Consider the following 60,948-nt stretch of genomic DNA (forward strand, 5'->3'; position numbering starts at 1 on the left):
TCTCTTAAAGGCTCTTCTTTTTGAGATCTACTTGTGGACAGCTCCAGATAGAGATTGCAGAGAGAGAAGTACAAGTAGAGATTGAAAGCAACAACTCACACTCATAGAAAGAGAAAGGTAAAAAGGAAAGAAAAAAGAAATAATCTTCTTTATTTATTTTTCGAAGGAAAAAAGTTGGAAAGGTTTAAACTTTGGTGTTGTACGGATTTGTCTATTTTATTTTGAGGAATCGAAGTTGACCATGAAATTTGTACAAATGCTCGGTTTTTTTTGGCCGAATCAGATCTGTGAAGGGTTTTTTGATTGAATAAGTTTTGCGGGCTCATTTCATTTCTGGGTTTGAAGTTATAGGGGTTGAGTTTTCGGGTATTGATGGATTTTTGGTTCATTTGATGAATTCTTATCAGTTTTGCTCACCTTGAGCTGGTTTTTGGTATTGGTTTATGTCGTGGTGAGATCTGAGTTGGGTTTTGCATTTTAGTTGTTACTAGGATTTGGATTTTCATGTTCTAGCTATAAGCTTACCTGATCATGTTAATTTGTTAGGAGTTAAAGTTGTTGAAGTTAGTTTTGGAAATGATGATTTTAAATATGCTAATATAAGGATGCAAAATATATGTATTTGTCTCTCAAGATTCTGTGTATCTATGTAATTGAGCTTGTTGGGGATGCTTTAATTAATGACTATATGAGTTTTTTTTTCGTACAGTGTCTTTGTTACTTTAGTGTTCTTTTATTTTTGTAATTTAAAAAAAACTGCATTCTTTATACTAGGCAGAATTGATTGATGTCTACTGAATTCCTATTGCCTGATGTCCTTTTTTTTTAGCCTGTGAAGTGATTGCATGTTTCAATTAGCCTTTTAAGTGACAATCTTGCGGTTATAGTAGCTTACCTTATCCCATCGAGCACCAAAGCTCCAAGTTATGTAGTTTTGTTTTTGCAATTTGTTTAGCTGTCAAACTGATCTTATTCATGTTTCAGGATAGCATTTCAGAGGAGACGCAAAAATTCAAATTATTGCTGGAAGGTTCACATGAATCTGACTAACTGCTAGTCATTGTCAGGAGATGAATTGCCACGATAATAGCCCATCAGTGTCACTCCAGTGTAGCATGCTAGCTGATTTTGCAAGTGTCAGATTGGTATCTGATGATCACAGCTAATATTGGAATTTCTGCTAGCATCACCATGCGACTAAGGTTTCCTTGAAGAGATTCTACTGGGTGTGGTCTGGCTAAGTGCATTTGATAGAGCCTCGCTTACCGAATCATCTTTGCTGTTGTTTGACGTGCCCTGTTCTTTCTGTTGATGTGCTTCAGAGGAAGCTGTTCTGACTTTAGTTTTACTCATGCAAGCATTTTCAGTCAAAGTTGTTAGTGTTTCTCTTGAATAATTAGTGAAAAGAGGCATAATTATTAGGAGATGCTTCTTTAAGCAGCTATATTGGCATTCTCTGGGAGGTTCTTCTGTTGCTTGGAAGTGTTATTAAATATCATACCGTTGGTGGTGGTTCAGTTTGGTTGAAAAACTGATCAGTAACATGGACACTGAATTTGCAAATGCTAACCATCCACTGCATTTTCTTCATCGGCTGCTTCCTGCTGTTGGACCTGGACTTCTGATTGCAATTGGATATGTTGATCCTGGAAAGTGGGCAGCAACTGTTGAAGGAGGTGCTCGTTTTGGGTTTGATCTGGTACTACCGATGCTCCTTTTCAATTTTGTTGCCATTTTATGCCAGTATCTCTCTGCTCGAATTGGTGTGATCACTAGAAAAGATCTTGCCCAGGTATCATCCTATTTCCTTAAGGATATTCTATGAGAAATTGTTCATTTACTTTTCTTGACATGCTAATACTATGATCTTGTATGTTTCCTTCAAAGAGAAAAACAATTTTGTATTGTTTGTGTTTTGTCCTTGATCCGGTTGTCTTGAGCTTGTTTTCCCTTTTGCAAATGGAAGTAATGAAATAGTAAAATTTGGAAATGAGAAATAGATTGGTTTAGTCCACATGGTACTGGTCATGTCATGTCCCTTGCTTTCCAATTGAAAGTGTAGAGGTTCATCAAGGATACTCTACTGGGAACTCTGGTTTTGTATTGTTTTTATGTTCCATGTCATGCTCCTTGCAATCTGATGGATGTGCCTCTCTTTAGCATGACTGGAAGTTAGCTGGGTTCTTCGTAGACCTCTACATGTTCCATTAGATTGATGTCTGAGCAAGCACATCTGTATCTGTAAAGAACTTATCAAACCATTTGTATTTACATCCACACATGTATATGGGGTGATGTTTTTCCACCTATCATTTGCATTTCAAAGTTCATTAGCCAATTTTCTAATTATTTGGTGTGTTCACTAACTATTCTACACCCCCAACCCCCAATTATGGTTTGAAGTTTTACGATTTTCCTTTTCCTTACGATCCCATAGATTTGCAATGATGAGTATGACAAGTGGACATGCATGTTTCTAGGAGTTCAAGCAGCACTTTCCGTGATTGCATTGGACCTCACAATGGTAGTTTCTCTCGATCTTAGTTATTTAGTACATCTGGTTGCCTATTCAAAAGATATGGGTTTAAGGCATCTGGATGTGATTTATACTACTTGAGATCCCTTGTTGTGGTCATAACTTGTGAATTGTTTTCAATAGATTCTCGGCATTGCACATGGTCTTAATCTTCTCTTCGGGATGGACTTATCCACTTGTGTTTCTTTAGCTGCTGCTGAGGCCATTTTATTTCCATTTTTTGCTACCCTCATGGTAAGACCACTTGCTTGCGTTCTTTTACCACCTCACCTTAGAAATATCACTATTGATTTTGTTACCTTTTTCCCAGGAGAGATGCAAGGCAAGTTTCCTTTGCACATGCATTGCAGGCTTCATATTACTATTGTATTTCTTCGGGGTTCTCATCAGCCAACCAGGAATCCCTCTTTCCATAAACGGGACGCGAACAAAATTAAGCGAGGAGAGTGTGTTTGCCCTGATGAGTCTACTTGGAGCAAGTATCATGCCTCACAATTTTTTCCTCCATTCTGCTATTGTGCTGGTAATTCCTTTTCTCCTCGCCCTTACCCACCCCCCCTCCCCCCCCAAAGCCCTCCTGTGTGTCTCTGACTCTTTGAGTACATTGTCAATATCATTTTGTATAATTTTCAGAGGCTTTTCTGGCATAGCATATTTGGCATGCTGCTAGTTTTATATCAATACCTTCCAGTGATTTTTGAGGACATCTGAGGTTTAGATTTTGGAGCAGAGAGGATTTATTGTGTTTATACTACTTCTCTACTTGAATGTTAGTTTGTACTTATTTTCTTTTACATGTGGTTTTGTGTCAATTATGCAATGCTTGAGTCTAAGTGTACATTTGTTTTGGGATCTTTCTTGCTTAGCATGGCCTTTCCATTTCTAAAATAATTTGGTTTTCATTTGACTGATAAATTTTGATATTGTGGAAACTTAATGGCTTTGTGACAATGGAACTGGCAATTGGTTTGATGAGGTATTTGATATGAGTAATCTACCTTTGCGGGCTGGTGCTTTATGGTGCACCATCCCAAAATCATCAAGCCTGCTGTCTTTTTGATTTTTTTACACAACCAAAAACCCAAACAAGCATATCCTTCTTGTGTAGCTTTGTGAAAGGATATGAATTTGCTTCCAATCATGAACTAATGCAATTATTCCCCATCTCTGTAAGTTTGCACATGTTCCCTTGCAGTGGTGAGGATGTAGGTGTTCAAATGCAAAGAGAAGATTCATGATTTGAATCTGGATTCTCTTAACAAATTAAAGCTAGTAGAGCATCTTTTTCTTGTCTTATCTTTAGACATTTTGTTTACATGGCAATATGACAATTTGAAGCTGGTTAGGTGTCTGAAAATGTTTGATGAAGGCTCCTATGGAGTTCGGGTGAAAAGAAACTGACAGAGTGGATTGTATGATTCAGAGTCACAACCATCAAGTTGTCTGTGTTTTAGGGTAGTTGCTGAATGTATCATTCATGGCATAGCTGGTTTCTGTGATGGGGAAATAATGGCTTTGGTCAGCGAGCTGTATTATTCAACCTGTACCAGAATCATTATAACTTAAAATTTGATTGGTAGGATTCTGATAGCTGATTTCTTATAATTGTTGAATCTTTCAGAAAGCACCAATGGGGATGTTTTATATAGTATAGCTAACAAGAACCCTGGATTCTGGCAACATTCAACTTTTGTGTATTAATTATGAATGATATTGTTTTGAGGCTTGAAGCAGTTACTAACTGTCCATGGAGGCCTTTTGTTGAGAATACAGTTTACCTTTAGTAAAAACGTGTTGCAAGCTTTGAACTTGATCTTCACGTGCACAAACTTATTTTATTATGTTGGTGGAGAAAGCCACAAACTACAGGGGAATTCTAGGATGGTTTTTGTCATCTTTTTTGGATCTTCCTAATTGGCTTATTATTTTTTGCTTTGAACTTAAGCTAATCTTGTTATTTTTTGCTTGCAATGAATTACATCACTGCAATTGGCCCCTCCAGTTTAAAACTAATGCTCAACCTTTTTGTATTAACTTCATGAACTAGCATATGTGGAAGCCATGATCTCATCATTTTTGTTTTCAGTTTGAGTTTGTTGGTTTGATTGCTTAAGAACCCTGAAAAGCTTCCAACTCATGCGCATTGTTGGAAAACAGAAATGAATGTAACATGTGCACCTGGTCAATGCTTAATTGCTGTTATTTGATAAAGCTCTACCATTGTTCTATTATTAGGTTTCATACACTTTCAAAACAAGTTTAATATCACTTAATAGCTTTTTTTGATCACTTTCTAGATTTTGAAATCTTTAAATCTTCTTGCAGCAACATCAGGGACCACCAAATATTTCCAGGGATGCCTTGTGTCTTAACCATTTTTTTGCCATTTTATGCATCTTCAGTGGCATCTATCTGGTAAATTTTGTGCTTATGAACTCCGCTGCAAATGTGTTCCACAGCACTGGCCTTGTTTTACTTACTTTTCCTGATGCGATGTCACTAATGGAACAGGTACCATTTTTTTTCTCATATTTATTGGTCGTGCAGATGTTTCTTTTCTGGCATGCAAGCATTATTCTGTATGAACTTGGTAAATACTTATTACTTTGATTCGAAATGATCATTTCAGGTGTTCAGGAGTCCAGTAGCACCCTTTGGCTTTTCACTCATCTTGTTTTTTGCGAATCAAATCACAGCATTTTCCTGGAATCTTGGTGGGCAAGTAGTTTTACACAATTTTCTCAGATTGGATATTCCTAATTGGCTTCAACGTGCGACATTCAGAATTATTGCAGTTGTTCCAGCCCTTTATTGTGTGTGGACTTCAGGAGTTGAAGGAATATACCAGTTGCTTATACTTACACAGGTTATGGTTGCTTTACTTCTTCCATCTTCCGTGATCCCTCTTTTCCATATTGCTTCATCAAGACAAGTGATGGGTGTCTACAAAATTTCTCCATTCTTGGAGTTCGTAGCGCTCATTTCATTCATGGGGATGCTTGGCATAAAGATTATTTTTGTGGTGGAAATGGTATTTGGGGATAGTGATTGGGTAGGTACTTTGAGATGGAGTACAGTAAGTGGTTCGTCTACCTCTTACATTGTTCTTCTCATTACTGCCTGTTCATCATTTTGTTTGATGCTCTGGCTAGCAGCTACCCCATTGAAATCTGCTACTCGCTTAGATGCTCAGGTATGCAACTGGGATGTACAAAATGCTGTATCCGAACCATCCACGCTGATAGAGGAAGAATTTTTGACTGAAAATATATGTACTGGAGAGGAGCTTATCGAGAGGCAGGAACAATTACCAGAACCAGGGAAATCTTTTGAGAGTTACTCAAATATAACTGTTGCAAATGCTGATCCTGATTTGCCTGAGACAATTATGGAGTCTGATCAGGAACTTCATTTGACTACTATCAAAGAAAAACATTCTGAAGTCGCATTTTCTAGTCCCCAAACATTCTATGAGGAAACATCACCTACAACAGAGTCAGCATCTCTGTCAGCTTCTGTCAACTTGGTTCCTGATGCTGAATTGCTTGTTGCCAAGAAGGCTAAGATTGAATCAATGGACCCAGTTGAAAAGACTCTGGATATAGAGGGTGAGTTGCATACTGAAAAGGAGGATGATGAAGGGGATAACTGGGAGCCTGAAGATTCATCCAAAGGGGTTCCTGGAAGCACTTTGTCTTTGACATCTGATGGTCCTGGATCATTTAGGAGTCTTAGTGGTAAAAGTGATGCAGGTGGGAATGGTGCTGGAAGTCTTTCAAGATTAGCAGGGTTGGGGCGCGCTGCAAGACGTCAATTAGCTGCAGTTCTTGATGAGTTTTGGGGACAATTGTATGACTTCCATGGGCAAATAACTCAAGAAGCAAAGACCAAGAAACTGGATGCCTTGGGGGTTGATTTGAAACTTGCTTCTTCCCAGCTGAAAGTGGACACTGCTGGGAAGGAATCAAGCGGATATTTCTCATTGGTAGGTGGCAGAGCATCTGATTCATTGATCAATTCAAGTTTATGCGACTCCCCCAAGCAATTGCGGGTGCAAAGCAATATTGACTCATCTTATGGAGTTCAGAGGGGACCATCCTCATTGTGGTCCAACCACATGCAGTTGCTGGATGCATATGTACAAGGTCCCAGCCAGAGTATTGCTGACTCAAGTGAGAGACGGTATTCTGGTGTACGCACGCCACCATCTTCTGATGGCTGGGATAATCAGCCAGCTACAGTTCATGGTTATCAGATTGCATCTATTGCCAATCGAATTGCCAAGGACAGGGGTTTCAGTAGCTTAAATGGCCAAATGGAGTCACCAGCACCAATATCCCCATCCTTAGGACCTAGAAATTATAGGGACCCGCTCACTGTCTCTATGGGGAAAAATTTGCAAAATGGACTAAGCTCTTCACAAGCGTCAGGATTTCAGAATCTTGCAGTAACTAGAAATAGCCCATTACAGTCTGAAAGACCTTATCATGATGTATACTCTGGATCTGCTGATGATACAGGAATGTCAGCTAATACAAAGAAGTACCATAGCTTGCCTGACATTTCAGGGCTTGCTGGTCCCTATAGGGACCTGTATATGTCTGAAAAGAATGCTCAGTGGGACAAGTCTGCAGGATTTGGTTCCTCTGTTGGTAGATCAGCTTATGAACAATCTTATTATTCAAATACCGGATCAGGAGCAGGAGGTCCTTTGTCTTTTAATGGACTATCAAAAGGGCATGGGGATGCTTTCTCGCTTCACATGACTCCAGACCCTGGATCCCTCTGGTCCAAGCAACCATTTGAACAGTTTGGTGTTGCTGACAAAATTCGTGCTGTTGGGAGTGGATTAGGAAATCGGTCTAATTCAATTAATCGCGAAGTAACTTCTCCTGTGGATTCAGAGGCCCAACTTCTTCGGTCTTTCAGGCATTGTATTGTGAAGCTTTTGAAATTGGAAGGATCTGACTGGCTGTTTAGGCAAAACGATGGAGCTGATGAGGATCTAATTGATTGTGTGGCTGCAAGGGAGAGGTATTTGTATGAAGCTGAAACAAGAGAAATGAACCATGTAGATCACATGGGTGGATCTACATATTTATATTCTGATAGGAAATCTGGTTCTGCTTTGAGGAATGATGATGCCAGTATTACCAACATTATGGTTTCCTCAGTTCCTCATTGCGGGGAGGGCTGTGTTTGGAGATCGGATTTGATAATAAGCTTTGGGGTCTGGTGTATTCACCGGATTCTTGATTTGTCACTAATGGAAAGCCGTCCAGAGTTGTGGGGGAAATACACTTATGTGTTGAATCGTCTTCAGGTAAATTTCTCCAATCTTTTGCTATATGCAATTTCAATTTTATTAAGGGATCTTTTCATCTGCAAAAAATGCTTTACTTTGTTTACTGCTTGTAGATTTTCCAGGAAAAGGTGGAAAAAACCTCTTCATCATGTTCATGAATAAATTGGCAAAACTCACCATTCATTTCCTGCACTTAATTGCAATGAGTTTGTATAGGCATTTTAGACGCTGCTATACCAAATCATTTGCTGCTGTGCCTTTTTTTTTTGAGTTGCAACCAAGTCATTTTAGTCAACTATCTTTTAGTTCTCGCCCTTCCTGCTCCATTGCAACTGGCATCTACATATATTAAAAATCTCGAGGCATGTTACTGAAAGCAATTCCTCTCTGTAACATCCCTTTGGGAGGCATATATGTGCTTCATTCCTTGGCTCTTGAAATCCTATGATGGTGTGTTTTCCAAATATTGTCTTCTTTTTTTCCTGCCCTTTAAAACTATGCTTTCTGAATAATAATAGGGCATCATAGAATTGGCATTTTCAAAGCCCCGTACTCCCATGTCCCCATGCTTCTGCCTTCAAATCCCTGCATCTCACCAGCATAGATCAAGTCCACCTGCTTCGAATGGAATGTTGCCCCCTGCTTCAAAACCAGGTAGGGGGAAATGCACAACTGCAGCGACGCTTCTGGACTTGATTAAGGATGTGGAGATTGCCATATCTTGCCGAAAGGGTCGATCGGGAACTGCTGCTGGTGATGTTGCTTTTCCGAAGGGAAAAGAGAATCTGGCTTCTGTGCTTAAGCGCTACAAGCGCCGGTTATCCAACAAACTAATCGGTAGTAAATGAACAGTGAGTCGAGCAAGGTTCTGACATCAGCTCCTAAGAGCTCGTTGCTTTTGTTCATCAGTTTGCCTGAGCTGGATGGTATCGAGCTGTATAATTTTGAAATGCAGCTTGCTAATCCAGGAATGCTGACTGCTCAGTCGTTGGGTCTCTCTCTCTCTCTCGCTCTCTCTCTTGTATTAAAAAGTCCATGCTGCAAAATTTAATTTTCCTTGTATGTTATGTATACGTAGGGATAAAGATAAGTGGAGATGTAATTGCAGCATAATTAAAGAAAAATGGGTAGAATGGAGGAAAGTAGAGTAATTGCAGTTCTTGTTTTGTAACTAAGAAGCACCTTGTGTTAAACGTCTCATCAAGTACTGTATAGCAAAATTACCCTTCTCATCACTTGTTTCCCCTGTATGTTCTTCTTGGTTATTGCGCGAGAAAGTCCAGTTTAACAAGAGAAAATTACAAAATAGGAGGCAGGAATGTCTAAATCTGGCCACGTGAGTTGCGTTCACCTCTTTCACTCAAGTACTAGTTAGCATTTGGTTCGACAAGTATAAAATTAAATGTTTTTAAGGATAATTTTAAAGTATATTTTTGTATTTTAAAAATATAAGGTATACAGAGGACAAGTTTATAAAGATAATATTTATTGTTTTTGTTTTTAAAATATTTTTATAATAGAATATAAAATATTATTATTATAATTTTAAAACTTAATTTGAAGACCGATTTGAAATTAAGATTCAAGTTACAAATTCAAAGAATTAACTTGGGTTATTATTATAATTTTAAAATTTTATATTTTATTTAGAGATTTATCCTAACAAGGTCTGAATTATGTGAAAATATTAACCTGGTTTGATATAAATAAAAATAAAAATAAAAATAAAAATTATTATAATTTTAAAATTTAATTCAAGATATGCTGTTCAGATAACTGGGGATGGGGAGGAGTATGGTTTAAAAATTTGACATGACAGTGGAAGCCTGGAAGGGACTTGTGCATAAACCGATCAGGGACTTGTGCGTAAAACGATCAACCGCACATGCAGTCAATTTATTGTTGACATGGACGTGGATTTATTGTCATTCTACGAACCGAAAGGCTAGGCTTGCTCCGTAGCTACCACATGCAGGCAAAGCGTAAATGGTTTCAGCTTATTTCCGGTTGGTTTTTCTACTGAGAGGTAATCCGATCGATCGGGTTATCATTTTCTTTTCAGTAAAGTAAATTAGGGTTAGTTTGCGTGATATCACATGGAGGAAGACAGTTGTGGCCCCCACCTGCGTTGCTCTTTGTCTTACCACTGTTCCCGAACTGACATTCCTCCGGTGCCATTGATTTTTTGTAATAGACGAGGCCCTCCAAAAGCTATTCCTTTGTGGCTGGCACCAGTGCGTCAGCTTGCCTCCACATACGAGAAGTAAGCCAGCCGTATCATACATATAGCTCATCAATCCGCCTTAACGCACTGTCACTATAGAGGGCTGGACTTGCGTACGATATCACTTGACTAACGGCTGCCAGAAGCGGAAGTTGTGATGTTGATCGACGTTCTTCTCATCTCCATCCAAAAGCGGAAATGAGAGAAAAACCAATTGAAGATAAATATATATATTTCTTAACTTTTCCTCTTAAATTCATGATAGGGCAATTACAAATCGAGAATTTGCCAACCAAAAAACAAAAATAAGAAATGAAATGTGACTTGGTAAAAAAGTTTGCAATCTGCAAAGAAAAAAAAACAAAAGGCAGAATAATGATGCCATGCTTGAGATGATGATGAGTTAGATGACAATCGATCTCAATGTGCTTAATTCGTTCATGAAAAATTGAGTTGTGAGCAATCTGAAAAGAACTCTGGTTGTCACATTACATAAGAGTAGGATGAGAGAGAGAAACTCTCATATCAGCAAGTAACCAACATAACCAAACAATCTATTTGGTAGTGGATGCCATAACACAATATTCTGCTTCGGTTGAAGATTGAGAAATAATAGACCGTTTCTTGCTCTTTCAAGAAATAAGAGAATCACCTAGAGATACAAAAACCAGTAATAGACTTGTGATCTGTGGGATCACTGTCATGATCAGCATCATAGTATGCACGTAGCTGCAAGGAAGAGGTGGATGAAAGTAAAAGACTCTGAAAGACCGTACCACGGAGATATCGTAAAATACAAAGAACAACTGCTCAGTGAACTGTAGTAGGAGAAGCAATAAAATTGACTAACAACATGAACAACATATGCAATATCTAGATGAGTGATAGTGAGATATACCAAGCTCCCAATAATAGTATGATATAAGGTAGGATCTGTCAAAGGTAGACCATCAGAAGAAAAATACCCGGCGTTAATCTCAATGGGAGTATCTACAGTCTTGTTATTAGTAAGTCTAACCCGCTGAAGAATATTTACAACATATTTCGACTAAGAAGGAAGGTAACCTCTAGGTGAGTAAGCTACTTCAATACCCAGGAAATATTGAAGATATCCCAAATCCTTCATTTCAAACTGTCTAGCCAATTCTGTTTTCAAAACTGAAATACCATCAATGTCATCACCAGTAATAATCATATCATCAACATATAAAGGCAGAATAATATGACCTGCATCAGTGTACTTATTAAAAAGAGCAGAATCATGACTAATACGAGGTGCTTGTTTGAGACCATATAACGTTCTTGAGCTTACAAACATACTCATAGTCATTTAAAACACCAGGAGGGGGTGTCATATAAATATCTTCTTGAAGATCTTGATTCAAAAGGGCATTTTTAACATTTAGGAGATATGCCACTAACGAATCGAAGTCACAACAATAAGAGTACGGATAGTAGTTATTTTTGCAACTGGGATAAATGTCTCCTCATAATTCATACCATACTGTTGAGAGTATTCTTTTGCAACTAACCTAGCTTTGTATCGCTCAATAGACCCATCAGAATTAGTCTTGATCTTATACACCCAATGACAACCAATAACACTATTACTAGGAGGTAAAGGAACCAAATCCTAAGTATCTGTCTTATGCAAAGTAGAAAGTTCCTCATCCATAGCTTGCTGCCAAATAGGATTAAGAATTGCCTCTTAATAGAAAGAGGGCTCAGAGAGACAATGAACAAAAGCTAAAAAAAAAGTAAAGGATAAAGAATAACAAGAGCAAAATCTGGTAGTTTTGTGGACTTACAAATGTGTATGGATTGACGTAGATGTGGATCCACAATCTCAGACGAAGCTTGAGGGGCTGTAGATGAGAATGGAGCTTCAGGTGTGCCGAAGAGTAAAGTGTCAGTACCTGCAGAATGATGAGTAGAAATAGAACGAACATGGGAAGGGTATTTGAGGTACTACGAACTTGAGATGATAAACTATCAAAATCTTCAGAAAAGGAATCTATATGAATAATATCAGGTCTAGTCAAGCTATAAGTAGTGGATGGAATAGAAAAAAAAAGTATATGCTCGAGAAAGACAACATGACGAGACACATAAAGTTTCTAAGTTATTGGATCAAAACAACGATACCTCTTTTTTGCCTCACCATAACCCAGAAAGACACAAATAACAGATTGAGAGTATAATTTACTACGTTCTGCATGAGGACGAAGAACAAAACAAGTACAACCAAAAACTCTAAAGGAGAAATAATCAGGGACATACCCATATAACTTTTCAAAAAAAGAAAAACCTGAACTATGATAAGATGAGATTGTATTAATCAAACTTACAACAGTAAGTACAACTTCTCCCCAAAACTCACTAGGAACTAAAGCACGCAACAAGAGAGAACGATCAGTTTTGACAATATGCCCATATTTTCTTTCAGCCGCACCATTTTGCTCAGGAGTATTTGTATACGACATTTAGTGAATGGTTCCATCTAAGGCAAGCAACTCATAAAATTTATTAGAGGTGTATTCCCCTCTCAAATCACACCTAAAACATTTAATAACAGTAGAATGTTGAGTTTTGACAAGAGCTCGAAAGATTGTATATATCTCAAAGAATTCAGAACGATGTTTCATTAAACAATAACGAGTATGATCATCAATAAAAGAAACATAATATCGAGACCCTTTTTTTGTGGCAACAGGAGGAGGTTCTCATACATAAGAATGAATCAAGTTAAATGAGGAAGAAGAAACAAAAATACTTCGATTAAAAGATAAAGCGAAAAATTTCGCTAGTTTACATCCACTATAATAAAAAATTTCACGAGGTTACAAATTTCCTAAAGCTCATGTGGATGCAAAAAAATCTCAAACGAGAAGACAAAACATGACCTATAAGAGAATGCCATAAATAAAAACTAGAAGAGGAATGACTTAAACGAAAAGAAGACAAATCAACGGTAGTAGTAGTAGCAGCAGCAGCAACAACTGACACTTTTAACTCATTCAAAATATATAGTCTATTCTCCCTACAACCTATACTAATAAGCTTTTGAGATTGTAGATCCTGTACACAACAAAAAAAAGAGGGAAAAATGACTAAATAATCACCAGAATCACATAATTATCCAACAGAAGTAAGATTCAATCTGAGTTTCGGAATAAGATAAACATTAGAAAGAGATAAATGAGGTGTGACAACAAAACCAACACCTACTAAGGGCATTGAAGTGTCATTAACAGTCATAACAGGAATGGAGGGTGAAGGAGACATAGAGGTAAAAGATAAAGAATCTTGAGACATATGATGTGAAGCACCAGAATCCAAGACCCATTCAGAATATGACATACTTGAGAAACTATGAGGCAACTAACCTATGAAAGAAGAAGCATACATTGATTGTGGCTGTTAGGAGAGAAACTTCTAAAATTACTTAGTTAGAGTACTAGGTTCGATGATAGGGCCTGATGAAACTAATGCTGCAATATTGTGGTGTGGTGGTTTATAACTCCGAGGTGGTCTATGAGTATTAGATTGTGACTGACTGTCAAACTTCCAAGCTTGATTCTACTGTCTCAACTTGGGACATTGAGCCTTCCAATGACCTTTCTACTTACAAAAACTGCACTCATCGAAGGCAACCCTTGTGTAAGGCTTATTTTGATAATTAGAGAATGACTTAGAGGGTACTGCTAGTACAGATGGATTCAAAGCAGAAAGAATTCTCTTTTCAAAATAAGACTGGAGATGTATTTCTTCAGCCAATAACTCACTAACAACAGAGTCAACAGAAGATAATGGAGAACGATGTAGAATTGAACCTCTGAGTCCTTCAAAATCACTGCGAAGTGCTGTTAAAAACTGTATCAATCGTTGTTGTTCTCTACGATCAATATAGGCACTACATGCCTTTAATTCTGCCGATTCTATAAGAGCTAATTGATCTCAAAGATCTGTCATTGTAAAATAAAACTCTTGAACACTTATATTCTTCTGATGAAGAGCTCGTATGTCATTCTTTACTGATACTGCTTTGCAAAATTTAATTGCGTGAATAACCTTTGCAGATGATCCCAAACCACCTTTGTTATCTCACACTTCATCAATTGTGTACCTATAGAATGCTCAACATAATTGTTAATTCAAGTAATAATCTTTGTATTGTCTGCTTCCCATGCATCTATCACAGTAGCATCCCCTTCCTTGGTATTCTTAGATACCATATAGTTTCCACTGACATATCCCCACATCTTTTTACCCTTAAGAACATTTTGCATTACATAACTCCAATACGAATAATTTTTCCCATCAAACCTCACACTCACAGAATGAAGCGAATCATCTCTTTCAGTAGTCATAATCAACAATCATAAAGAACCAGAATGCAAAAGCAGCGAAAAACAAAATACCAAATTGTAGAAACTGAACAGATATCGCAGAAATTAAACAAATATCTTCTTGAAGTTATACGATTACTCCAAAAATAAAAAATTACAGAAATAGAATGCAAATACCAAGTTGAAGAAACTAAAAAGATGACGAAATAATAGATTTACAGAAACTGAAGGGAAGAAAAAAATACCAGATTTGCATAAACAGAACGAATATCACTCTAAAAAAATAAGGCACATTCCATGAAACTAGCTTTGATACCATGTTAAAGCAATTCAAATTAACAAAAAACAAATACAAACATAAGAGAGAAAGAGGGTAGGGTTTTTATTAATATCAATATTCTGAAAGTGTGTCTTCAACCTAAATACAAAGAGGTTATATATAGGTTAAACTGAAAATACTATTCTACCCTTAATAAATAAAACAAGATAAATATATATATTTCTTAACAAGATCGACAACCCTTCCATCATATATCCTAGGAAAGGGTGTTAAAAAAAACTAATCAATTGAATAAACCAAGTAAACAAAACAAATTAACCGAAAACACCTAACCGAGAGGAAAAATTGATTAAACCGATTAAACCAATTTTTATAACCATAAAATCCACTCGGTTCAGTTCAATTTTATTTTAAAAACTAAAATCATTAAAGTGAACCGAACCTTAAAAAAACCTAATAGCTCTAAAAAACAAACGAAGTATAAATATTAAAAACTTACTGGTTAACCCAACCCTATGATAATCCTCCCCTTTCACAAAACATCAACCAACTAAAGAAACCATCTCTCTCATTCTTCCCTTTTCTTTTGCATATGCAATACCCGTATCTCATAATCCTCCTCTTTCATTTGCATCTGTCATGTCTCTCTCAAGTCTTAACCAATATGCAATTAAGGAATAACATTTAATTGTAAGCAACGTTTCTCACTTACTTCACAATTCACACTTCACAGTAGCCGAACCAAACCCACTTCCCCGTCTCCCTCTAACCTCTCTCTCTCATCCTCTTTTTTTTATTGAAGGCTTCTCTCAAAGGTAATCTTTTTTAGAATTTATCGGTTACTAGATTTGCAAGGTTTTTAGCCTCTTCTTCTTCTTCTTCCTCCTCCTTTTCTTATTCTTCCTTTTCTTCTTAAGGATTTGTTATCATCTAATGCAGGAAAATAATGGTTATTCAATGCTTTTAAAAAGCTATTAGTTTAAGTAGAATTTCATATGAAAAATAATTTATACTTTGATTGTATTTAAATTTAATTCCCCTAGATTTATTCCACCAAAAAGACAACAAATAGGTTTGAGTTATTACTATGTTTGCTTTTTATGTTACTTGTGTTCATGAATCCAATAAGCATTAGTCCTGCTTGATCCTTGAAGAAGCAGGGTACTTGTTGTTTGTACTTCTCTAGTGTTCAGTCTCATGAAACGCAATCTATCTTCATGATAATCCAATTTGTTGGGATTGGGTTTCTTGGTTTTATAAAAAAAAATAGCCTTAATCGAACTAAACTGGTTCGATTTGAACTGGTTTTCAATTCGGTCTAGTTTATATTCTCTAAAATTAGTATGTCTTGGTTCAGTTGGTTTTTTAGGCCCAAACCAAACCGGACTGTGAACAACCCTAATCATAGGGCTTTCTTTCCAATCCTATGAGTATGTAATAATCCTTAATGAAGGAAGACCTCTCCTCTCTATTCATCCCACCATTAAGGGCCAACCACGGTTGACTCTTAGGGCTTGCCCTGATTTTTTTTAAAAGAGAATCAAAGTAACCTCGTTTTGAAAAAAAAAAAAAATTGAAAAAAGTCAACGATTATTGACCCATGTTTTATCCTAGGTCGACTTAAGTTTTTTATCGGGTTAGGTGAGGTCAACTCTTTCTTTATTTTTTCTTAAACCTAAACTAATTCAAGTCTCAGGTCGATCGAGTCCTAGGTCGACCCACATAGCAAGTCCAAGTTTTATAACTATGGTTTTTATAATATTATTAATTTCAACATTCAATAAAAACTAATACATATTATGAGTGAAATATAATTTTTTTTCATATATTATTCTATCTTGTTCATCATAACTAAACATGATACAAAGATAATTATTTTGTCTTGTGTACCACTACCAAACATAATTTTATCTTTGTCTCCTTTCATGTCTTATTTGCTTTGTCTCCATCTCTTTTGTCCTAAGATAATAACCAAACGTTACTTAAGGGAAGGGAAGGGAATCGATTAGTAACTAAAATTCTTTTAAAAAAATCTGAATTGGTTGGAAACTTTAATTATACGAAGAGAATTGCATTTTGTATTTGTCTAGGTGTTGCAATTGTCATAACTTATTTTTAGCCTTTAATTTTTTAGTATTTAATTTAATTTTTATTATGATAATTTTAAAAAAATTAAAAGATTTTAGAGAGTGAAGTAAGAAGAAGAGAGAACAAGGGACTAAGAAAAGTATTTAATAAAAATAGAAAAATAAAAATAAATAGGAGGATCAAATAAAATTAAAAAATTATTGAAAGATATCTTAAACATTAATAAGATAAAAATTATTTAATTAAAAATCCATGATCAAGAAAGAAACAATACAATTGCTTAATGTTATTTTTTCAGTTTAGTTTTTCTTGTTTTCAGGGGGGTCTTAGACAATATAAATAAGAGACATTAAAAAAAAAGACACACATTGAAAGAAAAAATTGTATAAATAATTAGAATACCCTAATTTTCAATTCTAGGGTTCATGAAGGAATTTGAGAAAAAAAGTGTATTGTTAGAAATTGATTTAACAATCATGGAATGAGTGTTAATTAGGGTGAAAACAATAAGAAATTATGGAAAATTTTGAAATGAATCGATAAAGAACTCTCCCTTTTAGAACCGACCATGATGGAGAAAATGAATAACAAAAATTTATTTAAAACTTATGAATATGTGTGGTCTTGTGATGAGTATGAATGGAAGATTGTGTTAAAATGAGTTTTTAGTTGTGTTGAAAAAATATATATTCTTTGCATGAGAAGAAAATGTTAGTGTGGTATGTAAGGAACACATTAACTTGAATTTATATGTAGAGGCGATTTCAATAACCTAAAATAGTAAAAATATAGGATGTCATGACAATCATGAATGTTTGAAATTAAGGGCTATAATTGAATTGAATTGCTTCAACATTTTGTCTTAAAGATTATTGTGCGAAGAAAAAATTTGGAAGAAAACTTATGTCCATTTTAAATGCCGTGTTCAACCAATAATAGATAATAAGGGAGGATTGAATTGTGTCTTGAATCATTTTGATGTTTGTGTAAAATTATGTTAATTGGAGTAATTGGTAATTAGATTTAGACAATGAAAATTCAGTAACAAAAAATCAAGTCATTGGACATTTTAAATTTGTTGATGAAAATTGAAGGCATTTGGATATTGACAAAATGTGTGGATATGAAAATGACTTCCGAAAATGAATAACAAAACATCCAAACATTAAATGTTATAGTAAAAGATATGAAAAATGTGTATGTGTATAAGATTTTGAGAATACTGGTTTGATTGTTTGTGATAACAATATCCCTAATGATACAGGGGAGGTTACGAGGACAAGACAATAATAGGGAGCATGAGCTCATTCATAGACTCCAGGTAGATGTTTGTCACCTCATCCTTTTTAATTTATATCAATTTATATAAGTCTATATTTTCAGTATTAAGATAATGATTTGTACATATTTGTTGTGATGAATTGATAAAAAACGAATAAAGCCTTAATGTGGTGATTATCTTCAGACAAATGTTGTGTGCATGAAGTCGACCACATGAGTGGGGCTTGAATTGATAAGTTCCTATTTATATGATGTTTGAGTTTTATGAAAAGTCAACCATATGAATGAGGCTTAGGTTGGGAGACTTGAATTGGAATACGAGGTACACATGGTTTATGTGCATGATAGTTGGTCATATATATGGGGCTAGGTCCTTTAGAGGACATGTTTGATGTATTTTTATGTATAGGAGTCGCCCACAAGAGTGGGGCTCTAAATTGTTAACTTTAAGTCGGCTATGAAGAAATGGGGACTTGATCATAAAATTTAATGTATCGGCCACAAGTGTTTGGGTAATGGGTAATTTATAGTCAGCCGCATAAGCGAAGTTAAGAAGATGTTCAATCAATTAGCTTCTCTATCCATGCATTAACTTTTAAATTTAAGGTCCTAAACGTGGATTACTTCTTGAATATCAAAAACTAAGGGTATAACATGGATTGATACTTAACATTTAAAGTATTAGTGACTATCGATTGATACCAGGATGAAATTGATTAGTGTGTGAGACTGATGGTATCGGTTGATACCAGAATGAAATTGATTAGTCTGTGAGACTAATGGCATTGGTTGATACATGGATATAAATGATTATCCTATAAGACTAATGGTATCGATAGATACCGGGATAAAATTGATTGGTCTATAAGACTAATGGTATCAGGTCATGTAGGGATAAAATTGATTAGTCCTTTATGAGGTGGAAGCTAATTTTGTGACCTTATAGGTTTGAGTTTTTGGGGAGGTTTCTTTTTAAGGGGAGACTCTGCTGAAATTTCATTGAATATGGAATGAATAATACATAATAATCGGATGTGATTCTAGGATCGAGACCAATGATATGAGTAGTTTTCCATCTCAGATGGAGACCAAGGAAATGTATAGTCTATCATCTTAGACGAAAACCCGTGAATTAATACAATATTATAGTTGATGTTGAAATGTAATTATTAATACGAAAGGATGAATAAATGGTCCTTGGTAAGAATGTGAATATAATTGAATTGAAAATTAGTGAAATTATATGAAGGCTTGAATTTGAAAGCTATAATATAAATGCTTATGTTGAAGAACTACTGGCCATGTCTTTTAATGATTGTATTTGAATTATGAAATTTAATAATATTATGCAAGTCATACCAGTAGAGTAGAGAAAAATATAAGGAGTTGTTATATGTGTGGTGATTATAAAATGATCCATATTAATCCAAAAGAAAAGTTTATCAGTGATTGCCGATGAGATATTAAATTGATAAGGACACAAATTAATATGCTTGTAGAATGGATTAATGATATTGGTTATGTTCATATAGTTATACAACACAATGATCATGATGAGGTAAGTACTTATGGTAATTTTTAAAATCTTGTATGTTTTACAGGTGTTTCTTTTTAAGGCCCCAGTTCTCATAAAAAGGTTGTTGAGTTGTATGGTCCATCATGTTGGGTTTCCTAAAAACACATATGTGGTGCAGAAATGACAAATTTAAAATTTTTTAGGAGTTTCAAGGTTCATCCATATTTTTTTATGAAATTAAACAGTTTGATTATCTCATCAAAATGAATATTCCAACTCATTGAAGCTTGTTTGAGCCAATAAATGGATTTTTGTAGCTTGCATACTTTATTGGTAGATTTCTTAGATTCAAAACCTTCAGGTTTTGTCATCATATACACATCTTCGTGAAGATTTCCATTTGGGAATGCTATTTTGACATTCATTTGTCAAAACTCATAATCATGGTATACAGTTATAGCAAGTAAAGTCCTCATGGATTTTATCATAGCTAACGACAAAAAGGTTTCATCAAAGTCAACTCCTTGTCTTTATTTGTAACCTTTGGCAACTAGTCTAGCTTTGTACATTTGTACATTGCCATCCATGTTGGTCTTTCTTTTAAAGACTCACTTACATCTAATAGGTTTTATCCCTTCAGATGGATCAACCAAAGTCAATACCTAGTTGGTGTACATAGAATCCATTTTAAATTTCATAGCTTCAAGTCATTTCTCGGAATCAATATTAGATATTGCTTCCATATAGTTGATAGGCTCATCAAGTATGAGCAATTCATCATCATCAGCTTCCATAAGAAATTGAAGCAGTATCTACCCTATTTAAAAGGTAAGCAGCAATTTACAAGGCATAACACCAAATAAAAGGTGAGAGGTTTGTATAGCTCATCATAGAGCATATATGATTTCTCCTTTTAAAAACTCCATTAAGTTGTGGTGTTCTAGAAGGTATTCATTGTGAGAAAATCTCATTATTTTTAAATAATCTTGAAATATTTGGCTCAAGTATTCACCACATTGATCCGATCAAAGTATTTTGATACTATTTTTAATTTGTATTTCAACTTCATTTCTTAATCCTTTAAATATTTTAAATGTTCAAACTTGTGTTTCATTAAATACACATAATCATATCCAGAATAGTCATCAGTAAATATACTGAAATAAATATATCTACTTATGGCACAAATTGTCATTGATCGATATATATATATAGACCTAGCAATTCTTTAGACCTTTCACTCTTTATCTAAATGCAAGCCTTGGTCTTATAACAAATTGGCTTAGAGAGTGGAGTTGATTTAGTCTATGATAATGATGATCTCATTATGTGTGTGCATGCCTGCGGTACGACTTGATTAATTTTAATATTTAAAAAGTAAGGAAAATGATGGAGTTACATTCATGTTAGAAGAACAATTATCATAGTCTGCTTTGATTTTCGTAATTCAATTTTGGGTTTTCCTTGAAATTACCATTTCCTATTAAATGAAAAGCAACAAAAAAAATGACTACTTGGCAAGAGTAGACCAAGAAGGGTTTCAAATGCATGAAGAAATTGAGCTGGAATTTTGTACAAAATTGAAAGCCCAATCCTACCCCAATATGCCCAAGACTGAAGGATAATATAGATTCAAAGTCAAATCAAATGATTATTAGATGAATCTGTATAAAAATTAAGTCTGATGGCTTAATTAAACCTCTAGCAGGCCAATTTGAATTAATCATGGGCCTAATTAAAGTTTTGATTAATTTTAATAATTAATTCGGGTCAAATTAAAAGATTTAATTAAGTGCAAGGACTTAATTGAACTTTTAATGAGTCAAAGTAATTTTTATTAAGGACTTAATTGGTGAGAAATTAAGTTTAAAAGCTTGATTTGGACTTAATTGAGAAGATTAAAATTTTAGAGGACCAAATTTTTTTTTTCAAACTCAATTGGGTGAAATCAGGGGTGAAATCACAAGAAGATAAAAGTTTGGGGGTCAATTAAGGTCTAAATTAAAGAGATTAAGAACCAAAGACCAACTTGTAAAATGCGCAAGACTTCAGGGATTGAAATTGGCAAAATGAGGGGTCAAATGAAAGAAAATTGAATGTTAAATGATCAATTGGGGATCAATTTACATAAATAAAAAAACCAAGGACCAAGATGAAAAAGTTGTTGAACTTCAGGGTTGGTGTTTGAGTTTGGCAGAGGTGAAATTAAAAAGTTTTAAGGTAATTAAGGGTGCAATTAAAAGAAGTCAAAAGATCAGGGACTAATTTGACTTTTAGTCAAATCTTAATTCTAGAACTCTAATTAGCCAAGAGTTATCAAAACGATGTCATTTTGATAAATCCAAAATAAAAAAAAAACAAATAAAAAAAGGGTCGATTGACTTGTTATTTGGCTACTGTAGATCTTCTTCCTTAAAGATCCCAAGAAGGTTGGTTCTATTGCTACCTCCCAAACCTGAAATCATCCTCATCTCTTACCTGAACAAGACAATGAACATACCCCCTCATACCCTGCATGTTGTACTCCTACCTAGACAAAATAAAAGCTCTTTTGCATCCCTAAAAGCGCTATTACAAGAAGCTAAAACCCATGCCCTGACCAGAAAGCTTACTAGTGTACCTGTTTTGTCGGCTCTGAAACACTACGAAGCCTGACCCTTAGCCTCAATGAATGGCTTGGATTGATTCTTCTACATCAATGGGAGATAATGATCCAGCTCATTACCCTTAAAAGGATGTCAGTGGCCCTTTAAAAACTCATGCAAAAGGCCATAAAAGAGGGAGAAATGAAGAGAAAAAAAGGGGTATAAACATAGATTATATTTTGAACCATCCATCATAACCATAATTACCAAGCTCTCTACCAACTCTCAGACACAACTCCACTTCCACACACACCATCACAACTCGAGGAAAGATAATAAGGAGGCAATATCTTTAGATAAGGTAAGCTTTCAACTTTGACGAGGGGGTGTAGCTTAATGAGCACACCCCCTCTCTTTCCATTATATTTTCATTGTTATCTTTTGCATTGAGTGTTCATTATGTTTTCTCTTAAATTCTTTTGTTGGTTTAAATGCAATGGGTGTTTGTTTTTTATGGTAGCATGTTTCGAAGTTTGATTGTTGTTTTGTTTCTGTTGTTCTTAGACTATTGTTAGTGTTTTGATGGGCTTGCCTGGGCCAAATACATGTTGTTTATGATTAAGAATGTGAAAGACAATCAATGTAACAATGCTTATACATAGAAATAGGTGTTTTGGTAGCCTAAGTTGTGTTTATTGTTTTCCTCTTAATCTCTTTTTTTTTTGTTGGACGGTCTAAGGCAATTATAGGTGTTTGGGCCTTGGTTGCTAGGTTTACGTTGTATTTCTTGAGTTTTAGTGTTGTTTTTTGGATTGACGTCATTTCTAGGTTTTTCTCTATATTTTTTCTATATTTTGTCTAGGCAATAATTCTGGGAAAAAACATTTTTTTGCTACATGATTTGGATCCATTTTGATCAATTTCTTGGCACTAGCAACTTTGCATGACCCTTTTAGCCAACAATCTATGTTTCTTTTGCATCAATAACATGTATTTTAAAGTTTTAATCTTAGAGTTTGGTTTTTGAACTAAAACCTTCTCTGACCAAATCGTAACAATTCAATGATAATCGAAGTGAATAAATGCTAAATTTTTTATCCTTGCATGATTTCTAACCTCCCTGTACCCGTGGATTTTCCATATATGGTCTGGTTTAGAACCCACATTTCTGGATTCTTCAATGATGTTCTTCGTCAGATTCAAGCAAAAATGTTTGTTTGATCTTCGTTTGTGTTGTTTTTGTTATGGATTATATTTATGGGCTACCCACGTGACTAGGTTGAGCCTCTTTTGAGTTTTGTCTCTGAGCTTGGGCTTTAGGCTAGGAGGCCCAACCCATGTAGTTGGGTCAGGCCCATTTCAGCCATAAATGCATGTTTGGCTAGTTAAGTTTTTACCAAAGGAAAACACATATTTTGTGTTCTTAAGGCAAGTTTTTCAAACACAGCCTTAAGATATAAAATTTTCCATTGCTACATCCATTAATAAACACTGACAAAAACATTTTTATCAATATATATCAAGGAAATTGCAGTGGAAAATGAAAGAATAAAAAATTATCAGAAAAGTACGATGACGCGTAACTTTTACCAACGACGTTACCATCAAAATTAACCTGATGATATATAAAGTTTGTCCTTAAATATACTGACAAAAATAATTTATCGGTATATACCGACGGAATTATATATTGTATTACAGTGAGGTTCAAAAAGGCAAATCATATGCTGACATGACACTTTTTACCGACAGAATGGCCGACAAAATAATTATGTCGGTAAATCCATCGATATTATTTAATTTATGAACTGACAATCGACCCTCCTCACCCCTCCCCCATTTCTATCTTGCGCCTTGTGCATTTTTTTTCTATAACAAACAGCAGAAACAACCACCCCCTCCCCTCCCCTCAATCTCAACACAACTCAACCTCTTACGACAAATTTCTAGATTCAGATGTTGTAACGATGTATCTTTAACAAAAGAGTTCATAAAGAAATACTTGTGTTGGCGATGAGAGTTGTTCCCCTTCTCCCTATCATTGTTCATGGTGTCAATTACACACGAATGTACTGACATAAAGTTTTCGTTGGTATATTTCAGTGGCGATGAGAAATGTTTCCCTTCTCCCTGACACTGTTCATAGTGTCAATTACAAACTATGAACGACTCATCTCAATAAAAAAAATATGAACGACTCATTGCGGAATATGAAGAACTCTGCCGAGTGGTAATGAAGATGAGATCACACATGGGTGGTCTATGTGCTCCTCTTTATTGGCCCCACGATCCCGACAATGATCAACCTCCTCCTTCAGCGCCGTCTATGTTTTAGATTTATTGTATTTGAACGTAGATCACACATGGACGGTCTATATGATCCTTTTTATTGGCCTCACGATCCCAGCAATGACTAGCCTCCTCCTCCACCTCCTCCAGCGTCGTCTTTTTTTTAGATTTATTGTATTTGAACGTACAAATGTTTAAATTTATAATAAATATTTAATTTTTATAATATTTTAATTTATTTTTATATATTTGATTTTAATTATTTTACTACTTCTGTTCAATATAGTTTTTTTAAAAAAAATATTACGGACATGGTTACCAAGGGACCACATTCGTCTATATATTCCAGAGAGTTGAAAAAGAATTACTATCAATGTCACTGCTACTGCTAACTCTTTGATGGAATTACAGATGGTATTATATCGATGATATGTTATATTTACCGATTGATATATAAACAGACAAATAAAAATACTGATGAAATTGCATATGGTATTTTTATCGGTTATATGACAAACTTCTGGAGGGAAATATCAATAAAATAAAGCTGGTAAAAAAAATTGAAATGCTTTGTCTGTCTGTAAATCCACTAGTAAATTTATTATCGATAGACTCACCGACAGACTAGAAATTATTGACAAGAGTTTTTTTCATAGACTAGTTTTATCTGTAAGCTCGTCGGTAAAATACATATAAATAAACTGTAAATTTAAATATCAACATAAATTTTTAGCGGTAACACTATTAAATTTGATAGTGAATCTGCTTCCAGGAATAATACAGTGGTAGAAGCCAAATTTCTACTATATATATTTTTCGTCGGATTGTGACTAGATAAATCTCATGCATGGAATTACAAGCTTTTTTGTTTTGTTTTATATAGTTCGATATTTAATTTAACGCTTTGTCGAGGTAATGCACAGGATTCGACGGCTTGTATAAGCGTGTCAGATTGTGGATCAATGATGAGGTAAGTAGGTGGCACGTATGGCGTAGAATCAAGACTCGTCTTCATGGACCTACCGTCCAACGCCGCCTCCTCCCCTCCCCTTCCCTCCTCTCCAGCTGGCGTGTCTTTTATTTTATATTTAAATCACTATGATAATGATTGATTGGCCAATTGAATTGAAGTGTTCAAAAATCTATGAGTAGTAGAGACTGTGGGAGCGTTAGACAGCATCAGCTTTCACTTGTAAGCTTTGATGGTTTCTTCTGAAAGTCTGCTGGTTTTTTCTACTTCTAACAAGTCTTATCCACACCATATAAAAAAACTAGTTAGAGTGTCACAGATTTTAGATCATTAAAGATTTATTTGATTATTAACTCAGTATCTTAGAGGATTAATTAAACTGGTTTAGATATATATAGTTGCCAAAATATATATATATATATATATATATATATATATATATATATACAAGAAGAAATATTCCTTAATTAAAAATTCGAAGGAAGTGTTTTTAATTTATGCCATTATTTCCATCTGTGATTGGATATCTCTTTGTATCTCGATCCTATGTTTTGAACGTGAAAATTCGAAGGAAGTGTTTTTTTTTTTTAATCCGTGCTCAATAATCAATTTGCATTTCTTTCTGACAATTTCGTCGTACGCCAGGCCTTTCTCTCACCCACCTCCAAGAAAAAAATAGACAGATATTTTTTTTTTATGGTTTTAATTTTAAATATTGTGGTTGCTAATATTGATAGTTATTAAAAATTTACCTGATTTTTAATTTCAGGACCCGTAAAAATAAATTGAAGTATACATGTGCTATCCTAGAAATAAACGGTTTGCTTCCCCTGTGGTCTCAGGTTCGAGCCATATGGTTGCTAATATGATAGTCACTGGAGACTTATATGGTCATTAATTTCAGGACCTATAAAATTAGTCGAGATGCGCGCAAACTATATATATAATTATTGATTTGATTATATGGTCAATAAAATGACACAATAATTATTGATTTGATTGTGTGTGTGTCTATATATATATTATTGTTTTATAACATCTCATTGAGTTGGTTGTGATTATTAAACTATCACTTTAATTCTCTACTATTTTAATTTCTAAAAAAAAAGTAAATTTTTTCTATCGAATTACATAGATAAATATCTTAAAAGTACTTAGGACATCTTGGAAACTTGAACTATAGATATCTTGGATTTACCTTACTATAGTTAATTATTATTGCCTATATTTTCTTAAAATTATACAAATATTCTTATCCTAAACCATTTCATTAATTAAATCCACATTATAATTTCAAGAGCTTTTATTGTAATTGTTTTCAACCTTAATATAATTAGATCATAACTCTGTATAACCAAAGATTATGCTTTTAAGGTTAAAAAGTCATGATGATGAAGGCAATTTATTTGATAACCTTAATTTCTACATCAATAGTAAAATTAAAACACACAAACAAAAAAAATTAATAATAATGAGAAATTAAATATATGATTCACTTCAAAAAAGAAAAGGAAGAACGTAAATTAATTTTCTAGGAAGGACAGGCTTGAAGGAGTTCGGAGTTAGTATTCTTTTCTTTCCACAAGAATTCGTTAAGCACAAGTTGACAACTCAAACCTAATAATAATTAAATAATAATAATAATAATAAAACCCTAAATAATGATTTACTTAAAAAAAAAAGCGATGACTAATGTTTAATTAATAATGATCATGATCGATGTCGGGGCCACGTCAATATGTACCAAATAAAAAATGTGTTAGTCATTTTATAAATTGCCAAATTCTAACATCTTAGATCCCGACCTCCAAGCAAACAATTTACAGATTATTATTATTATTATTATTATTATTATTATTATTATCTTGACATATTTTATAATCAAGCTAACACATAAAGTTGATAGGTTAGTAGTTAATTCATATTATTATTATTTACTTTATTCAAAATCATTAACCAGTACATTTTGCTTTATTGTCTATCATTATGTTTGGAGAAAACATTATAATATTTGACATTTTCCCTTTACCTAAGGAATTACATACATAGGCTTATTTCATAAAAATATACATTTTTCACCTTCAAAAATTACTTATAATCCAACAATTATCATTAGTTTATTTTAATTTGAAAGCACTAGTATTCTGTGTTATTAGGTACCACTGGGTTCCTTCTTAAATAAATATCATTATTATTTTTTAAAATATAAAAAATATTTAGGTATTGTTAGTATTTTTTTAATGTAATCCGGTTAATTTGATAAGTCTAAAAATAACTCGAACGGCAGGTAGACATATAGTTTGACTCAAGACAACAACACAATAAAAAGCAAATCAAAACAAATTATGAGATCCAATTTACAATAATAAGCATAATGTTGAAATATGAAATTGAAAGAAAAAATTAATTAAAACAAAAAATAACTCGAATCAACCCAGGTTAACCTGTCAAATCAATGACCCGGGTTAACTTGACAAACCCGTGACCCGGGTCATCAAATCGGGATAACCCGATAGAAAAAAAAATAAAATAAATTATAAAATTCAACCTCCAATAAATCTAATATTGAAGGATACAATTAAAATTTTAAAAAAAAACTGATTAAAAAAAGGACACAAAAAAACAACTCGAATTAGCCTAGATTAACCTGTCAAACCATGACCCAATAGTCATGAGATAGAGATAACCTCATAGAAAATAAATCAAAACAAATTACGAAGCCTAATTCTCAATAAACTCAATATTGAAAGATGGAATTAAAGAAAAAAGTCAATTAAAAAATAAAAAATAAAAACTCGAGTCAACCAAATTAACCGGTCAAACTCATGGTTTGAGTTCTGAAATTGAGATAATCTTATAAAAAATAAATTATAAAAACTATAAAATTCAATTCTAAGTAATCTAATATTGAAGGATAAAATTAAAATTAAAATTGAAAAAAAAATAAAAAATGAAAAAAAAAGATATTATTTAAGTAAATAGTGTTATGGAAAGAGGAGTACAATTTCTTTCTCTTTTAATTTTTTTTTGTTAATAAATAAATAAAATCAGAGACTTACAAGAATCTTACTGTTATAAAGAAATATAAGAATTTCATTAACAAGACTAAATTACGAGTATAAGTAATGATATAGACCGATAGAGATCCGGATATTATGGTAACATATTTCCACTCACTGTATTTCGATAATGTAAATTATTATATTATATTATAGAAAACACTAATGGTTTTTTCACCTTACAAGTGTATTGTCCAGTCTCTCGTATTTTACTGTGATTCATTGCTAAAATTTTCTTTATTTTATTATGTTTAGGAAAGGCTAGATTTTGAATAGAGAAAAAAATCAATTTTAACACTAATTCTAGACGCTAAAATGGTCAATTTTAGTATTAATAGGTTTTATTTTATTAGAGAAGTCTTACTTAGATGTTTTTTTCATTTTAAAATTACATAAAATAAAAGATCTAAACTCAAGAAGAATTTTGGTTTCAGATTAAATTTAGTTTTTATTTATTTATTAAAGTTATTTATAGATTTGTTAATATTTTTTTTTAGGTTTTTTTAAATAAAAAAAATATAGACTCTATATTTTTAGCCGCTAAAGTAACTACGGGAAAACCAAACAACACAACATCTAAAAATGTTTTTTCAAAAAATAAACCAATTGAATTTTTTTTATTTAAATATAGCCTATTCTTACAAGCCCGCGTGATAACCTATTGAAATGGGCTTGACTTATTAAACCCAACAATATTTAATTTTTTTTTTTAAAAAAAGGACTCAGTCAAGTCTGTAATAAAGCGTGGGTCAATAAGAATCGTGTTGAATCACTATATATGAGCGGCGGAGTTCTTGGCTGGTCAAAGAATTCCAACGCACAGGATGGAATATTTTAATTTCTCAAGCACCAAGATCAAATCTCGTTCATGTGCTGCTATCAAGTTGTAGATATATAGCATGCATTCAATATTATAAACACCTTTTTTATACAAAATATATATGAAATCTAACCCCGCTATTTGCAGATAATAATTAAAAAAAAATTACATTTTAAACCTTATCATAAAACAAAAACGCACAGGATTGTTTCCAAATTATCATTCAAAATTAGATTCTTCATAGAGGGAGCAAGAAAATAATTATTTTGTAAATGTATAGCTAGAAATTAAGTGGTATCATTCGTGAAGCTTTATCTAATACTTTAATAAGATTTAGATTTAGAATTTTTATTTAGAATTGGGACAGTTCATTGATATTGGATAGATTTTTTATGATAAAGAATAATGAATTCTACTAGTATCATCTTCTTGATTTTTTAATTAAAATTAAATCATCAGAGGATAATAAGGGATTATGCAAGGTTTAATTTAGTGTAAAAAAGTTTTTTATTTGAAGGAAAGTGATAAGTATTAATATAAAATTAGTCACCAAAAAAACATAAACTATGAGCTGAGATATTTAGTTTTGACGGAAGAAAACTTCATGCCTAAACTGTAATTATTTGAACAAGTATTGAGATAAGTTGTGGGCGTCCGTCGTGATTTATATATCAATTAGGATGAGTTGAAGAGTAGATAATGAGAGGAAAAACAAACTAGTAATTAATCACATGACTGCTACAACAACCAAGCCCACTAATTAAAGGGCTTCTTCGTGGTAGGTACGTATTTCGCATGCAGGAGGCAAGACTCGTTCAATTAATAATTATAAAAAAAATAATTAGGAGTGTAACTCAACTGGTCAGGTTTTAAGTTTGTATTTTAGATATTATTAATTTGATTCTCTTAAACTTCAGGACCACTAGAGACTTATATGATCATTAACTTTAGGGCTCATGAAATTAGTCGAGATATACTCAAACTAACTTTAAGACTTATGTTAATAGAAAAATAAAAATAAAAGAAGTAACTATACAACCACCAACATGATGTTGTATATACCGAACATTGCTTTGCTTAAGTAGCCTGTTTAGAATAATATGTAATTAATTATATATGTTGGTGGAAACGATCAATTACACCTCCTTTTTATTTATGAGATTCCCTTAATTTTACCTGGCTTGAATCCGGCAGTACTAATTAAATACTAGCCATGTTGTTGATGAACATGCATCATCAGTATACTTCCCTCCCCAACCTCTATATATTGCTTTGTTTTTTCTTAAATAGCAATATTTCGTTAGCTGGGAATTAGTCGCACGTTTATTTTAGGTTGCTGACTGATTCTAGGTAATAATATCATCACACGGCATGGACAATAGTTATGTCTGACTTGAATTAAATATCCAAGAGATAGATAATTACCTCATTATTTGTTGGGGTGTAAGAGAATTTCACTCGTGAGAATTACCGATGATCATGACGACATGGGAGCACAAGTCAAGGATACATGCCATTCGGTGAAGAAAAATGCATGATTATTAGGTGGATCCATATGGTATACTATTTGCTTTACAGCCCCACGAGACTAATATACTTTATGGACACCGATATTATTCATTTTACATGGCAAGACGAAGTTTCCCGATTCTCACCAACCACAACCTCACCACCATGCACCACTCCCACGAGTCATATTTACCCTTCTAAGCCAATCGCCAATATTGATCCACGAAGACTCCACGCTCCATGGTTTGTACCCTTAGATTGTTCCAAATCAATGGCCACAATTCAGTCTCAACAAACCCACTTTGTCACCTCTTGCCGGCCCTCATGCTTACCTACCATCTCCTGTGCATGATATTCAAGACTCCCAAGTCCCAACCCTCTATTTAAACCCCCTACACCTCCCCTCTATTTCTCTCAGGAAATCCCGTACTCCAGAACTCAAGATTTCCTCTACAGCTACTCCTCTTCCTCCATTCTTCAAGACTCCTTCTCTCTCATTTAAGCTTTTCTTTGGTCTAACATATATATAAATAAGAAATGGAGACGGTCACCAAGAATGGCTACCAAAATGGTTCTTTGGAGAGTTTGTGCGTCAACCAACTTGATCCACTCAGCTGGGGAGTTGCTGCCGAGGCAATGAAAGGAAGCCACTTAGATGAAGTCAAACGTATGGTGGCTGATTATAGGAAGCCTGTTGTCAAGCTTGGAGGTGAGACCTTGACCATTGCTCAGGTTGCATCCATTGCTGGTCATGATACTGGTGATGTCAAGGTGGAGCTTTCTGAGTCTGCAAGGCCTGGTGTCAAGGCTAGCAGTGACTGGGTCATGGATAGCATGGACAAGGGAACTGATAGTTATGGCGTTACTACTGGTTTTGGTGCCACTTCTCACAGAAGAACCAAACAAGGCGGTGCTCTTCAGAAGGAACTTATTAGGTGAGCAGATTTAAAAACCTCCAAACCTAAGTAAATGTTTGTTACTTCAAATACGGTTTTCCTTTTCCTCTACCTTTTTTTCCTTTTTCACTAACGTGGTTGGTGTGAGGGTAGAGACCTGTTCACTCGAAGAGTTGAGTCTTCACTTTCACCATAAGAGAATACAGAAAAAGAGAGAGGTGGTAGCTAGGTCGAGTTGACGCTATTATGACTTTTAAATGATCTCTTATATCATGAGAAATCCATGATATTTTGAAGAAGAGGTAGGTGGGCATCGAGTGGTGGTGGGCTATGGCCGTCCATTCAATGAGTTGTCTAGTAGAGAGAGATCGATGTTCCCATTTAAAGACTTTCTATGACCCCATCTTACAACTTCCATCATCAAGTTCCATGAAAGTGGGGGAAAATATTTATGGACCGGAGTTCCTTATTTATAAGATTGGTAGTTAAAATTGATCAAGAATGATTTTGTTTTGGTGAGGAGTATTATGAATTTTTAATACAAGCAATCTACCTTTAAATAAGAGCTAGGAACTTCAATTTTTATCTCCTCACATGCCAACAAACACCTTCATATTTAGGAATATTCAATTGGAAAGTTTAGGCGAAATTGGTCACCAGAACTGCATTGAGATTTCCGTTTCAACTTTATTTTATTCTTCCAATATCTGTTTACATCTTTTGGGTTAACCTTCTCTAGCTACCAGGTAAATGGTCAATGCATGCTTTGACTGCTTAGCTTTGTGTGGAACTCGTTGTTTAATCTTTTTTATTATCTGACAGATTGATACACACAAGTTTCCTTCTTGTGAGTTTGTGCTTTTGAAGCATTAACATAAAAACGTAATTGATTTGTTTATGGTGTTTTCTTCTTTCCCTCTTCAGATTCTTGAATGCTGGGATCTTTGGCAATGGAACGGAAACATGCCACACACTGCCTCACTCAGCAACTAGAGCAGCAATGCTTGTCAGAATCAACACTCTCCTCCAAGGTTACTCTGGCATCAGATTTGAAATCTTGGAAGCTATTACCAGGCTCCTCAATAACAACATCACTCCATGCTTGCCACTACGAGGCACAATCACTGCTTCAGGTGATTTAGTTCCGCTATCCTACATTGCTGGATTACTGACTGGCAGGCCCAATTCCAAGGCCACTGGTCCCACCGGAGAAGTGCTAGATGCTGCTGAAGCCTTTAAAGCAGCTGGCATTGAATCTGGATTCTTTGAGTTGCAGCCTAAAGAAGGCCTTGCTCTAGTTAATGGAACTGCAGTTGGTTCTGGCTTGGCTTCTATGGTTCTTTTCGAGACGAACGTTCTTGCTGTCTTATCGGAACTCTTGTCAGCAATTTTTGCTGAGGTTATGAATGGTAAACCTGAATTCACTGACCATTTGACACACAAATTGAAGCACCATCCAGGTCAAATTGAGGCTGCAGCTATAATGGAGCACATTTTAGATGGCAGCGCTTACATGAAGGCAGCTAAGAAGTTGCATGAAACGGACCCCTTGCAGAAACCAAAGCAGGATCGCTATGCTCTAAGGACTTCACCCCAATGGCTTGGTCCCCAGATTGAAGTAATCCGATTCTCGACCAAGTCAATTGAAAGAGAGATTAATTCAGTGAACGACAACCCTCTAATTGATGTTTCAAGGAACAAGGCTATACATGGTGGTAACTTCCAGGGAACTCCAATTGGAGTCTCAATGGATAATGTACGTTTGGCTATTGCATCAATAGGCAAGCTGCTATTTGCTCAGTTCAGTGAGCTCGTAAATGATTTCTACAACAATGGATTGCCATCGAATCTCACTGCTAGCAGGAATCCAAGTTTGGATTATGGCTTCAAGGGAGCTGAAATAGCAATGGCCTCCTACTGTTCTGAGCTTCAGTATCTCGCCAATCCAGTCACCACCCATGTGCAAAGTGCCGAGCAGCACAATCAAGATGTTAACTCGTTGGGGCTTATCTCTTCAAGAAAGACAGCAGAAGCTGTTGATATCTTGAAGCTCATGTCCACAACCTTCTTAGTGGCTCTTTGCCAAGCTATCGACTTGAGGCACTTGGAAGAGAACTTGAAGAGCGCAGTCAAGAACACAGTTAGTCAAGTATCCAAGAGGGTTTTAACTACAGGTGCCAACGGAGAACTTCACCCATCAAGGTTCTGTGAGAAGGAGTTGCTCAAGGTGGTTGATCGTGAATATGTCTTTGCCTATGTGGATGACCCCTGCAGTGCTACCTATCCATTGATGCAGAAACTAAGGCAAGTTTTTGTTGACCATGCGTTGGAAAATGGAGAGAACGAGAAGAATTTTAGCACTTCAGTCTTCCAAAAGATTGAAGCTTTCGAGGAAGAACTGAAGGCTCTTTTGCCAAAAGAAGTTGAGAGCGCAAGAGCAGCATATGATAGTGGGAATTCAGCAATTGACAACAAGATCAAGGAATGTAGGTCTTATCCACTGTACAAGTTTGTGAGGGAGGAGTTGGGAACTGTATTGCTCACTGGCGAAAAGGTCCAATCGCCCGGCGAGGAGTTCGACAAGGTGTTTACAGCTATGTGCCAGGGGAAGATCATTGACCCAATGCTGGAGTGCCTTGGGGAATGGAATGGTTCCCCTCTTCCTATCTGTTAAGTGTTTTCTTTTACCAATAAATTTGTTGTATTTTTTTTACATTTGTTTCGACGGCTTTTCTGTCCTTACAGTTTCTTGGCTATGTAATATACATATATAATGTCATGGAAAGGAAAAATCAGTTCCGAATATTTCTATTTCAATATATCTTTTGCCTCTTAAGATTTTGATGTGGTTTTGAAAGGGAGATCAAGGTGGTTAAATTCCCCACTGCCATGGATGCCTGTGGAATGAATATAAATAGCATGCCTGTGTTAGTTGTCGAAGCAATTTCACCGGAAAAAGCATCTCAGATGAGAATTCACAATTGATTCTCTCTTCTCTTGGGATGAATAAATAGTTTTGTTGCTTAAACTATATATACTTGGCAGATAAATATTCCTTTAACAAAAACTGTCCTTCAGTTGTGAGTGGTTGCAGATCAGCATGCAATCTCTGTTTATCTGGCAATACCAGAGGTCATGGATGCACTTTAATGATGTCCACAAATACTGTAATTTAAGTCAACTAATTGGGAGGTGACTGTTATTGTATATCTTGTATGGCCAAACCGTAGTTTTTCCGGAAACTAGCTTTATTCATGGAAAATATATATTTTTATATATAAAGATATATTTTTTATTTTAATATTTATTTAAATTTGATTAAAGAGTCTTGAGTATAGTTATCAAACTCGATCCGATGATTGACCTGGTTAAAGGGTCGGGTCCCGGGTTACACGGGTCAACCAAGAAAAATTAAAAAAAAATATTTGAAATTTTAATATTTCATATAAAAAAATTAAGAAATAATTCATGTGAATATATGCTATACATGTGGTAAATAAAGAAGTTTAAAAGATTATTTCAAAATGATTTTTATCCCACATTGAAAAAACATAACTTTTTTTCTTGTTAACATAGAGTATATATACTAGAGGGCTTCAAATCTCACATTTAAAAAATAAAAGAGGTCTTCACCGGGTTTTGCTTGGTCAACCCGGATCCAGGTTCCGAGTTGACCTAGCAGGTCAAACGGTTTTCTACGAGCCAATTGTTGGCCCGGGTTATGAATGAAATAGACCCGGTTAAGGCCCCGGGTCCCGGGTTGACCCGCTGGGCCAGGTTTGATAACTATGGTCTTGAGTAAAGATAAAGTTATTTGGATAAAAATATTTTGCAAAGAAGATTATAAAAGTGATTATAATTATGAAGATTTCTATTACATCAAAGCATTATTCATAAATATTTATGGTTAATGCACTCTTTAATTAGAATTGTTGAGACTAACACATATTATATATATATTTTTTTATTAAATAGAGCAATTGTTCTCATAAGTTAAGGTATGAGGGGTATCCGAAACTAATATGTAATTGCTTATTAAATGACAATGAACTAACCCAAATGATAATTCTATATGAAGAGATTGTTCATGCCTATGAAAATACTCACAAAGTAGTTATATAGATGATCCTTAGACTTGAGATCATCAAGTTATTTTATATAAGAAATGTTACATTTTAATTCTGACTGCACGTTGCTTTGATCAAAGGTAACAAATGAATAGATATAGCATATCAAAGATAACAAATCCGTAAATATTTGGCATAACATAAACTAAATAAAGGTATTTAAGTAGTCAAGAGAGGATTTATCATCTTAGATGAATTAGAAATATTATTTCATATGTTTTTAAATAGTATTGATTGATAAATTCTTGCGCAATGTAAAATGAGATTTGAAAAGAGTTTCAAATTTTATTCAAATAATCAAGAATTGTGATATTGAAAATAAATATGATTTGATAAAGTAAACACCTTTAATGCTCAAATGTTTAAATCAGTCAATTCTTGATAAAAAGATAATGGTTACATTGAGAATCTGGTAACTGAAAGTTTAAGTTAAACTACATATGACTTTTCTAATATTTAAGGGATCATGACACATTACTAGACAATGTACTTGATCTTTAAATATAAATAAATCAATTTATTAAATTGATAATAAGTTAAATTGTTTAATTTATTTAATCATATTTTGATTACAATTATGATTTATATTTGGATCAACATATTAGAATTTTAGTGGGTTACATGCATTAAGGATCATTGGTAAGAAATTAAAATATGAGGACTAATCAAGTATGAGTTAATTGTAAATAAATTTTAGAAATTAAGGACTAAAGTGTAATTAATATATGAGATTACAATTTAGACTTAGAAAAATCAAGCATAGACTTGATTGCATAAAGTTTTAATAATTGCTTTGAGATAAAATATGTGATATTCTTTAGGTAAGAAAGTGATATTTTACAATTAATAGGATTATTAGATTTTCCCTCTAAATTATACCTCATATTTTTCTCTACAATATAGAATGCATAGAATAAAATAATTAAAAAAGCTAGTCCTCAAGACATAACTTTCAATCCCTTTTTTATAAACGAGTTTAAAATTTTTTTTATCTGGTGATTCATGTGGATTACCATTAGAGGTTGGAAATTAAATAATTTTTTGTTTGATTAAACTCCAAAAAACAAAAATAAAACTGATATTTAGATAATTTTCATTCAAACCCTACAACTTTATATTATGTAAAGGGATTTATAGAGCTTTAAAAACATTAAAATTATTATTTGTTTGTATTTATGTTTTTTTGCTAAACTCAATATGACAACCATGCTAAGCAATCCATACGTTCGTAGCAAACAAAGGATAATATATTAGGACATGGATGCATATTTTGTTGTAGGCTTCGTATAATTTTTTTTTTTAATTACATATGCTGGCAATCATATTCTTCTCGACCATCCAATGTCTTTTGAAATAGATGTACATCATGAAAATCTGGCAAAAATAAATGTTAGAAACGATAGTCTTAAAACCAAAATTAAAAAGGAAAACAAGAGAATTCCTTACATTAAAGATCATTTGTTCAGTTATTGTCAAATGACAGCTATAACTTTCATCAGACATCATTAAAATGTGTGATGGAATGGTAAGAATCTTTTCTAGCCATCTCACCACTTTAAAACCATTCTTTCTAAAACCTGACCTTTCACCATCAACAACCTTTATGAGTTGCCTCTCCTCATTAGTCAAGGTGACAAAACTAAAAGGAATTCAATCAAAAACAAGGTTAGCAAAAGCATTTTCAAATTTAAATTGTCTCAATCTAAAAAAAGTATAAAAAAAAACATATTTTATTAATAAGTATTAAATAGTAAAATGATGGTCTTATGGAGACTGAGATATTTATACTCAATAAATTACCAAGTAATCTTTTTGAGTTTGCATCCTCTTATATGTTTTCATTTTAATCCAAGTATGACCTAAACTTTAATTATTCATGCATTTAATTCAAGCCATTTTGAATTAATTGGATATTTTTTTAAAATAAAATTATAAGTTTAATGGTGAATTATAAATATTATATGAGATTATTTTTCACAACTAAGATAAAAAAAAACTTTAATTATTAAAAAATGTATTAAAATAAATAATATAACATTTTAAATTAAGGGATGAAGTGAGAAATAAGAAATGGTGAATTAAATGTTTATATATTATAATAATTTTGAAAATGTTATAAAAAAATTTATGTAACTTTAAGTATGTGTGAAAATAAAATTAAAAATAATTAAATATTGTTAAAAAAAACATTTAATTTCATTATGTGTTTGAAGAAAAAGGTAAAAATATATCATATTTATCTATTTCAAATAGAATTGAAGGGAGATAAATATTTTCAAAAATCTTCAGAGATCAAATCAAATAATAATAAATAAAAAAGAAGAAGAAAAGAAGGAAGAAGGAAAAAGGCAGACGAAGAAAAGGAAAAAGCAAAAGGTGAGGCGGGCCTGGCTTATATTTTAGGCCTTCACTTGTAGGCTTGAGGTTGGGGCTATCACTGTAGGGCTGTGCAAGCCTAGGCCTAGTGTGTCAAGCCCAACGCAAAAATAATAATTATAGACCACACCTAGAAGGGTAGACAAAATAACAAATCATGGATAAATTATTAAAATATATTTTTTTATATATTTAATCACACTTATTTTATTATTTTTAAATATGGAAATTATGAGTATCCATAATATGTATCAAAGATAAATATATTAAGTTAATCTACAAATTACTCCAACAGCGAAAATGATTGAAATTATGCTTTATTAATAAAACATGCATGAGGGGTATTTGCGTAAAATATTATATAAGAAAATATTTTTCTAATTTTTTAGAATCTTGATAACGTAAAATATATTTTGATCAACTTAAAAACTTAGTTTTTTTTTATTAATTAATATTTTTGACTTATAGAATTACTTCCCAAATAATAATCAATTAACAATATTTTCTAACTATTTTCGTAAACGACAGCTAGCACTCTCGTCGTCATCACCATGACTTATAGAATTGCTTCACTATTTTTGTAGTTGTCATCGTCACAACACTGTCTTATAATCATAATATATCATTATTAATTTAATTCTATCATATTTTCTTATATTATTAATTACTAAACATGGTAAATTTGTTTCACATGAAATATTTTACATATAATTATGGCAAAGTATTTAGTAAAGGGATAATTTTGTATTGTGATAATAATTATTTTTTAAGATATTTTTTATTTAAAAATCTATCTAAATTATATTTTTGTTTTTATTTTTTAAAATTAAAAAAGATAAAAAATTTATTTAAACTAAAAAAGTTATTTTTTTAAAAAAAAAAGTCCTTTTATTTTGAAAAGTTTTGCGTTTTAAAAGAGCTAATTTTTTTTATTTTTTTATTTTAAATTAATATTTTTTTAGTGTTTTTAGATTATTTGTATGTATTAATATCAAAAATAATTTTTAAAAAATAAAAAATATATTATTTTAATATATTTTTAAATAAAAAATATAATTATACCCATATTTCCAAAGAAATACACTGAACAACAAATCAAAGTCACAGCCTCGACTTTAACAGTATTAAAAAATGAAAAGTCTGCGGCGTTATATTATAATAATATTCCCTTTGCTTTGGCCTTTCATTTTATTTTATATTTTTGTTAGTAATAACAAAAGAAAGAAAGGAGGAGCAACGCTTACAGAATCAATCAATCAATCAATCAATCAATGGCCCTTGTGCAGGTGTTGAGGCGCGTTCTTGGTGCAAGCGGCTCCACCCAGATCTCCTCAACGGCTAGGGCTTTCTCTTCTGCTCCGGCTCCCATCATAGCCACTCTCTTTCCCGGTGACGGTATCGGCCCCGAGATCGCCGAGTCCGTCAAACAGGTCCGATTGAACACTATTTGTCTCCCTCTCTCTATCTCATAGTATTCTTGTTTTGCTCAAGTAATGTTTGCATGTTATGTGTTTTGTTAACGATGATGGCACCCGAATTCTCTGTTAAATAATTCGCTGTAGTAGCAGACTGCAGTCACCTCTTTGGCGCAAAATGTTTTAATGTATTATTTTCATCACCGTTTTCGGAATTCGGTGTCTTAGTCTTGTTGGTGTTTATGGAGAAAAGAAAGGGTTTTGTATTGATCTGAATTAAGGGTTAATGACCAAATCTTTAGTTTCTTCTTCGATATTTTCAGTAGATAATAAATAAGGGTTCAGATATAAAATTCAAGATAAATGTTCATGTTTCTGCGTATAATTGTTCTGTTTATTTATTGTATAGCCATGGCTATTTATCTTCATTTCCACCATCACAGGTGTTTCAAGCAGCTGAGGTGCCAATTGAGTGGGAAGAGCACTATGTTGGGGATCAAATAGATCCAAGAACCCAGAGTTTTCTGACATGGGAAAGTCTGGAGTCTGTACGAAGAAACAGGGTTGGCTTAAAAGGGCCAATGGCCACACCGGTTGGAAAAGGCCATCGTTCCTTGAACCTTACTCTTAGGAAAGAGCTTAATTTGTATGCCAACGTTAGGCCTTGCTACAGCCTCCCTGGTTATAAAACTCGGTATGATAATGTTAATCTTATCACTATTCGTGAGAATACGGAAGGAGAATACAGTGGACTTGAACACCAAGTAAGTTTCTTTCGAGAGTTTTCAGATGTGCATTAACGAGTATACAAGGTGTATAAAGTTAATGGATTGGTTCATTTAATGTTGGTGCTAGGTGGTGAGAGGTGTAGTTGAAAGTCTCAAAATCATTACCCGTCAGGCAAGTTTGAGAGTTGCTGAATACGCTTTTCACTATGCAAAGACCCACGGACGAGAGAGAGTATCAGCTATACACAAAGCTAATATTATGCAGAAAACTGATGGTCTTTTTCTCAAGGTAATCTTGTTTTAGCTGCTTCTTACATCAGATATTACATTATTATTTACCAAGTATCTGTGTATTAAGTTGATTTAATTACCTGCAGTGCTGTCGTGAGGTTGCAGAGAAGTACCCTGAAATCACATATGAAGAAGTTGTTATTGACAACTGCTGTATGATGGTATCGTAAATTTCTTTCTTTAAGTTTTATAAATTAATTTCTGTGAATGAATAAGTAGGAGTTTGGGGGTGTTTAAACCATGAAATTTTCTGTTTCACTCACCCACGTGTGTCCCGAGCTGTTAACATGGGGGTCTCTCTTCTTACACTATCACTGTTGTCAAGGATAATCTTCTGTTGGAGAAGATGGAAGTGTCATTTCTGATTTTTGTTTCCCATGCTCAGCTTGTGAAGAATCCAGCTCTTTTTGATGTACTGGTGATGCCTAACCTCTATGGTGACATTATCAGTGACCTTTGTGCGGGGTTGGTTGGTGGTTTGGGCTTAACACCAAGGTATTTAAAGATCTTCATTCGTGCACAATAGTACAATTCAGTTTTTCTGACAGCATTTGAATTCTTCTGCAGCTGCAATATTGGTGAAGCAGGAATTGCCCTTGCTGAAGCTGTGCATGGTTCTGCACCTGATATTGCTGGCAAGGTTAGCATTCACAGCTAATTTACGGGTTTTCTTTGTTTTATCCAGAGTTTCTCAATATGCAACCATGCAATGTGCATGGATGCCTATTCATTTTTATGTTGTCCTGCTTTCAACTTGAATAGCTGTTCTTCCAAAATTTCTCTCTAATGGTTTTTTTTTCATCTGTCTATATTAACCTCTTATGTGGTTGAATGTGCATAGAATTTGGCAAATCCCACTGCTCTACTGTTAAGTGCTGTCACAATGTTACGCCATTTAGAGCTCTATGACAAAGCGGAGAGGATCCAGGATGCCATTCTTAACACAATTGCCGAGGGAAAGTATCGGACTGCAGACCTTGGTGGTTCTTCATCGACAACTGATTTTACGAAGGCAATCTGTGGTCATCTTTGAAAATGCTGATGGCGGATTTTAGTTTTGCTTTGGGATCCCAAAAACAGTTTTTTTATGATGTTCCTTTTGGGGACATAGTTTTTGTTTCCAGTGTTTTAAAACGAAGAATAAGACCGCATTATCTTGGTGGCTATACAGAAGTTCACGGAGATGCTCTTCCAAGCTTGAAGGTGATATATTAATTATTATAAAAAATTAAAGAATGTAGGGAACACTGAAGCTTTTTTACGGTTTATGCTCTAGATTGGAATAGTGAATTTTTTTTAAAATTTTTAATTTTATCTTCAAACTTTTATTTTGTGCAATTGAGCTATATTAAGCTAAAATTAGCAATCAATTGTATATTTTTTTTTGGAAAGGAAGAGTTGAATTGAAAGATAGAGGACTGAAATAAAAAAACAAGTAAAATAGGTGATGGCTTTAAAATTTGTTTGAATAGTTTATTTTAGTCTCTTATATTTTTAGTTAGGTGATCGGTACTTTAATTTTAGAAAATTCAATTTGGATATAAAGTTTTATTTTTTTTTATTTTTAGTTTTTTTTTTGGAGGAGAGAGTGGATTCTGGTATAAAGAGAAATAGAAAAAAGTTTTGTTGGCGATGATTTTGGTCATCAAAATAATTGATTTTTATTTCAAATTGTTTTATATGATGAGAAGAGTTCAAATTAGATTATTTTTTTATCTTGAAAATACCTAAAAAACAAATTTGAACTTGGAAAGATTTTTGGTTTTAGGTTGGTTTTTTTGTGTTTTTTTGGAGGTCAAGGATTTGTTTAAGAAGGTTTCTATGGTGTTTTTTAGATGTTTTTGGTCAAATATGAGTTTTATAGGATCCATGTTTTTCCGGCCATTGGAATTCTAGATGATATGTCTTTCTTTTTCTAAAAAATTAAGGTGGACGATATTGTCCGTCTTATTAACTTAAAAAATAATAATTAAAGGCTTGCGCGTAGGTTTTTTTTTCATGGGTCAGGCGCATGACCTGGCTTATAAGCCCCATAACACTTGGTTTTGTTTTTTTTTTTTAATTAATATTTTTTATATTTTTTTTAAATAATTTTGAAGTTTATATTTTAATTAATACTTTTTCTGTGATTTTTATTGCTAATTTAGCTTTTTTTAAATAATAATAATTTTTTAATTATATTGAATGTGTTTAATTTTTTTAAGAGATTAGTATGATTCATATATATATATATATATATATATATATATATAATTTATTTTTTATAATATTTTTAATTTGTACATCCTTGCATAATATTTTTTTTATTTTATTCAATAACTTTTATATGATTATCGATTTCTATTATAAATTGATTTTAATAAATAAATTCATTAAACACAATCAAGAAAATGATTCATGTTGCGATATTAAATATATTGATCTATATTTGTTTCTAAATTTTTTAATTTTGTTTTTATTTATCGTTAATGATTTTTTTTTTTCATTTATTTACACAATTGTTCCTGATTTGTTTAATTAGATGTGATCATAAGTTTTTTTATTTACATTTAGAAATTTTTTATGTAAAAGAACACGTTGAAAAATTCTACATGTTTAGTTTTTTTATCAGGCATTAATGTTTTGAATTTGATCCTTATTTTTTTTATTTTAGATTTTTTTTTGACTCTTTTATAAAAGTTTTATTGTTTTTAATATCACCCTTTAATCCAAGTTTATATTGTTTTTTTATTTTATTTTAATTCTTATTCTTTTTAATTTTTTTCTTTTTGTTAATTTTTTGTATTCTTTTCAACTTCACTCTCAAATTGAAAATTTATAATTGCTCTTTAATTTATTTTTTATTTTAATTTTAGCCCTCATTCTTTTAATTACTATTTTTTATTTTGGATTTTTTGTGTAATTTTTTTTTCGATTTCATCCTTTAACGTTTTATTTTCTAGGGACCGAGCTTCATGATTTTTTCATGTATAGTGTTTCCGTTCTGATGACATGGGTCACAAGTTTAAAAAATTAATAGAAATTGATATTTTTTTGTGCTATTTATTTATTCTAACATCATTGTTTGACATTTTTTTTTTTAAATAGCTTTTTGGTTTTTATTTATTTATTTTTTTATCGAATTATCCCGATTTCATGATTTAGGATGCGAGTTTATCATGTTAATCTGAACTAGCTCACCCTTTAATGTTCAAATTACATGTTTATTGTGTTGGCTTGAATGAACCCCCACCAATTTTTTATCCATCTTCTATAATATTTTATCTTTTAATGTTTAATTGGCTAAAAATTAAATAATATATCTTTTTACTCATAAATAAAAGTTTTTTTCACATGTAATCATGATTGTTTTCTTTTTGCTCTTGAATAAAAGTTTTTTTCACAGGTAATTATGATTGTTTTTTTTTGTTGTATATATATATATTAATTTGCTATTGTTATCTTCTTTTTTTTGTTGTTGCATGTAACTCAAATAAAACCAATTTTAGTAGTTATTAATTATTATTTTTTTAAAAAAAGTATTTACAATTTGTAAATGTTCTATGGAAAAATAATATGGAATTGGATAGTATCATGAATTTTTACCTAATTTAAGTGTGAGACCACTCACCCGTGCAATATCTCCAAATGGGCTAAAAGAATTATTGGGAGTTGTCAAAAGGGCAATTAATTATTTTAGTGCTGCAAATATTTTTGATTTAATTGGCTTGTTATTATTCTCGTTGTAATAACAGAACGATGTGGCCCTTTTTAGCCCTCGTTCAGATTTGCATTCCATTTCCAAGACTTTCAGGCACGTCACTGTTGTCATACTCTTTTCTTTTTCTTCGTTTTTTTGAATAAAAAACGTTTTGTCTTTTTTGTTTTTGTTATAATTAAAGTTGACAAAGCACTTTATTGACTAATTTATTCACAATAAATTATTGAACTATTTAAATCGCTCTCATATTCTTGTTCATATTATTCTTGCACGAGATTCAACACCCAAAGTACAGGCAGAATGCAATTCCACATCATCAGTATGATTTCTTTGAAAAACAACACAGTCACACTCAAAATAATATATTTTATGAGTTCTGGCCTCTTGATCGGGAAGACAAAATGGCATGGGATGTTTTCCTTAGTTTGCAGAATGCCATTCCACATCATCACCAGTATGATTTCTTTCATCCAAGTAAGAATTTGGCAGATCGCAACTTACGAAGTCTCGAAATGACATCAGTGCTGGTGTTTCTCACATCTGCATTTCCATTTGATGCAGACTGCAGAGAGCAGCATCGATCGCCTCTTCCCAGGGCCATGAACCAACATAGAATCGGATCTCTAATAGTCAACCAAAAGATGTTGTATAAGGAAGATCTTAGCTGCTACATTGCGATGTTGTTGAAGAAGAAACAATCTGAGCTACTACATGGAATCGAAATCAATCTAGGCTTTTTAATTGATTTCTCCCTTCCTGCAATGTTTGCTGTTGAAGAAGAAACAATTTGTCTCTTGCGTTGTTAGAATCTCGCTCTCTTCTCGTTTGAAACTCGCTGCGTTTTGTAACAGGTATGTTACAATTGTTTTTCAAATCGAGATATCGAAATGTGTTGCTAGTGTGTTTTGTTTTTGTTAAATACTGTTAATCAATCACAATATGGGTTGTTTTGACTTGATTTAATAAAAATTGGAAAAAATTTAACTGTTGAAATGTTAATCCTAAAGCTTGAGAAATCCAAAACAATTCAGTGTTTGTTTGAATACCAACAATACTCAAAATCCCACACATGTTTTAGCCATTGTTAACCTAATTAGTCATGTTTTATTGAAAACCATTATAAACCCTAAAATTAAACCTCACAGTTTACTATTCATATAACCTTGATTGTTTTAATTATTACTTTTTTAAAGAGAGAAAAGTTTTCCGTTATTTAAGTTATTCCAAAATTTATAAAAATTAAAAATTAAAAAAAAAAGAGATCAAATTGTAAAATTAGATTGATTAAAATAGATTTTGTTAAAATCAGTAGCCTTGGATAAATTACTTGTTGATTTGGGTTTGTTGAAATTTCAGATTGTGGGGTGGTGAAATTGATATTTTAAAAGATTTGGTTTTGTTTTGTTGGTATAAATTTCATATTAAATTCGAGTTTTGTTGAGTTATTCTGGAATTTATTTTTGTTTTCTTGATTGTCTTGTCTTTTTACATTCATTGATTGAACTTTATAAGTTTAAATTTTTTAATGAATTTTTATTTAGTTCAATAAAAAACTAAAAAGAAAAGTTAAGAGTGGTGAAAGACAAGAGGATATGAGAATAATATCAAGAAATATCAAGTTAAGAGTGAAACACGAGTGAATTGATATATATTTGAGTGCAAACAAATAATGGAGTGTGATGTTTATTACTAACATCTTTTACAACTTTTGAATATATCTTTCAAACACAAGTCAACATCTAATTAAGATGATGGTTTGAGGTCGAATTATTTTAAAGAGACAAGGAAAATGATAAGAATTATTAAGCAACATCACATGATTCATTATATATGTCAATTGAGCTTATTACAAGGTCAAAAGCTAAGATGACTAAAGAGTCATTCAATGGGATAATTCGAGATATTTAGAACTTATTTCTTACAATATTTACGGATTCAACTTTTTAACGTATTTACATACGAATCGAGCTTATTTTTCTAATGTGTAATTTTATATTAATAGGCATAATTTTCAATCTAATCGTTAGATTAAATTGAAATTTTAATTATAAAAACCTTGTTTTCTATAGGGTTAAAATTTTATAGTAATTAGATATGGAAAGACTTTGCGATAAAGCCCATAATTTATTGTTCAAGATTGCAATATTTTCCTAATTGATTTATGAATTTTCTCCTATTTTTAGAACTATGTTGTTATTTTCCAACTTTTTTTAGGATATATTAGCTAGTATAAATAAATTTATTTAGCTTGTATTGGAATTTTGAATATTTTGATTTAAAAAATAATATTTATATTTTTAGTTTTTCATTGAACTCTTCTGGATTTATCAAAAATTACTTTTTTTGGCATTCATCCTTATACTTTTTTAGATATAATTTCATATAGAATTACAATTATATTATTCTTATAATTTCTTAATACATTCACATCACAATAATAAAAATATATTTTTTAAAATTTTCTTTTATAATTTTGATAATTTTGTTTCTTCAATAAATAAATACTGAATAAAAAAGTTGCCAAAAAGGAATTGTATTAGTAGGATAAAGAGTTTTTTTTTTTTATAATTAAAATGATGTCTTTTTTATTCTTATTTTGAATTATTCCGGGTCTTTTGAATATTTATTCCAATTGTCTTCTAGTTTTATTAATAAAGTACATGCTAAAGAAAAATTCTATTTTTTGGCTTGAGAAAATAAATTCATAAGAAAAAGTACTATACTAACAAATTATTTTATTTCAACAAAATTTAAATGATTCCTTTTCTTATAAAAAATCATTGACATATAATTAAATAAAAAAACTAAATAACTCTCCACAACATAAAAATGAATATCTTAAACTATATCTATATCTATCTCTTAATTTCTAATTTAATTTTTAATTTACATTAACATTTTTTTTCTAATATTTATTTATATTTATATTTATAATTTTTAATTTATTTAATTAAATATATGTGTCAACTTTTCAATTCTCAATAAAAATATTCTTCAAGCTAGAAAATGAATTAACATCACTAGAATTTATTTATTTTTTTTAAAATAATTTTTAATAGGACTCGTGACACAAGTAAATTGTCTAGTAATAATTCTATAAATTATTAATACGATTCAAATTATTTAGTAAATGGAATTCAATTTAACATTTGGTTGCACATAAGGTGTAAGGTGCTTTTATATTACAAATATAAGTTAGTCCATTTAATATTAAGGATGGATTCACTTCATTATATATATATATATATATATATATATATATATATATATATATATATATATATATATATATATAAAGAAAAAAGGAAGAAGAAGATGGATTTACTTCCTATGCCAAAACCCCCCAAGGACTTGGAGTTTATGTTTTTTTTTTTTTTTTGCAACATCATCACAAAAATTATTAAAATTATAGTCTTTAAATCTTATTACCTAACCATTTTCTGTCTAAATCTTTCATCTTATACCAAAATAATCTTAAGAATTTTACCTAAAAATCTCATACACAAATCTTAAAGAAAGAGAAAAAAACGAGGAACGCCTCCAATATATATATATATATATATATATAGTCATAATTCAAAAATAATTTGCTTGTGAAAATATTAGGATTAAATATTTAGCAATCTATCACGTGTTTTTATTTTTAACAAGTTAAAATTTACTATTCATCCTTAAATGCAATTAAATTTCACTTCATGCTGCTGCTGTTGTTTAACTAACTGAAAAGGAAGAAGCGTTTAGTCACCACCTCCATTTCCATCGCGTGAAGAAACTAACCCATCCCCTACTCCTCCTCCTCCTCCTCAACTCGAACCCCTCCTTGTCAACAACACCCAAAAAGAAAAGAAAAGAAAAAAAATGACCGATCAGTCGTCCCGTCTAAGCATCACCAACCTTCGGACAGCCTCGAAGCTAATCAAACAGGCTGCCTCAACCTTCTCCTCCAATCTCTTCACCTTACTCTTCCTCTCTTTGTTGCTTTTCTCTTTCCGTACATTCTTCGAAAATGGGGCCCACGTCTTCTCTTCTTTCATCGACCGCGACCCTTCTCTCAAGTCACTCCTCTCCCGTCTCGACCTTGCCGGCCGCCACCACCACCGCATTCACCATCCCCTCCCTCGCCGTCGCCGTCCCTTCCTCCACCTCACTCGTGTCGGTACCCTAGATGATGATTTCTTTTCTGCTGATGAAGAATCTGATTCCCCCCTCTTCCCGAAGTTCCCTCCCAATAGGAGCTTCGTGATTCTCCACAACTTCGATCCCAAATTCGGATTTTCCGACGCCGTCATCGATAACGGGATTAAAGTCCCGGAAATTGTCCGGTCCGGTATTCAGTTCAAGGCCGCGGAAGAAATTCATTCGTATGTTGATAATACAAATCATGATAACGATGAGGATAGTGAAAGAAGCCGCGAAGATTTTAATAGTAAAGAGAATGGAGAGGAGAAGATAGTGGGTTTGCAGTTTCTAGTGAAGGGGTTGGAATTGGGGAGACGCGACGCAACTGCCTTGTTTTTTCTAGTAAGTTTTCTATCTGCTGCTTATGGTTGGGTCATTTTAGGATTTACTGCAATATATTCGTGGGTTTTAGGTATTGTTTTTGTTGTTGTTGTTAATGATTTGTTAGGGAGGTATGGTTCGTTTATTGGGGTTGTTTGGGATGGGTCTAGATTAGGGAGTAAGAGATTAGCTGGGTTTATTTTGATGAGGTGGGCAGTGAGGGATGCTTTGACTCAGTTGGTGGGCTTGTGGTTTTTTGGTGAAATTGAGGATCAGTATTCATTTTTTAAGCTTTTCATCAGGTTGAAGTTGATGCCGTTTTCGATTATGTTACCATGGATTAATGGGTTTGAGAAGGAGATTTCGAGGTTTTTGGTTATTTGGATGTTGTTGGATTTGGTCGTGGGGTTTATATTTGCTGTGGATGCTTGGGTTACAGTTGTGGATACGAGGAGAACTGGGAGAGAAATTTTGAAAGAAGGCTGTTATTTAATATCCACAATGTTTAATCAGGCAGTACAGATTAAATGTTACGAGGAAATACTTTGTGGGTCAGCTGCGAGATGGGTTTTTTCTCGGGTTTTTGGGAAGTTTTTGGCCACCCTTTTGCAGTCAACATTTGAGGTTTACTTTATGGTGGCTTGGCTCATTTTTTACTTCGTGGCGAGGTGTAAGGAAGCTGATTCTGATGGAAGGAGGTTTGGGAGGAGAGAATTAGAGGGGTTGATTGATGGCCTAAGATGATAACCATAGATGATGAGATTTCTGCTCTTTCATTTGCAGGCTGATTCAACAACGATGCTTAAATAGCGAGTGCGATAATCTGTCAGTACACTATATGTGTGCTGTTTTTGAATTCCCAGTGAGTCAGCATTGCCAGTGGCTGCTGTAGCCACCAAAAATGTTATGTATTTTTATTGCGAGGCAATATACTACTTGTGTATAAACTCACAAGTGCTTCATGTGTATATTTGTTGCAATCATTGTTCTAAATGCCTTTCAATACTGTTGCTGCTGTTGATCATGATATGGATGAAGGTATTTACTTACATCACCCTGAGTATTTCTTATGCGCAGTTAACTCCAGAAGTTTGTGATTTTTTGTCTTGTGCTCTCTTTTTTTTTCATCTAAGCTAGACAGCGGGGTTTAGTTCTGTTGTGCATTTCATGTGGATTTTTTCTTGATTCTCCTTGCTGCTTGTTAGAAGAAAGAATCTTGGCTGTGTTATTCTTGCAATAAATTAAGTATCGTAATCCGAAACAAATTGATAGACTTTTATCACTAACAGTAAGGACTGATGCGGCAAGCGTTTTCTGTGATGCTGACTCATCTCCTTGTTAAATTTTGGTAGACATAAAAACAACTTGAGGTATTTCAAAAGGTTGTCATCCCTTGGTAGCATTCAGATGCTGTCCTATTTAGCTTCTGTCCCGGACACAATCCAAACTCTACCTTTAAATCTACATATTCCTGTGTTGTTGAACTAATGCAGAGAGTTACATAAACGTAAATAGATTTCATCTAAAATATATAAAATTTATCCACAACTTTTGTCAAAAAGCTATGGTGAGATTACTTTGTTCCAGTCTTTTTTTTTTACCGGTACACATAGATGGTGATGTATTGTTAGTACATTTGATAGAAAGGTGTTAGTATGTACTCGATTTCATCTGTCCTAAATTTTCAGTTCTCATAATTATTTTGCATAGATGCTCGTCAAGTGTGTTTAGAAGTCAAGAAGTTAGTGGTGAAGGGTTCTTCATTGCCCATGCTGGGATAAGAGAACTGATTGAGATATTCTCTTAGTTTCCTTGTTTACTTTGTGACTTCATCCGAAGAATTGTGAGATCTTAGGAAGAGTTATCTATCTTGAGTGTTTGATGAAGTCTATTAGAATAGAGGCATTACTGTTATGAACAATGATTCTGGTTTGAGAAAGGCTGGCATAGTTGGTGTGCAAATATTTAGACATTTGAGATCTATAAATGAGGTTACTTGTTTCAGCTCTTCAGATGCTTTCTCTGTTTTCAGTGGTATACACAGATAGTGACCTGGAGCTCATGTGTTTGAAGAGGTAGTAGTACATATTCTTTATTATATTTTAGCAAATATGTTGAAGAGATGCTCACAAAATATAAGAAAATTTAAGTTGACAAGTTTAGTGATGGATTCTTAGATTATCTTAACATGGTGAGGATATTAGAAGGTGCATGAGGTGTAAAGCTTTTGAGGAATATTTCTTCTGGTGAGAAAAAACACTTTTGAGGGGGGGGGGGGGGGGGGTGTTATTTCCAAGTCTTCCCCTTATTTGCCTGCAAGGGTGGGATAAATTTCTCTGTAGTTTTCCTTTGAACAACTGAGAAACTCAATCATGGAGATCTGTTTTCAATATTTGCATTGAACAGGTAATGGACATACCTGCAGCATATTTCAATAGACCCCAATACTTGATTTACTTTTTTTATAATTTTATTGGACTCTAAGGGAGTGTTTCGCGTTTCCAAAAAATTCAATTTTTTTTTGCATGTTTTGATGCGCTGATCTCAAAAATGATTTTAAAAAATAAAAATAAAAAAGCATCATTTTGATGCATTTCGGCATGAAAAATACTTTGAAAAGCAACCGCAACCACACTCTCAAACAGGGCACTGACTTTTAGACACTGTGTCATGTTGTTTGCTTCTATTCCATATGCTTTCTCCAATTCCCCTGGATGTGAATAAGTAATCCAATATACACTCTCCTTTCTCCTTTTTAACTTTTTGATTATATAAACTTCTTTCTCACCTCTTTGACGTTAAAAAAGAATTGAGTTTAGTTTTGCATGTAATGTGTACTTTCCTTTGACGGACTTTGCCTTTTATTACGATCAGCAATCTTGGTTATGTCACTCTTACAGTGGATCAATTATCTGAATGAGAAACAAATTACCCTCTTCAATTATCTAGCAAGTGCTTGCTGATGCTTAGTCACTGTATCAATCCCTTGTTAATTGGTTTGTTTAACATTTTAAAAAAAAAAGAGTTTAGCATTCCAAAAGATGGTGCAAAGCAGCCGTTCCTTACTGTTGTCTTCTGAGAGGAAAAACTAAAAGATTTGATCTAATCAAGGACATTCGTGAAAGAGCTATGATGAAAGGGAAGATTAAGGTGAGGTTACTTGTTTTTGTTATTTTTCCTTCTGCTTTCTCTATCATTTATTATGTGCATAAATAGGGGGAATGTTCTTCTATCTCGTTTCAAGTAAGTGTAGCTAGTATATTGTCAATTTCATTTGTTTAAGATTTTCAATTTTAGCTATTATTCTTAAGAGATGCTTACATTTGTTGAAAGTTGAGAAGTTTGAATACTACTGATCGAGAAATTCTCAGTTTCTTTCTGATTTCATCTCAGAACATTGAGAGTTTTAGGAAGAGTTATGAAGGTTTTTGAATAAGTATAGAACGGGGTCATCAGTGCTGTAATAAGCCTTAGATTTAGAGAAGGCTGGTGTATTGGGTGTGCAGTATTTCAGGCATTGAAGTCCTGAGGAGAAAACTGAAAGATAATTATTGCCAAGTTTTTATCATTTAGATCGAGTTTGGCAATTTTTGGTTTCTCCCATTTTGATTCGAGTAGGCAATTTTAGGGTAAATTTGACGTTTTACTTTCCTGAAGCCTGATGTCCTGTGCTTGTTACTTTCCTAAACTCCTGGGACATCGGTACATAGGGTATTCATGGTTCGGTTCGGTTCGGGTTAAAAAATTCAACCGAACTAGAAGTTGTGATTTCTGAAAAATTTGACCCGGACCTAACCGAAAACCAGTTCAAACTGAACTGGTTCAGTTTGGTTGGGTATATATTGGTTTTTTTATTTTGAAAACCGGAAAAACAGATAGCTCCCATAAAGTTATACCAGTATAAAGAAAAAGATAACTATGTAGAGGGAGAAGATACTAACAATAAAACAAAAATTACAAATAACTAGAGTAGATTGAACAAACACTAACATCAGACTTTGGATTACCTACAGTTCTTGTTATTGACAGTAGCAAAAACTCAAACTATGTAATCTTAAAATCAACAATAAATATTAAATAATCACAAGCATGACTAATTCATTAGAAACAAAAACACTTTTTCAAAGGAAAAAGAACAAAACAACAAACCAATCAAATAGTTTATTACTTTGAAATTTTAAAATGGAGATGCATGTTCTTAAAATATAAATCATTCAGCCTCGTTTTTTTTGGCTGTGATTCAAGATGTGCTCCAACTTGTTTTGTTATTAAAACAAAGAAGGTAAATCATTGAACCTATCTTTTTGACTTTGTAATGTAGAAGTACAATATTTGACTTTGCAAGAGAATGAACAGAACAAAGGGAAAGAGAGACCAGAAAAACGAGTCACAGGAGAGAATGAGAGGGGGGAGGGGCGGCTGAAACAAAATCTTTAGGGTAAAAATGTTTTTAATTTTCTATTTATACCTGTTTTGTATTAGTTGGTTTAAATTTGATTCAATTGGTTTTAGTTTTCTAAAACAAAAACCGAACTGAACCGAGTGATTTTTCTGGTTTTTAAATCGGTTTCTTTGGTTGTTTCTCTTAGTTCGGTTTTTTTGGTTAATGTTTTTTGGTGTTCTTAATTTAATCGGTTAGTCGGTTTTTTTTTTCCACCCCTATTGGTATGGACCCATAGCTGTAGCACTAAAAAAGTAGTGACCTATCAACCATGCATGGTCCAGCAAAATAACTTTAATTCTCCTCTTACCAGATGCAATTATTAATTTACAGAATGAATGGCTTGACGAAGTGTAAGATAGTCTTGAATCATATAAATCTAGAGTCTATGAGACATCCCAGAGGGAAATAAACGTTTCCATTTGATTTTTTTTTTCTGGAGTTAATGATGTATCAACTCGCCAAATGTATCAGTTGTCTTCATTTTGTTGAATTCTTTGCTTGGCAGCATGTTTTCCGGTCCAAAATGGTTTTATTTGGACATCATAGCAGAGTCAGCTGTAATATGAAAATAGAGTAAGAAAGGAGTTAATTCAAGGGGCTGGAGGCTGGAGGCAGGGGAGGGTAGAATTCCCTATCTTTATTCCCTTTTCCCTGTTGTATCATGTCACTTTGCATCACCAAGTCATCATATGCTTCTGCTAGAGGTTTCAATTGGAGCTATAACGCATTTTTAACTTCCGGTGGAAAGGTGAGTGGGAGCTAATTCTCTTCGATTCTCAGGTGATGAACATGATCCCATGCAACTGTTTCCTTGCTGACCTGGAGACACTTGTTTCAAATCCAATAATATGAAGTCTAATAATCTGTCCATCATATTAAAAGTTCTGGCTTCACCAATCACCATGCATGGTGATGCCTTCAAATTCTTTATGATGCCTCTTCTTGTAAGAAGTGCATCCACTGACCTTAATTTCTTTCAATTTTATTGCGTAGCCTGGCCATCAACTTGCAAGGAGCAAGTTTAGACCGAATAGAGATACAAAATGTTTTGAAAGAAGTATGATACCGTAGAAGATTGGCGAAGATTGGCCATGGTCGAGTTTGTACATATTCTGTTTAGCTATGCAAGATTGCAAGGTATCATGACACAACATACTAGGCCAATTTGCTTTGGAGGTCAAATTGCAGACTTGTGAAAGCTCTTTGCTTATCAAACTCCAAATTTGTCGTCACTTGAAAGCTGTCATAATGCAGTTACTAACTTTAGTACTGTACAGGGCTCATGGCCCTCATCTCATCTAGTAGGTGTAGCAGGTTCCATATTCAATCAGCTTGCTTAAGCCTTTTTCCCCTAGGAAGCAGGATGGTAAAGCAGAACAGAATCACCCTACTTTGAATTGAATTGCAATTATGAGCTAGACAATCTTTATGTTACAATCCTACAAAGTGTACAGCATATCATGTCTACATATTAGCATTAGTGTAACCCTCATGAATCAATCAATTTTTTTTCAAAACTCTACAGATGAATTATTAAAGACACAAACACATCTTTCGATCCCGTGGGGAGCCAGCACAGCGAACAACATCAAGGAAAATGTTCTCATCGCAAGGAATGCATAGTTTGGAGCCAGCAGTGAAATCATATTCATCCTGAGCTTGATCCAGCAGTGCCTTGAAGAGTGGATGCTTGAGTAAGGTAATCTTGATTACAAACCGCTTATTGTTCTCGCCTACATAGACCACTAAATGACCCTTTGGGACATCTCTTGGAATCGACTTCCCTTCATACGTGGAAGGCCACAAACCCCAATATTGGTACTCACAGCAAGGCATGACTTTACTTCCCGTCTTTCTCCATTTGCTAAGGGATGCCACAAGAAAGTTCCTCCTAGTATTCTTCATATTAATTGTTTAGACGCGAAAAAGATGGAGAAAGAAAAAGAGAAAGAGAAAGTGTTGTTGAAGTATATATATGAAAGAGAGCAGAAGAGGTGGGGGTGGAGGTACGACAGTGAAAGAGGCTTATATATAAATGTAGAATCGGGAAGAGGAAGCCACTCTTTTGGAGCATTAAACGGTTGACAATATGGGCAGCTAAGAGGATGAGTAATGAAATATTTTAAGCGTATATGTACTTAGTTGTACACTACTTGGTATGGGTACAAAAATACATATATAATATACTGTAGTGTCTGGTGCACTTTGCCGTGCTGTACCTCTCTTCGGTTTTTCAAAAAGTAATGCATCTTGATACGAAGGTGTACGAACATGCATCTTATGATTTAAAGCGATTAAATTATAGTCCATATATATATATATATATATATATATATATATATATATATATATATATATATATAGAGATAGAGAGAGAGAGAGAGAGAGCAAAGATAAGTTACGACCCCACAAGTTGAGAGAGCGGAAAAGATAAGATATGAAGGAAGGGAAGGGATGGGTTTCTTGGGCAAAGTGCGATCCCACTCTTTTTTTTTTTATAATACATAAATGTTCTAATGAATATAGTAAGATATATACATCAGTTTGCTCTGAATTCTGATCAGAGAGAGAGATAACTTTTCGAGCTCAGTTATGCAAATTAATGATAAGAGAACTGAATACAAAACCTGTTCAAATGAAGTGAGAGATCACTACTCTATAAATGGTTTTATTGCAAGAAAATGGGGTTTAAATAATTAATCAAGTTCCATTAAGCATGATGGTTCTTTCAGTAGAGTTACGTAATCAGCCAACTAATGAAATTGATTATGTGGTTAGCTCTGCTGGAACTCACGTTTGGTGAATGGCTTACATATTGCAATATGACCAGTGGCCGGCTTTGCCTTTGCAATGTTTTCCTCTATCATCTATATCAGCTCGCCGTACCCTATATTCAACTCATCTTAATTCATGATCCTTAGAGTTGAAGTTGTGTGCTTTCCGTACAATGGTGTTGTTTTGCAAGGGAGGAGTATTTTGGAATCTCTGCAACGCATGCAGGAAATGGGCTATATGCTTTCTGCACTGCAAAATGGACGGAATGAACATATCTTAGATATTTTAGTATAATTCCCTTAATTTGACTCCTTCTCTGTTCTCTTACCTACCAAAATCACTTCCTCGAGGGTTTCAGATTCATCCATTTTCAAATGAACTGCATGTACTAGTTTTTAGTTCTGTTAACTTGTTAATGCCTGGATGAAGCATTGCCTGCAAAAGATTCTTCAAGTAAATGTTCGTGTTTAAATCTCATGTGCCTATGGGTGGTCTTATTTTTAATTCTTAGGAAATCAAAGTCATATAAATGATGCCTCATTTAGTACAAGATAGCACGAGTTTCGAGTTCAAAAACATTTCATATCAGAAAATCATATCTTAAAACTTCATCCGGCACATCCTTCACTGTATTTTATCTAGGATCATATATACACACCATCCCAGGACTCAAATCCCTAGATGATAACTCGGAGATTGAAGAGTGAATCCATTCAATCAACATTCGAGCTAAGCCTCCAAGGATTGATCTCTCCATACATACTGAAAAATAGAGATACTAGAAAATAAATCGCTCTTATTGCTGCAGTGAGGAAGGGGGTGTGGTATATAGTTTTGAAGTGGTTGTTGAAGGAAGTAGTGTGGTGAGAGACGATTGAAAGCCAGCACATTGGATGTCTATCTATGGCTTAATTCAAACATTTTGAGGTTGAATATCTGTGTCTGTCTTTTAAGTGAAGGAGACAAGAGAACTGTCTGCTAAAAAGTAGTGGAAAGACGCGTGTAGCAAAATGACTCGCCTTGGAAACTCTTGTGACCTTGTGTCAGTGTGAATAACAAGTAATAAGAGGAACAATTGTCCTCGGAAAATCCCCGTAGAATAATGCTATATATGTTGTAATAGAGAATTATAGCTGTGAGAATTGAGATTACTCACATTTCACATAAAAAAATGCAGCCAGAGGATCCACACACACACACTGTATTGTTATACTATAAAACTAAAATATCCTTTTATTTTGCTGTCGTTTCGTTACTGTACACTAACACACAATCAACGGTGAATTGCGTTGTTACCATACACTGTAATCTATAAAAACTTAGTTTGATTTTTGAAGTCTTTTTTTTTAAAAAAAAAAAAATTAATTTGTTCTTTAAAGTTTTTTATTTTTATATTTTTGGATCCAGGTGTTCATGCTTTGGTTCTAAAATTTTATTCTTTTCTCGTATTTTAGTCCCTGGACGTTGACAAAGTCCAATTTGGTCCTCAAATCTTTTGCAAAAGTTCATTTTGGTCCCTAAAATTTTTTATTTTTATATTTTATGTCCCAATAATTTTAAGTGTTTATGTTTTGATCCTAAAAATTCATTTCCCTCACATTCTGGTCCATTGATGTTAGGAGAGGAGAGAGAAAGATTTTGATTGTTCACATTTCAACCACAAAAAAAAAAAAAAAAATCTTGATGTTAATGGATTCATTTTAGAAAAAAGAGTTTAATAAATATGGTTTTCTCCTTTAACCTTGCTGAAAAAAGTAGAGCGGAGTACATAAAGTTTTTTTTATTTGGTTTTATTCTTAGTTTTTAAACTGATTAAAGGTTGTAATGGAGTTGGAAATGAGTCTACTAAGGTTCATATGGTGTTTTTAGATAAAAACAAGTTGAGATTTGGGTTTTGAAGGTCCTACAACTCGAACCCTGATTTTTCAATAGATAACACATTGTTTGTCAGGTGGACGATGCATCATCCATTTTATTTAAAAAAAATGCAGCGTTCGTTCTTTTGTTTTTGAAAAAAAATACACACCTCGGCTGTTTCCTTTTAGGCGAAGTGTGTGGGCTTGTCTGTAAAATTTTGGTTATTTTTTTTCTTCAAAATATTAAATTTTAACCTGGAGATAGAATGAGTTAAATTAAATTGAGGATGTAGGATTAAATAACAAAGATGCAATTAAAAGAAATAAAAGAAAGTATGGCATTATTGTTGGAAAAGAAGAAAAGATGGGGTCAAAATATAATTATTAAGCAAAATGGGGTTGAATTGTAAATGTTAAAATATTTGATTATAAATACTCAAGTTCTTCTAAATAAAGTTAATCTTCTTTGTAATATGGCCTCCTCGGATACTAATAAAAGGCTTTATATTTCGTAGGGTATTTCTGTGATATTTTTTTTATTCTAGTTGATTTATTTTTTATTTAAGTTTTGAGGGCATGTCCTTTTAGCCTTTTTTTGGTGCATGCCCCTTTTATTTCATGTTTATTTTTGGTTTTAGGTTGGGCGGGTTTTAGTCGCTTATTCAAGCTTTATGGGCCTCATCCTAAGTTGTTGGATTGTTCCCTTTTGGTTAATATACTTACTTTATCCAAAAAAAGAACATCTTGATCACGTGGTCAAGCAACCTCCAATGAAGTAAATAACAACCTGAAAAGCCAAAAATCAAGTTTGATAAAACCTTGACCCAGAGGTATCCATATACCTAAGAACCAAAGGAATTGGACAAAGACTTGGACTCATAGATAACCTTGTATTTAAGAACCCTAAGTATACAAATAACGTCATGAAGCCAGTTAATCTTCGATAAGTCAATATATAATATTTGCCCCTGCAAAGAAACGTTGTTTTGTCACAAACAAATAAATAGAAAACTCATGTTTATTCTTCAACTTTCTGCTGAAATTTGAAGCTAAAAATATATAATATACTCTCCTCTAACTAAACCTGCTAGACCCATTTTGGGTTGCAAGCTAATAAGCCTAAACTAGTAATCAACTAACATAAGTCCAATAATGAAATAAATCTCTAAACAATGTCTAATGGGTCAGAACAAACTCAAATTAAAAATAATTATTCAACAAACATAAATAAATAAAATAGGATAATAAAACAAAGTCTTCATGCCAAAATTCCTCCATGTAGCTCGAATCTCTAATTTTTATATATTTTTGCAAATTTTCATTCTCGTCTAGATGAATTATTAATCCTACCATATATGGATAGAAATCTTGAGATGTCTAGTTTCTACAACAAGTTGAATCGTAGAAAAATTCCACTTGTAGTTTGATATATGTCCCAAACAGTACACAAAGGTCAAGTTCAACAGATTTAACAAGATTATTTAGTAAATTCTAACCTCTAAAATAGTATGTTCTTGGACTCCATTGGACCTAAAAATTTACCAAACTATACTTCCATATATCTGGTATCTCCCTGTAAAATTTTAGTTCATTCTGATGTACTCTTTAAGAGATATGTTTGATCTCGCAAAACTAGTCAGTAGACATTTTAAGGCTAAATTCAGACCCGACTTAGTTCATATCATACTCCCCTTCTTTAAAAAGATTCAAACTCAAATCTGTATCATAGAAAACATCTTATAAGGTTAAGAAATCAATATCAAGCTAAAGAATAACATCATCATCATCAAACCCAAGAAAAACCTTGTTAGCAAAGAAGATTCTCTTGATATACAAGCTCTCATTTTCAGCCATCTTCTTCTTTTTTAATTTTAGTTGCTCCTCATATATTTGTTTAGGTGTCAAAGATACAACATTTATAGGTCTTTCTTTCATCTCAAAGGAATACCTATTTTTCACTCCATCATTTATAACTCTCTTGTCATATTGTCATGGTCTATCAAGCATCCTCTAATGGTGACATTTTCTCCTCTTCATCCTCCCCTCATTATTAGCTTTCATAACCATGACTCTTTTGTTTGGATTGTGAAACAACATGACTAAAACTCAAACAATGAAAGCATTTAATGTCACGGTTACAAGAAGTAGGAGTAACATTGTTACCTTTAATAATGATTGAGGTGTTTTTCTTCTCTCTAGGGTATTCGGCCTTGCCCTTCTTATTCTGCTGTGATGGACCAACCCCAGTGTTATCCTTTCAACTAGGTTTCAAAGGTTCTAATGTTTGGCTTTGCCAAATGGTACCTTTTTGTTTAAGTTGTTTCTCCATATTTTTGGCCATATGCACTATCTCCTCCAGCTTCACATAATGATTAAAGCCATTCATGAATCTAGCCTCTGCAACCTTTGATAAAATTCTCTATAATTGTGGTTTGGCACAAATCTCCTCCTCATAAGGGATTTTATCATGTCCTAAGTATCAATTTGTCTCTCATAATTCCTTTTATGGTATGTCACTAACTGATCCCACCACACAATGGCAAAGTTAGTAAAAGCAATCACAGTAAAGCTTGACTTTCTTGGGCTCCAGATAATTATGACACTAAAAAATCCACTCCACATTCTTCTTTCATTCTAAATAAACTTCATGATCATTTTTCCCATAAAAAGCCGGTATTTTTAACTTAATTGTTGTACCCAAATTTTCACCTAACTCATCATTATGGTCTAATACATATAATTACCCCTCTAGCTAAAATTATCACAATATCTCTCCCATATAAACTGACAATTTTGTTGTTATCCAAAACATTCCCCATGTCCCGCGGACATAACTTCAAAATCAACATCACTCATATCCGTATTTTCAGCCACAAACTCATTCATATTAGTGTTAACTCACCTAACAGCCCTCCTAACATTAAATTTTCTTCACTCAGACCTAATTTGAACCCTACCATGATCATTACCTATCTAATCTATATCCAAATTCATTGGCCATTCGTTCCATTCACTGATTGATAATGCAT

At 33.2% G+C, this 60,948-nt stretch overlaps 5 protein-coding genes and 1 long non-coding RNA gene across 10 annotated transcripts in view; 5 read left to right on the forward strand and 1 right to left on the reverse strand.

Annotated features, from left to right (window-relative positions):
* Positions 1–9,076, forward strand: part of LOC7467627 (ethylene-insensitive protein 2) — a 9,198-nt gene extending 122 nt beyond the window's left edge. Inside the window, exons 1-8 of one of the 5 annotated variants that reach the window (XM_024588134.1) lie at positions 1–117; positions 985–1,792; positions 2,438–2,524; positions 2,660–2,770; positions 2,847–3,059; positions 4,862–5,047; positions 5,166–7,859; positions 8,360–9,076. The exon at positions 1–117 is cut by the window's left edge and continues 122 nt beyond it. In XM_024588134.1, the coding sequence (XP_024443902.1) occupies positions 1,544–1,792; positions 2,438–2,524; positions 2,660–2,770; positions 2,847–3,059; positions 4,862–5,047; positions 5,166–7,859; positions 8,360–8,689 (3,870 nt within the window). In that variant the 5' untranslated portion in view covers positions 1–117; positions 985–1,543 and the 3' untranslated portion in view covers positions 8,690–9,076. Of the gene's footprint in view, positions 118–161; positions 452–984; positions 1,793–2,437; positions 2,525–2,659; positions 2,771–2,846; positions 3,060–4,861; positions 5,048–5,165; positions 7,860–8,359 lie in introns of those variants that run through there. The other 4 variants (XM_006373818.2, XM_024588135.2, XM_024588136.2 and 1 more) reach the window with 4 other exon arrangements.
* Positions 9,077–31,212: 22,136 nt separating this feature from the next.
* LOC7486485 (phenylalanine ammonia-lyase-like) lies at positions 31,213–34,524 on the forward strand. The gene is made up of 2 exons (XM_002322848.4): positions 31,213–31,746; positions 32,632–34,524. Exons 1-2 carry the CDS (start codon positions 31,349–31,351, stop codon positions 34,379–34,381), a joined length of 2,148 nt encoding a protein of 715 aa, XP_002322884.2. The 5' UTR covers positions 31,213–31,348; the 3' UTR covers positions 34,382–34,524.
* A 4,871-nt stretch (positions 34,525–39,395) lies between these two features.
* LOC7486486 (isocitrate dehydrogenase [NAD] catalytic subunit 5, mitochondrial) lies at positions 39,396–41,982 on the forward strand. Its single transcript, XM_002322849.3, has 7 exons — positions 39,396–39,640; positions 40,069–40,389; positions 40,481–40,642; positions 40,731–40,805; positions 41,030–41,139; positions 41,212–41,284; positions 41,486–41,982. The coding sequence occupies exons 1-7, from the start codon at positions 39,482–39,484 to the stop codon at positions 41,675–41,677; spliced, it is 1,092 nt and encodes a 363-aa protein (XP_002322885.1). The 5' UTR covers positions 39,396–39,481; the 3' UTR covers positions 41,678–41,982.
* A 2,200-nt stretch (positions 41,983–44,182) lies between these two features.
* On the forward strand, positions 44,183–45,263 carry LOC127904443 (uncharacterized). The gene is made up of 2 exons (XR_008057647.1): positions 44,183–44,818; positions 44,906–45,263. It is a non-coding gene; the product is annotated as an uncharacterized LOC127904443 (long non-coding RNA).
* Positions 45,264–48,075: 2,812 nt separating this feature from the next.
* On the forward strand, positions 48,076–49,893 carry LOC7486488 (uncharacterized). The gene has a single exon (XM_002322851.4). It carries the CDS (start codon positions 48,203–48,205, stop codon positions 49,586–49,588), a length of 1,386 nt encoding a protein of 461 aa, XP_002322887.3. The 5' UTR covers positions 48,076–48,202; the 3' UTR covers positions 49,589–49,893.
* Positions 49,894–54,632: 4,739 nt separating this feature from the next.
* Positions 54,633–55,587, reverse strand: LOC7486489 (protein SMALL AUXIN UP-REGULATED RNA 12). The gene has a single exon (XM_002323435.3). The coding sequence runs from the start codon at positions 55,191–55,193 to the stop codon at positions 54,822–54,824; it is 372 nt and encodes a 123-aa protein (XP_002323471.1). The 5' UTR covers positions 55,194–55,587; the 3' UTR covers positions 54,633–54,821.
* Positions 55,588–60,948: the final 5,361 nt, after the last annotated feature.

The sequence above is a fragment of the Populus trichocarpa genome, chromosome 16 (genome assembly GCF_000002775.5).
Source record: "Populus trichocarpa isolate Nisqually-1 chromosome 16, P.trichocarpa_v4.1, whole genome shotgun sequence".
NCBI lineage: Eukaryota > Viridiplantae > Streptophyta > Magnoliopsida > Malpighiales > Salicaceae > Populus > Populus trichocarpa.

Excerpts from the sequence above, each read along its gene's own strand:
- LOC7486488 (XM_002322851.4), top strand. The coding sequence starts at position 48,203 with ATGACCGATCAGTCGTCCCGTCTAAGCATCACCAACCTTCGGACAGCC.
- LOC7486485 (XM_002322848.4), top strand. The coding sequence starts at position 31,349 with ATGGAGACGGTCACCAAGAATGGCTACCAAAATGGTTCTTTGGAGAGT. Across the intron at positions 31,747-32,631 it reads CTTCAGAAGGAACTTATTAG|ATTCTTGAATGCTGGGATCT; the intron begins GTGAGCAGATTT and ends TTCCCTCTTCAG.
- LOC7486489 (XM_002323435.3), bottom strand. The coding sequence starts at position 55,193 with ATGAAGAATACTAGGAGGAACTTTCTTGTGGCATCCCTTAGCAAATGG.
- LOC7486486 (XM_002322849.3), top strand. The coding sequence starts at position 39,482 with ATGGCCCTTGTGCAGGTGTTGAGGCGCGTTCTTGGTGCAAGCGGCTCC. Across the intron at positions 40,390-40,480 it reads ACAGTGGACTTGAACACCAA|GTGGTGAGAGGTGTAGTTGA; the intron begins GTAAGTTTCTTT and ends TGTTGGTGCTAG. Across the intron at positions 40,643-40,730 it reads CTGATGGTCTTTTTCTCAAG|TGCTGTCGTGAGGTTGCAGA; the intron begins GTAATCTTGTTT and ends AATTACCTGCAG.